Source organism: Primulina tabacum, chromosome 17, assembly GCF_025594145.1.
Source record: "Primulina tabacum isolate GXHZ01 chromosome 17, ASM2559414v2, whole genome shotgun sequence".
Lineage (NCBI taxonomy): Eukaryota > Viridiplantae > Streptophyta > Magnoliopsida > Lamiales > Gesneriaceae > Primulina > Primulina tabacum.
In genome coordinates this window covers 24,721,098-24,793,186 of record NC_134566.1, presented here as the reverse complement: position 1 = coordinate 24,793,186, position 72,089 = coordinate 24,721,098, and the positions used below count along the sequence as shown (strand labels likewise).

At 38.8% G+C, this 72,089-nt stretch overlaps 2 protein-coding genes across 2 annotated transcripts; one reads left to right on the top strand and one right to left on the bottom strand.

The window, feature by feature from the left end:
• The first annotated feature begins 29,204 nt into the window (after positions 1-29,204).
• On the top strand, positions 29,205-48,129 carry LOC142530794 (UTP--glucose-1-phosphate uridylyltransferase-like). The gene is made up of 18 exons (XM_075636631.1): positions 29,205-30,019; positions 30,691-30,779; positions 31,395-31,485; positions 32,372-32,432; positions 32,544-32,621; positions 32,693-32,737; positions 32,849-32,919; positions 44,055-44,127; positions 44,232-44,289; positions 44,426-44,472; positions 44,539-44,601; positions 45,368-45,408; positions 45,492-45,564; positions 46,564-46,647; positions 46,730-46,828; positions 46,917-47,021; positions 47,587-47,658; positions 47,751-48,129. Exons 1-18 carry the CDS (start codon positions 29,400-29,402, stop codon positions 47,790-47,792), a joined length of 1,812 nt encoding a protein of 603 aa, XP_075492746.1. The 5' UTR covers positions 29,205-29,399; the 3' UTR covers positions 47,793-48,129.
• LOC142530795 (uncharacterized) lies at positions 33,067-40,035 on the bottom strand. Its single transcript, XM_075636632.1, has 2 exons — positions 38,853-40,035; positions 33,067-33,266 (listed from the first exon to the last, which is right to left on the bottom strand). The coding sequence occupies exons 1-2, from the start codon at positions 39,967-39,969 to the stop codon at positions 33,211-33,213; spliced, it is 1,173 nt and encodes a 390-aa protein (XP_075492747.1). The 5' UTR covers positions 39,970-40,035; the 3' UTR covers positions 33,067-33,210.
• Positions 48,130-72,089: the final 23,960 nt, after the last annotated feature.

Below are 72,089 nucleotides of genomic sequence, written 5' to 3'. Positions count from 1 at the left end.
TACAGCACAGAGATTCATGTTTGAAACCTCTTGAGATATGTTCTCCACCATATTCACCTCTCGGTTTCTCTTTGGCTTCTTACATTCAGATGCCTTGTGACCCATCCCATCACAGTTATAACATTTTCCAAAGAACTTCTTCTTTGAAACACCTCCTTTGGGTCTGAGGTTCAACTTCTTATTGGAGGGAGAGAAGTTTCTCTTTTTCGAGCTTTGGCCATGCTCGACAACATTTGCCTTAGCGACAACAGGAGAAAACAATCGTCTTTCCGAACTCTTGTTGTCTTCCTCGATGCGAAGTCTAACAATGAGCTCTTCAACGTTCATCTCCTTTCGCTTGTGTTTCAAGTAGTTTTTGAAATCCTTCCAATCTGGTGGTAGCTTCTCAACAATAGCAGCAGCCACTTGGAATGATTCGCTTAACGTCATCCCCTCGGCGTGAATCTCGTGAAGAATCACTTGGAGTTCTTGAACTTGGCTGATAACCGGCTTAGAATCCACCATTTTAAAATTCAAAAAGCGGCCTACAAGAAATTTCTTGGCCCCGGCATCCTCGGTTTTGTACTTTCTGTCAAGGGATTCCCATAACTCTTTGGATGTCTTCTTTTCGCAGTACACATTATACAGCGAGTCTGCCAATCCATTCAGCACATAATTTCGGCATAGGAAATCAGAATGATTCCAAGCCTCCAGTGCACTGACGTATTCAACATCTCCCTCACCCTCTTTCAGGTTAGGAGCATCCCCGAATAGGAATCTGGCCAGGTTCAGTGTTGTCAAGTAAAACAACATTTTCTGCTGCCACCTCTTGAAGTCCACACCAGTGAACTTCACAGGCTTTTACCGTGACTCGCTGGGATAGCAACTGCAGCAGCACGTGGGGTAACATGAGGGACAACTCGAGCCACAGTAGGGACAACATAACCGGTTTCCCTTTGCACGCTGTTTTCAGTAGCCATATCTGAAACAAACCACGTAATGAGTAATCTGTTTTAAGTTTGTTAGAAAAATGGCTAAAAACAGTAGCGTAGAAACGAACTTGTAGAGATAAAGCAATAACCGAAACAAGTGTAATGTTTACAGTATGACTATTGTATAAAAGAAAGCAAAACCAAACCGAGGCCTGTAGCGTGTAAAGTTTCCTTAAAACAGATTCGTCCTTTCCGGTATGTTCTTCGAGGTTTCAGCGGACGTCTTCCCAGGATACAACGGAACAACCAGCAGTGACTTAGCACGAGACACTACTACGGCGAACTGAAAACGTACCTTTACTTTATCACCGAGATTTAACGGAGGCCAAATGGAAAGATAACAATATGAAATGTAAGAGAATACTTTAAAGAGAAAAGATTTTCATGTACTTGAAATGAGGAAATGAACTCACTATATATAAGCCCCAAAATGCACACCAAGAGTCATGGAAGATTAATTAACTCAATTAATCTTCCCATTAACTCATGAATATGAAGAACCAAAGGTCTTCAAGTAACTCAAGAATGTGGAAAGTCAAAAGACACTCCACAATAATGAGCCACAACCATCTCAAGAATGTGGAGAGCCAAAAGACACTCCCACATTCATGAGCCATAACTTTCATTCAAATTCTAAACTTTTTTAAAATTTCCAACAAGAATTTTGTTACAAAAATCTAACAAAAGAGTATTCTCCTATCTTCCAAAAGCATTCAAGGTGTGATCCTCTACAACCGTGTGCATCATGTGGTGCATGATGTATGACATCGCTTGACTCGACATGTCCTTGTTTTTACCTTGCTTCATAGCATCCATAGCATCCACACTCGTGGCTTTCTTTTGTTTTTTCGTTCTTATTACTCTTTTTGTGATATATCATTTTAAATTCTTCTTCATCTACCCCTGTCGTCCCACTGTTACCTTTGCATGTATTCATACCACTGTCCAGTGTCCATCGATTTATTCTCTATAACACTCGAATCCAAAGTGAGGTGATAATGTCCGAGGGACCTACAACCAGTACTGGCAGGCATTTTCCAAACTTTTCGGTTTCCATGAATTTTATGTCATTTTCTCATGAGTTGAATGTTTGATACAATAGTTTGGTAAATTTTGAGCCGACAGTTTGATAATATTTTTAATGTTAATTTGAAAAAACTTTACTATTTTTATTTCAGGTGATTGTTAACATGGATAAATTTTTGTGTGATCTTGAAGGATTTATTGTAAATATGTGGAAATGATTATATTTTTCATGTCGAAGTTTTTTTTTTCTTGAATGAATGAATGAAATTTTTTAGTTGCATTATAAATAAATTTTATGAAAATTTGAATGTTTAATTATTTAAAATTTTACATTTTCCATATTTTAAAGAAATAGTTTTCACCTTTAAAAATAGGTGGACGTTACAATTCATGTCAGCTATATATGCATTAATTAGTCAATTAATCATATAAAACAATTTAAATTTAACATGTTTCGTCTTTTGATAGGCTTAGTACTATTGTTGGCCTCCGGGATAAAAATTTTTCTACACAGTTTTTAGATCAATCTAGCAACAAAGAATTACGAAAATATCTGACGAGACAGAAGATTAGAAGAAAATTAATGTGAACAATAAATTTAATCCAAGTAAAACAAACATTTGCTTCAACGAACAATAAATTTGATTTTATTATGTGTTTTTTTTTTGGTCCAATAAATTTATCAATGTATTATAGCTATGTATCGATGGATTTCAATTTCATGAATTTCAAATGTATTTTTATAGTTTTAGATAAATAAGACCATACAAAAATTCACTTATTGCATGTTTATATAGTGTTTCATATTAATGATAATGAATTTCAAGTTCACCCAATAACAAAAAATTTAAAATACATTCTACTTTGTGCAACTAATGTGTAAATAAGTAAGATGTGGATTTAGGATTTCATCTATTGTTTTATTGTTAGCAGTAAAATTATAATCGAAATCAATATATTTCAAATCCATTCATCCAATGCAACCTAAATTATTGATCCCTAACCTGAATTTGATCACTTCCAACTATCTTGCTTCGATCCAATGTTCTAAAATTCGCCCTAGGCGGTGCCTAGGTGCTAGGCGTCAGCCGACCTCACCGAAATGGTGCTAGTCGACCAGCCTAAGTGGCCTTAGGGTGGTGTAGTTTGGGTAATAGTGATTATATTTGTTATAACCGTTGCGGTGGTGGTCTTCCTGAATTTCCAAGATTTCGACGACGGGATAATAGAGTTATAACAGTTGGAAACAAATGGGTTCATCTAGGGTTAGGAAACATACTAATATATAATAAATTGTGAGTCATTTAATGTCACAAGCTCACTAACTTAAACACGAGCTGAGTCTATTGACTTTACAAATAGTCCCAATAATTAAAATGGTTCATCTATTAACTAGAATTTCTAAAATTCTCCAATTTTTATCATGTTTAAACCCTCTCCTAGTCCCCGTATAGGTGGCCTAGGCGCTACGATATTCCAGCGTTCGACTAGCACATAGCGAATTTTGGAACCTTGCTTCGATCACGCTATAATTAAAAGAGGAATATTTGGATAAAATGGATCGAAATAGGTTTAGGTACTCTATAATTTGGAGAAAAATTGGCTCGTCACCATCCATTGGTTTATAGTGTTTCACTAACATCAGAAAATGAGTATTATTTCGTTTCATATTACTAAAATATTCTCACTTGTTCAGAAAAAATTAACAATCAATAAAGGGATAGTCATCAATTTATACTACGAAATCTATATTCAATAAAAATATAATGTAAATAATACCACCATTTAAAAAGTTAACACCGCAATACTAAAGGTCGGTGGATGAGAAAAAAGGCCTTTTCAACATTCTAAATTGGTATAGTGACAGTAAAAAGTTGATCTCATGTTCTTAGATGTGGATCAACTAGGTGATGAATCACGATGGTCGATACTTTTTATGAAAACTTAATTTTTCATGCATATTTTTTCGACGTTTCGAGCTCTTAATCGGCTACCATCGACTTTAATTCGAACTTAATTTTTCATGCATATTTTTTCGACGTTTCGAGCTCTTAATCGGCTACCATCGACTTTAATTCGATATCGTCTTCCTCTAATCAAGTTCTGTATTCGCCAATGTTTACGTTTTGAAAACTAATAATTTCTAAGTCAGACTCGATACAAAAAATGAATGCGAATATTCACTAGTATCTCTATAATTACTAGGTCTCTTGTGAGATAGTTTAACAGATTTTTATTCGTAAGACATATCAACCATGTTCATATTTATAATAATAAATAATATTTTGACATAAAAGTAATATTTTTTCATGGATTACCAGATTAATAGATCTGTCTAATAAAATAGATTCGTAGGACCGTCTCACAAAAGTTTTTGTGCTTTATAATATGCTTATATGGAGAATAATATGACATACTAACTAGGCTACACACATGAAAATTAGTGTTTAAGCAATTACATTTTTGAAGGTTTTAATACAATTAAACAACCTTTTAAAGTTTTTGATGGAGAACTTTCTAGGTTAACAAAATTATTCTGATTTTTTATATTGTAAACGTTGTAAGAAACCCAAAAACTCATTGTTATATGAGTAATCACTTATAATACTTTTTCATACATGTAAAATGCCTTAATAAAATAAATTTATACGTCAAAATGTACTTATAATCATGAGTTTTTCTAGATAATATTCATGCATAATTAGAACACAAATCAAGGAAGCTATTAATATCTTGTTAGTTAAGAATAAGATATATGGTTTTCGATGCTTGTATTCTGTGAGGCCCGGGGCCGAAGAGGGCGGGGGGTGATCGCCGGTGCCATCAGTTGCACGGACAATGAGCGGCTCCTGGCAGACTTCTAGGTGGAGGGAACATGAATGAACCGACCCACACGGGAATGAGAGGGATTCCGAGACTGTTCAATGTAATGGACTGTACAGTTGAAGAGGGCTTAAAAGATTTGATTTGTACTACTCATATCACGAAGGTGTATCTTCTTTTCGGTAGCTCATCACATAAGAACTTCAAAGTTAAGCGTGCTTGGCTTGGGGCAATTTTGGGATGGGTGACCTCCTGGGAAGTTTCCCAGGGTGCGTGTAAGTGAGGACATAAGCACGCTGGAAAGACTCATCTTGATACAGTGAGGACAGTCATCAAATCTGGGGCGTTACATATTCTCTTTTCCTATATGATGTAGAATGGAGATTGAAATCATGATTAGCCACGCCAAAAGGTCCACCACACATTATCTGCCTGCAATGATGCAACCAATTTATGTATCAACTGGCAATGATTTGCTGGATTGAATGCAGTAGTGCACACAAGCCTTTTCCTATGCTGATCCACTTAAAAGTTAATCGATGATTTCTTACGCATGCGATCGGCTGTCATGACGAGGGATCTCGTTTTTTCATAGCAAAGAGTTTCGTAACATGTCATTTGGCATTCTGAGATCTTGAAGAACTGACATAATGTGAACTAGAGAGGATATAAAACATGGTAGCAAGGGAGTGCAGAATTTCATATTATAATTTTAGGGGGATCAAAAGCTAGGATGTAGTTGAATACATTTAACAACGTATAGGCGAAAATTGACATCTTGCAAGTTAAAGTGGGTCAAGTACTGAACCCCTCAATACATACCCCCTCTACCCATGATCTCAACCATTTGGCCAAAAATAGAACATCCATTGGAATTCTTCTGCTATGTTGGAGATTACATCATTCACGACGCGACATACTAGCTGAATCTTAGTCAAACTTTCTATTATTCAACGTATGAAGAATAACTAACCTATGTATCAGAAAAAATACAAATCTGCTTGATTAAAATGTTGAGTTTAGGTTGATCATATAGTCGGATTTATATACATTTTTCAATTCTTTCATCACTAGTGAACAATGATGGCTTCTGCTTCTGCAATGATTCAAGGAACTCCCGTAAACATCATCGTTGGAACCAATGTCTGGGCTGGGCAATGAAGTCGCCTGGATCGATGGAAAAGTTGCAGAGATCAAAGGAACAGATGCAGCCATAGTTACTTCTAATGGGAACAGGGGCGGAGCTATGTGTGCTTGTACCCGGGCTCATAGCGCTTGTACCCGGGCTTTAGCCCGGGTGGCCCAATTTTTTTTGAAAAAATTTATAGGTAAATTTTGTATAATTTTAGAATAATATGATATTAGCCCATATATATCAATTTAAAATAATAAAAAATTCTACTGTTTAAAATTCTAGCCCGGCGGAGCCATATTTCTGGCTCCGCCCCTGAATGGGAAGACCGTAAGTCCTATTTGACATTCCAATTCAATTACATTTTTTTTATCTATATTATAGTTGATTATGCAAATAAGTTCTCTGCCACGGGTAGAACCATATGTAAGTATGCAAAAAGTTCATAAGCTGTACCCTTCTAACTGAAAAAGAATCTTTAGGTATACCTTAACAGCCTTAGCAGTTCTACGTTTTAAAGTGATAAATTTCTTTGAGGTCATAGCACGTTACAAATAAAATACAAATCTGCAGTTTCTTGATAAAGATACTATATCATCACATGAAATCTGAAGTTTTATTAGACTGCAAAAGTCATAATGATCTCTGATGATATATTAATCAGGTTTTGTGCAAGAACTTGTAGAAAACGCTATCAATGAATTGAATAGTACTGAATCATGCATGAGCTCAGTTTGAGAAAACACAGAATAGATCAACAAAAACAATAAAAGGTTGAAGTATTATATGTAACAGAATCAAATTCTAACTTGTTTAGCAACATTTGACATGTCCGTCTCTCGACATTAGAAAGTACCTAAATTGAACAGTTAGAGCCACTTCCATTTTCAGATAGTGTCTGTTATTTTCAGTATATACCCGAAAGATATGGAAGCTACCCCTGCTGGGGTTGATGATATGCCCAAGTTAGCTTACCTCCACAAGACAGGAGTCTTGTATTACCTTGCGTCCCGTTTAGTGATCAGTGAAATATATATAAGTGTAAGGATTATTTTGTCCGACAGATGCTCAAAATGATAAAAGTATCAATATACGATGTAAAATAGTAAATTTGTGTTTTATCAGAATTAAGTGTTGTGCCAGATGTTACAACATCTCGGACAACATGCAGCGAAATATTATATTTTGCAACACAAATTCACTTGTGCGGTGCCTTATGACAAAAATTAATCACTAGAAAAATCAATCGTTCACAAAAACCTAACACTAGTGATTATGACAAAAATCAATTTCCTCAACAAGTTGAGAAAACAAATGCTTTCTAAAACAAACAACCAGAATAAAACTAAAACAAGAAAGCAAAAAACGTGATCCAAAAAGGTAAATCCACGAGAAGCAATCTTCGGCCAACTTCTTCCCAGATGTTGTCCGCAGATGTTCTCAACATTCAGAGCAACACTCTATCACGCTCTTCACAGCACGTCTCTTGAATAGGTTTTCTCTGAATTCCTGAACGTGCACACGTGAGTGAATATTAACCGAGAGAGGAGAAGCAGCACGAAAATCTCCCACGAAAAACTCCCACGAAAATCACCTTCACGAAAAACTATCTCCACGAAAAACTCTTCCACGAAAAATCTCTTCCACTAAAACTCTCTGAATTTTTCTTCGCCTCTCTCTCTACACTCTTCTCTCTATTCGCCCTCTATCACCTCACGTTGATCACCTCTTATGTATAGCTTTCATCTCTCCTAGAGTTTATCTTCCATAAAGAAATCTATAAGATATGGTAAACAAGAATTCTATTAGAAACAAATCAATAATACCATATCATGTAAATCATTATCATAAATATTATATCTAGAAGATATTTATCACAAAGATAATATCTAGAAAGGTAAAACCCAATATTCCACATAATCTTATCAATAGAAAATTAAATTCAAGGAAGAAATCATATCACAATAAAATCTTAACATAATTATCTAGAAAGGCAAAACCATAATTAAATATTAAATATCATATCAACAAAGAAAAGATAATATTTGGGAAATAAATCAATAAGATATATCAATTAAAATTAGGAATAAATATTTCCCTTCAATCTCCCCCTTTTTGCCTTTCTGGACAAAATCGAATCAAACTCAATTTCTCAGTTGAACTCCAGTTAATATGAGAATTTTTCTCCCCCTGAATAAAATCAAGTTAATACGGGTGTTGTTCGTTGTGTTGGCAACACCGGAGACAACACCTGCAATTAAAACAGAAACACATCAGGGAAGCAGAACCTTAACAAAGCAGAACATTAAAAACGAAATCAAGCAAAGGTATCAGATAGATGATATCATTTGATCTTTTCAATTCACACTCCCTTGAGTTTGAGTCACGTCTTCTCCCCCTTTTTGTCCACAATGGACATCTACCTCCATAGCCAGACAATAGTCAAAACTAAGTTCTCATAGGAGACAAGATCAGCTTTAGCTCGTAATCACTATCCAAAATTACTGAGATAATTGCGTCAAAAATCATTTCAAAAAAATTTCCAGAATTGAAACCCACATCAATTTTAACACCACTGAACCATAAAAAATCACAAATATTGGATTTCTAGCAAATTCCGGATTTTCATCGAATTTTCTATGTTAAAATACGCATACCCTCTTGACCAACAATATTCTCAATGTTATGTTTATGCATGACCTATTTATGCCTAATAACAGAATGTAACAGAAATAGAAACATGAAAACAAATATGAGATATGTTCACAAATGAAATTTTTTCACAAATGTTAGAAACATCTCCTGACAACACGTCCAATTTCAAAATATATTTCGATTTTTTTTTTTTGCACACTTAGAGACTTATCAACTTTCTGATAATAGAAGTGGTAGCTCCCACACTAGAAGAACGGTCTTCTTTAGGACTCCTCTAGGTAGCTTTTTCCATTTTCTTCTATTTTTGCCTTCTGTATTAAATTCAGAAGAGGTAGCTCCCACACTAAAAGCACAGTCTTCATTGGACTCTTTTAGGTAGCTTTTTCCCATCTTTTCTTCTGATACAGAGCATATGCATAATTGATTTTTCTTTGTACTCAATCTTTTCAAGTCACTTTTCGTATGAGACAATGTCATGGAGTACATGATCATCCTTCAACTATTTTGTGATTTAATCAGATTGTTAAGCATATCCAAGTGTGTTAAGTTTAGATAGAACAAGAAATTGTAAGTGCACCAGAAGATTTATGCAACATAGTGATAACACAACATATAACAGTATGCATGCAGATGCAGTATGTCTAAGTCCTAGAAATGCACATGCATGTTAGATGTTGTCCGAGATGTTGTAACATCTGAGACAACATCTATGTATGATTAGGCAGAACACATGCTGAGAGATTTCCTAAGGTTGGAGAATCTCTCAAAATCTAATGCTTTGTGAATATGTCAGCCAGTTGGTTATTTGTACCAACAAATTCAATTCGAATCAATCCTTTTTCTACTAAATCTCGAATAAAGTGATGTCTAATGTCAATGTGTTTTGTTCGAGAGTGTTTTACTGGATTTTTTTGAAATATCAATTGTACTAGAATTATCACAGTATATGATTTCTCCCTAATGAAACTAACCCATGAAAATTGTGAGAAATCATCAACATATACAAAAGAATACTTCTTACCTCCAAAGCTTTCAACTTCCATAGGACCCATAAGGTCCATGTGAAGTAAATATAGACTGCGTGTTCTCCCAGAAGTTGGCAACGCTGGGTGTGACACCAAGTCTGTTTTCCTTTTTGACAATCTCCGTACACATATGGTATACTAGATGAAAGATTAGCCATACCTTGTACTGCATCGTACTTACTCAAGTTCTTCAAGGTTTTGAAATTTACATGGCCGAGTTTTTGAAGCCAAAGGTCGAGTTCACTGATTTGTGCATGATTGCTTGAAAGTTTCTCACCTATTTGGTAGCAATTGTCTGAAGACCTTGTATATGTCATAATGCACATATTAGTTTCATCAAAGACTTCACAAGTATGTTTATCAAACTTGACATGCAAATTATCATCACACAATTGGCTTATGCTTATCAAATTTGAATTTAATCCTTCGACATGAAGCACATTGTGTAGCTTTGGCAGTCCTTCAACACTCAAAGTACCCTTTCCAACAATTTTTCCTTTAGCTCCCCCTCCATATGTCACTCTACCACATTTTTGCTCAACATAATCGGTGAGATATTCTCGTGATCCCGTCATGTGGCGTGAGCTTCCACTATCAAAGTACCAATGACCTGCAGTATTAGTTTTTAACGAAGTATAGACAACTTTACAGTGAGTTTTTACCTTTGGGACCCAAATTTGTCTTACCGTAGGTCGATGGTGGGAGGTGTTGCGGAAAGTGTTGGACAACATTCGGGGCAACATCCTGCTCGACTTTCGATTCATGGAGTCATCCCTGAGTTTAAAACAGTATGGCCTGATATGACTAGGCTTAAAGCAGTAATGACATACATACCTTCGTTTTCTTCTCTTAGGGACATGTGTAGTATGTTGTCTTTTTGATGGAGAGCTTTTGATTGGTGACTTGGATTGTGGTTGTGGAGATGTATCAGCTTTTCCTTTCACAAAAACAGTAGACTTGGAAGATTCACCTATTTCAAACACACTGTCTTTGAAGCCTAAGCCTTTCTTGTCATCTCTTCCCATCAAAAGTATGGATTCAAGCTTGGATGTGCTTGAATTAAACTTGGACAAGGTTTCAGTTGCCTTTTGAAGTTCTTCTTTGGTCTTACCAAGTTCCAAATCCTTTTTTCTCAAAATTACCTCAAGTTTGGCAACCACGACTTTTAGTTCAACGTTCTCCTTCATGAGACTTGAGTTCAACTTGTTTCTTTTGGTCCAATCTTCAAACAGCTCTTCATAAAGCTTTTGCACACTCTCAAGAGTGATTTCTTCATCATCAGCTCCTGATTCGTCATCTCCACTCAAATTTCCAGAAGTTGTGGATTTCAAGCACACTGAATTTTTGCAGATGTTGCGGCCAGGTGTGGCAACACCTAGGGCAACACCTAAAGGATTCACTTGCAACCAGCGTTTTTCTTCATTTCTTAGTTGAAACTGTTGTTGGACCGGAGGTTTAGGAGCTGGTGGTCGAAATGCTCCGTTTGCAAGTGACGTGTCCATTAAATATTTCTGTCAAAACAAAATAAAAACCAGAATCAGCACTTAGTATATCAAGAGTAGGCTCTGATACCACTTGTAAGGATTATTTTGTCCGACAGATGCTCAAAATGATAAAAGTATCAATATACGATGTAAAATAGTAAATTTGTGTTTTATCAGAATTAAGTGTTGTGCCAGATGTTACAACATCTCGGACAACATGCAGCGAAATATTATATTTTGCAACACAAATTCACTTTCAATAACTAAATGGACTAGATTAAATTTGCACAAGTATAAATACTTGTGCGGTGCCTTATGGCAAAAATTAATCACTAGAAAAATCAATCGTTCACAAAAACCTAACACTAGTGATTATGACAAAAATCAATTTCCTCAACAAGTTGAGAAAACAAATGCTTTCTAAAACAAACAATCAGAATAAAACTAAAACAAGAAAGCAAAAAACGTGATCCAAAAAGGTAAATCCACGAGAAGCAATCTTCGGCCAACTTCTTCCCAGATGTTGTCCGCAGATGTTCTCAACATTCAGAGCAACACTCTATCACGCTCTTCACAGCACGTCTCTTGAATAGGTTTTCTCTGAATTCCTGAACGTGCACACGTGAGTGAATATTAACCGAGAGAGGAGAAGCAGCACGAAAATCTCCCACGAAAAACTCCCACGAAAATCACCTTCACGAAAAACTATCTCCACGAAAAACTCTTCCACGAAAAATCTCTTCCACTAAAACTCTCTGAATTTTTCTTCGTCTCTCTCTCTACACTCTTCTCTCTATTCGCCCTCTATCACCTCACGTTGATCACCTCTTATGTATAGCTTTCATCTCTCCTAGAGTTTATCTTCCATAAAGAAATCTATAAGATATGGTAAACAAGAATTCTATTAGAAACAAATCAATAATACCATATCATGTAAATCATTATCATAAATATTATATCTAGAAGATATTTATCACAAAGATAATATCTAGAAAGGTAAAACCCAATATTCCACATAATCTTATCAATAGGAAATTAAATTCAAGGAAGAAATCATATCACAATAAAATCTTAACATAATTATCTAGAAAGGCAAAACCATAATTAAATATTAAATATCATATCAACAAAGAAAAGATAATATTTGGGAAATAAATCAATAAGATATATCAATTAAAATTAGGAATAAATATTTCCCTTCAATCTCCCCCTTTTTGCCTTTCTGGACAAAATCGAATCAAACTCAATTTCTCAGTTGAACTCCAGTTAATATGAGAATTTTTCTCCCCCTGAATAAAATCAAGTTAGTACGGGTGTTGTTCGTTGTGTTGGCAACACCGGAGACAACACCTGCAATTAAAACAGAAACACATCAGGGAAGCAGAACCTTAACAAAGCAGAACATTAAAAACGAAATCAAGCAAAGGTATCAGATAGATGATATCATTTTGTACATGTTTCGCTTAACTTTCTAGACTCGATTGCGCGGACTATGAATCGACACTCCAAGGCTCATCCTAGCACGCCATAACCTCAAACCAAATTCGTACAAATTCCCAAGGCGACTATGTTCACCCTACGACACATACCATTCAAAACATTGTAATTGACATCAAAAGTTACCCACGACTTTTAATTAAATCGAGCGCCTATTGACATGAACCGAAACCTCAAAAATACTCCCAACATCGTACTAAGCATACCTAAACACAGCAACGATCATCCGACGATCCCCAACGAAGCCTGCAACAATAAAATCTCAAGAACACATCAAAACATAATTTCTGAAAAACGCAGTTTGAGCAGTCCCACGAAAAACGCCATAACTCACTCAATTTTTGTCCAAATATTTCGAATTTACTGTCAAATCGAAGGTATCAAAAAGTACTACAATTCTATAGTTGAAAGTTTTATCAAAATATCGACTGAAAACTCGCAGTTTCAACCAGAACAGTAAAAACGTGATTTTTGATCCCTAAAATGGTTTCAAAAGTGATCCCAACACAATTGCTCGAACTTCTACACGTCGTACACATGGTTTTACGCATAAATAACAACGCACGCATAATATGACATGATCGATGCATCAAGAACAGATTATACGTGCCTTTTGATGATAAACTTTACCGAAACGGCGACACCGAAGCGGAGATAGAAGCGAGGTTGATCCGGGACGAACCTGACGCGATTTTCTTGCAATAAAATCGATCAAAACTTGCTGAAAATTGACAAGGGAAGGTGCGGCTGCTGTTCTCCTCTTAGAACCCTAGGTTTTGCTCTTTAAAAAATAAAAGAAGTGGAAATCTGAATGTGTGTGTGTTTAGGCGTTATTAGTGTGTGTAAAAGTGTGTGTGTGTGTGTGTGATTAGTAAATTAGGAAAATCACTTAATTAAATAATAAATAAAACTATTTAAAATACTAACACTCTTTAAACTTTAAATAAAATCCCTCAATTAAAATAATGCACAAAAAAGAAAGAAGCTAATTTTAAAAGTTTCAAACTCTTAAATCACTAAATAAATAAATTTTAGGCTTTAAAATACTAACAACTTAGTAAGCCCTTTAAAATGCCTCATCCTCAACTTAAAATAAAAGTATCACATTTTAAATTGCCAAGAATCGTCCCCGGTCTCTTTTCCTCAATCACGCCTCGAATAATCGCCTGAAACATGAAACTCGAAAAACATTTTAACGTGCATCCCAATAAACATGGATAATTTAAAATAATGCATTTTCATAATTATGCATGGCTAAAACTCTTTTAAAATTAATTAAATGATTTAATAATTAAATGAATGCATGGATTAAACGTGCACTGAATTTGGGCACTACAGTTCCTCCCCTACTTATAAAAATTTCGTCCTCGAAATTAAGTCTTACCGAACAACTCCGGGTAGCGAAGTCTCATATCTGCTTCTGATTCCCAAGTGGCCTCTTCCACCGATTGATTTAGCCACCGGACTTTGACTAGCTTAGTCACTTTGTTCCGGAGTCTGCGCTCCTATCTGTCTAGGATTTGAATCGGTTTTTCCTCGTAAGACAAGTCTGGAGTCAGCTGCAACGGCTCATAACTCAGAATGTGCGAAGGATTAGCCAGACATTTCCTCAGCATCGAGACATGGAACACATTGTGTACCCCGGCTAGATTCGGCGGAAGGGCAACACGATAAGCTAATGTTCCAACTCTTTCCAAAATCTCGAATGGTCCAATAAACCTCGGACTCAGCTTGCCTCTCTTCCCAAATCTCATAACACCTTTCATAGGTGCTATCTTGACGAATATGTGATCACCAACGGCAAATTCGAGATCTCTCCTCCTCTTATCAACATAACTCTTCTGACGACTCTGGGCGGTCTTCATTCTATCATGAATCTTGACCACCACGTCTGCAGTCTCCTGAACTATTTTTGGTCCAAGTTCCGCTCTTTCTCCGACCTCGTCCCAATGAACTGGTGATCTGCACTTTCTTCCATATAAGGCCTCGTAAGGAGCCATACCAATGGATGCTTGGAAACTGTTTTTGTATGTGAACTCCACTAGAGGTAGCTTAGACTCCCAATTTCCCTGAAAATCAATCATACAGGCTATCAGCAAATCCTCCAAAATTTGTATCACACGCTCAGACTGGCCGTCTGTTTGCGGGTGAAACACTGTACTAAATAGCAACTTCATCCCCATAGCTTCATGTAAGCTCTTCCAGAAGGACGATGTGAACCTCGGGTCCCTGTCGAACACTATGGAAACTGGGATTCCATGAAATCGAACGATCTCCCTGATATAAAGCTCCGCATACTGCGTCATGGAGAAAGTCGTCTTCACTGGCAAGAAGTGCGCTGACTTAGTGAGTCGGTCCACTATAACCCAAATGGCATTAAAACCTCTGACTGATCTAGGCAATCCAACGACGAAGTCCATCGTAATGTTCTCCCATTTCCACTCTGGGATGGGGAGTGGCTTAACCAACCCCGCTGGCCTCTGATGTTCTGCCTTCACCTGCTGACAAGTGAGGCATTCTGACACAAATCGGCGGATGTCTCTCTTCATCCCTGGCCACCAATACAAAATCTGGAGGTCCTTATACATCTTGGTACCTCCCGGATGGATAGAATACGGAGATGCGTGTGCCTCTGTCAAAATATCCTGTCTGATCGACTCACCACTAGGCACCCACATTCTACCTCTGTATCTCACAATGCCGTCTGTCACTGTGTAAAGAACATTGCCCTTGGCTTCATCTTTCAGTCTCCATTTCTGTAGCTGCGCATCTGAAGATTGTCCTGCTCGGATACGGTCTAGCAAATCAGATTTGACTATCAGATTAGACAGTCTAGGGGCTCTGCCCTCACGATAAATCTCTAGACCAAATCTCTGAATCTCCGACTGAAGCGGTCTCTGAGCTGACAACTGGGCGACAACTGCCACTTTTCTGCTCAAAGCGTCTGCGACAACATTAGCCTTCCCCGGATGGTAGCTAATTTCGCAGTCGTAATCTTTCACCAGTTCCAACCACCGTCTCTGTCTCATATTCAACTCTTTCTGCGTGAAGAAATATTTGAGACTCTTATGATCGGTGAAAATCTGGCATTTCTTGCCGTATAGGTAGTGCCTCCAAATTTTCAGTGCGAAGACAACGGCGGCTAACTCCAGGTCGTGAGTCGGGTGATTCTTCTCGTGCACCTTCAACTGCCTGGAAGCATAAGCTATGACCCGACCCTGCTGCATCAATACTGCGCCTAACCCGAGCTTAGATGCATCGGTGTAAAGCACAAATTCACCCTGCCCTGTCGGCATGGCTAGCACTGGCGCCGAAATAAGAGCTTGCTTCAAAGTATCAAAGCTCTTCTGACATTCTTCACTCCACACAAACTTAGCATTCTTCTTGGTCAGGGAAGTGAGTGGCACTGCTATGGATGAAAATCCCTTAATAAACTTACGGTAGTAACCTGCTAAACCCAAAAAGCTACAGATTTCTGACGCATTCTTCGGCTCAACCCATTCCTTGACAACTGCTACTTTCGCTGGATCCACCTCGATTCCACTGCTAGATACTATATGCCCCAAAAATGCAACTTTCTGCAGCCAAAACTCGCACTTACTAAACTTCGCAAACAACTTGCGACTCTGCAGAACCTGTAAAACTGTCCTTAAGTGTTGGTTGTGCTCCTCATGGCTCTTCGAGTATATGAGAATGTCGTCAATAAACACGATGACGAACTGATCCATGTAGGGCTGAAATACTCGGTTCATGAGGTCCATGAAAATAGCTGGAGCATTTGTCAGTCCGAACGGCATCACCAAGAACTCGTAATGCCCGTATCTGGTCCTGAAAGCTGTCTTGTGGACATCTGCATCCTTCACTTTCAGCTGATGGTACCCTGATCGAAGATCTATCTTAGAGAACACGGTAGCTCCCTGCAATTGATCGAACAAGTCTTTGATTCTAAGCAACGGGTACTTATTCTTGATCGTTACCTTGTTCAGCTCACGGTAATCGATGCACAGTCTCATGTTCCCGTCTTTCTTTTTCACAAAAAGTACTGGTGCGCCCCACGGTGAGAAACTGGGGCGGATGAATTCCTAGTCGAGAAGCTCCTGGATCTGCTGCTTGAGTTCTAACATTTCAGCTGGAGCTAATCTGTACGGTGCCTTAGAGATTGGCACTGTGCCTGGCATGAGATCGATTGCAAACTCCACCTCTCTCTCTCTGGTGGAAGACCTGTGACATCGTCAGGAAAGACGTCTGGGAAGTCTCTGACTACTGGCACATCTGATAGCGATGGAGTGGGCATGTCAGGTGCTGCGATGATGCTGGCCAAGAAAGCCTGACACCCCTTAGAAATTAGTCTCCTCGCCTGCATGCATGAAATCATGCGAGGGAAACTCCTCCATCTAGCTGGCTCAAATAGGAACTGCTCCATGCCCAGCGGTCTGACCAACACTGATCTCTTCTGAAAATCGATCAGAACTCTGTTCTTAGTCAGCCAGTCCATTCCCAATATGATGTCGAATTCTGGCATCGCCAATAGGATTAAATCTGCATATACTAGGTGGCCATGCAGTTCTAGATCGATATCTCTGACCACACTGGTAGCTAACAGCTCTTCCCCTGATGGGACTGTCACTGAAAAGTTCACGTCTAGGCCAACGGACTTGAGGTCCAAATGATTAGCAAACGTCTCCGATATAAAGGAGTGAGTGGCTCCTGAATCTATCAGTGTCGTTGTTGCTAATCTCTTTATGAAAATGTTTCCTGAGAGATGCGTTAGCACAACACAAACTTATATCCCAAAATTACTAACATAAACCTCAAGCATAATAGAACTCAATATCCCAAGGCACACAAAATATTACTAGCACACTAATAATCCCAAGTAAAAAAAAATTCCACATGCAAGGCAAAATAATACTGAGCTTAGGTAGAAAAGTTTACCAGTCAGTAAAGTGGTGTCTGGGTCCGCCTCTTGTGCATGCATGGCGAATACCCTGCCCTGGGTTGGCTGCTTCCACTGCAGGCACTTTTCAGCATGTGATCCGTAGCTCCACATTTAAAACATTTGCCTGACCCATACAAGCACTGCCCCGGGTGCTGGCGGTTGCATTTAGGACACACTGGATAAGCAACGGGCTTCTGAGGCGCCCCCTGCTGCTGAATTGGACCCTTGCCCTTTGGTGGTCCATGATACGGCTTCTTCCCTGGCGGTCCCTGATACGGTTTCTTGAACGGGGGCCTCTGATGCTGCTGCTGCTGGTGCTGCGGCGCTTGATAGGGCCTCTTGCCTTGCCTGTCAGCCTCAATATCTCTCTGGTCCTGCTCTGCCGCTAAAGCTCTAGATACTGCGACGGCATACGAAGTAGGGCCAGCTACCCTCACATCACGGCGCAAGATCGACCGCAGACCATCCATGAAATACCTCAGCTTTGCCTGGGCATCATTCGCAATGAGGGGTACGAAGTGACATCCCCTCTCAAACTTCCTGACAAACTCTGCCACACTACTGTCCCCCTGTCTCAATGTCATAAATTCCCTGGTCAAACGAGAGCGTACTTTTTCAGTGAAGTACTTGGAGTAGAAGACCTTCTTGAAACCATTCCAAGGCAGCACCTGCAAATTGACTGCCACTGACGCACTCTCCCACCATAGTCTAGCGTCTCCAGTCAATAAGAAAGTGGCACAACGGATCCTGTCAGCATCTGTAAGCTCCATATAGTCGAAAATTACCTCGATGGACTTGATCCATCCCTCAGCTGCCATCGGGTCAGTGGTACCCGCAAACTCCTTTGGGCTCATCCTCCTAAACCGTTCATACACTGCCTCTGGTTGGGGCCTCGCCCCTGCACCTACCGCTGCAGCCTGGTTTTCCACAAACTGTGCGAAGAACTGCGTCATACCCGCAAGCATCTGCGCCTACATATCTGGAGGTGGTGGTGGTGGAGGATTGGCCCTCTCCTCAACTCGAGGCTCTCTGTCCTCCTCCCTTGTTTCACGGTCGATCACACGTCTAGGAGGCATACTGTTCCAATAAATTACCCAGCACGTAAACCCAATATGTATGAACATATATCAATATTTTATGATGCACGTAACTCAAACTTAAAACATGCACATACTGAAATCATAACTTGATGCTTACTACATAACATAATGCAAAACTTTAAACTTACAGACTTGAGGTGTGACTTCGTGAGCTTCTTGCGACTGGCAGTAGGCGTGACCCTTTACAAGAACACCGCTCTGATACCAACTGTAACGAACCGTACTTTTTACTACTTAAAATTTGCGGAAAAATTCAAAATTTTCTTGAATACGAAAATAAAATCAATACGGTCGTCACTACATCATCCATTCACAATAAAGATCTTGTTAAAAGAAAGGTCTTCTCAAAGCATCTCGCATCAAACATAAAAATCAGTGTATTTTAAACTTGCATAAAAACGTTAAAATAACGTGGGCGGTCCTCGGGTCTAGCCTCCCGCTCAGTCCAAGCCTGCCCCTGGGTCGCCACCTCCTGTCTCCTCATCAACATACTCACCTGCATCGATCAAGTCTAGTGAGTTTAAAGACTCAACACGTATAAACTGGGAAATAGCGAGTACTACATAATAAAACCGCATGCAACTTTAAAATAGAACATACATACTTGAACTTGAATTTGCGTACTAAAACTTGAACATACGTACATAACATAGACGTGCCTTAACGTGAAAACTTGTCATAAACATACTGCATACTAAAACATACATAACTTCATCATTTTGCGTAGAGGCATGTTTCAAAGCAAGTGACCCATAACATAATAAATGCCTGATCAGACAAACCACAGTACTGGGCTGACATGGACGTATCCACTGCCACATACATGAGATCCCCGTTCATAATTTAACGGGCTGGTTGGTCCCCGTTCATATTTAACGCTTTCCAATCCTAAACATAATTTGGTCACAAGACATTTAGCATACCTCAAAACTTAAAATATTTTCTTTTTGCACGTCAACATACTTACTTGGCGTTGAGGGATTCGTTGGACTTCGATCGGGGGCGTTGCTGCACCTACTAATCATGAATTGGCATGCTTATCTGCGTAACTTAGACATAATTTCAAGCTTACATAAGAACTCATTCAATTCCTTATGACATTGTAAATTCCCATGACTCGACTGCGTAAATCACTGAACTAAAACCATGCCATCAACCCCCCCTCCCCCCCCCCCAAAGCATACTATAGAAATTTTCCCCAAAGTTGTGAAGGACACGGACCCCGTGCCTACCTCCGTGTAGGGTTCCGTGTAGACTCGGATGAGAAGGCTCGAAAGGGAAGGTGGACACGAACCCCGTGTCAGGGTCCGTGTGGGGGTCCGTGTAGACTCTGGAAAAAGGCACTTCGGTGGAACAAGGGCACGGACCCCGTGTGGGGGTCCGGGTACCTACTGTAAACGCGAACTTACGAAAATTTTGTACATGTTTCGCTTAACTTTCTAGACTCGATTGCGCGGACTATGAATCGACACTCCAAGGCTCATCCTAGCACGCCATAACCTCAAACCAAATTCGTACAAATTCCCAAGGCGACTATGTTCACCCTACGACACATACCATTCAAAACATTGTAATTGACATCAAAAGTTACCCACGACTTTTAATTAAATCGAGCGCCTATTGACATGAACCGAAACCTCAAAAATACTCCCAACATCGTACTAAGCATACCTAAACGCAGCAACGATCATCCGACGATCCCCAACGAAGCCTGCAACAATAAAATCTCAAGAACACATCAAAACATAATTTCTGAAAAACGCAGTTTGAGCAGTCCCACAAAAAATGCCATAACTCACTCAATTTTTGTTCAAATATTTCCAATTTATAGTCAAATCGAAGGTATCAAAAAGTTCTACAATTCTCTAGTTGAAAGTTTTATCAAAATATCGACTGAAAACTCGCAGTTTCAACCAGAACAGTAAAAACGTGATTTTTGATCCCTAAAATGGTTTCAAAAGTGATCCCAACACAATTGCTCGAACTTCTACACATCGTACACATGGTTTTACGCATAAATAACAACGCACGCATAATATGACATGATCGATGCATCAAGAACAGATTATACGTGCCTTTTGATGATAAACTTTACTGAAACGACGATACCGAAGCGGAGATAGAAGCGAGGTTGATCCGAGACGAACGTGACACGATTTTCTTGCAATATAATCGATCAAAACTTGCTGAAAATTGACAAGGGAAGGTGCGGCTGCTGTTCTCCTCATAGAACCCTAGGTTTCGCTCTTTAAAAAATAAAAAAAATGGAAATCTGAATGTGTGTGTGTGTTTAGGCGTTATTAGTGTGTGTAAAAGTGTGTGTGTGTGTGTGATTAGTAAATTAGGAAAATCACTTAATTAAATAATAAATAAAACTATTTAAAATACTAACACTCTTTAAACTTTAAATAAAATCCCTCAATTAAAATAATGCACAAAAAAGAAAGAAGCTAATTTTAAAAGTTTCAAACTCTTAAATCACTAAATAAATAATAGGCTTTAAAATACTAACAACTTAGTAAGCCCTTTAAAATGCCTCATCCTCAACTTAAAATAAAAGTATCACATTTTAAATTGCCAAGAATCGTCCCCGGTCTCTTTTCCTCAATCCCGCCTCGAATAATCGCCTGAAACATGAAACTCGAAAAACATTTTAACGTGCATCCCAATAAACATGGATAATTTAAAATAATGCATTTTCATAATTATGCATGGCTAAAACTCTTTTAAAATTAATTAAATGATTTAATAATTAAATGAATGCATGGATTAAACGTGCACTGAATTTGGGCACTACACAATTAGTAATGAACATGGAACTCAATCTATCTTGGTGAATGGAGAGAGTGGAGCTGGTAAAATTGAGACAACAAAAATGTTAATGAGATATTTTTCATTTACGGACGGAAGATCTGGTACCCAAGGAAGAACAATGGAACAACAGGTTTTAGAGGTGAAGAATAACAATTCTATTTCTTAGTCCTATAGGTATTTCTTACAATTGGTGATATGGAACAGTTTTCTCGCACTCAAGTCAGTAGAAGTTTTATTTTTATTTTTTATTTTGACAATTGAAACTATCATTGGATGTCGTATGTTTATCTAATATTCATAGGGTGTTTAGTTATTATACATGCGCGTATATAAAGCTGGACACCAAATCAATCTCGGGTTAACGGAGATGATTCTTCTTGTATATACCTATGAACAGATCTTCTTCCTCTTGATCGTCAAATCTGATCCACGATCAGATACTGTATTTCTCGCTTGGATCGCACTAGATAAGCTAAATGATTTGTGCATTGAGATTGGATCGCCCGAATTTCTGAAATCCAGAATCAGTGCAGTAGCGCGGAGCGTGGTCATGGAAGACGCTTGGCCGAAATTTTATGTAAAAATTCACAAGTGGCCGTAAGCTTCTTTGGAAGTGGGGGAAGGATTTTGGTGAATTTAGTGCTAGTTATGTGTGCAAAAACTCGAGTTATGTTTTATGCCCCCTTATGATATATTTATAGAGTGTGATTCCTGACCCCATCAGGAATCTATCTCCCATCAGAATTCTTAATCCTTGTCTCAGTAGGACTCTTAATTGTCATTAAATAAAATGCTCATATTATTATGATATCATGTATTTATCAATTTTTGATAATCCATGATATATTAATATTATATATACATATTTTATATCAACATATAAATTGTATTTATAAATACTAATAAATTTATACATGCACATTTAATACACGTATAGACATATTAATTAAATTAAATAATCACATAACATTCAAAAATCAGGCCACATAAACTGCATGCATGCAAATTATTTAAATTGCTTAATTGCTTTATTTAATTGATTTTAAATACTTAAACGATACATATTATATGATTGAAGGCTTAATTGCATGATTTCATGAAAAATAAAGATTTTATCCGAATATTTGATAATAGGCTGGAGAAAGGAGACATGGGACGACCGAGATAAAATTATTTTCGATAAATGTTTTGAGGTTTGATAATATGATTATATATTATTAAAATTTTCTAAAAATGATGGGTCCAAATTATTTTACGAGACAAGCACGATTTTATTCGGGAAGCTGGTTTAGCCAAACGAAGGACTTGTAAATGCCCAAAAGTTATTAATTTTGAAAACAAATTTTGTAAACTTTTATTTTACAATTAAATAGATATTAATGGGCCTAATTTATCTAAGATTAGTGGGCCTAATTATTCTTAAACAAAAGCCTAAAATCCTAACCCATTAACACCTAAATTTTCGAAAATAACAAAAAGAAACCTATGGATCTTGAGACTCGATTCAGCCGTCCACTTCACACACAAATTTTCGATATTTTGGAGAGCAAAATTAAGATTGTTCGTAGTCCGTTCGTCCTCCTTCGCAACGCACACAAACGATCGAATTTTCGAGCGTTTTAAACGCAAACACATGCTACTAAACCTTTATTAAGTAGTGAAGGACATTCTTAAGTACTTGAGAAGAATTAAAAGTTTGTTTTTGTTATACGGGAGTGGAGAACCAAAATTAGAAGGCTACACTGACTCTAGCTTCCAATCAGATGTGCACGATTTGAAATCGACCTCTGGATTTGTATTCAAGCTCAATGGTGACGCTATATCTTGGAAAAGATCCAAAAAAGACACCACAACAGATTCATTTATTGAGGCAGAATACATAGCTGCATCGGCTACAGTAAAGGAGCGTTTTTGGAAGAGGAATTTTGTCCAAGAGTTGGGTGTTATTCCTCAAATAGTTGATCCTGTCCTGGTCTACTGTGACAACACCGGTGCCGAACTGAGGTCTCATCAGTGATCCAAACATAAACTGAGGAATTTCCACATAATTCGAGAGATTGTGGAAAGAGAAGACATCAAGCGAGAGAGTCGCCTCCGCAGACAACGTTACTGATCCACTAACAAAGCTCATGCCAGGACCATTGTTTGAAAAGCATCGCGAAGCAATGGGTCTAAGATCTATGGGTAGTTGGCTATAGGACAAGTAAGAGATTGTTAGAGTACGTGCCCTGCAAACCAACTTGTGGCTCCGGATTTATTGACTATAATGTAAAACTAAATCTTTATTTTAATAATATTTTACGATTTTATTCGATTATGACATTATACTTTATCTGTATACTCATGCGAATCGCATAGATAAAATCCTTGAATATACAATAGGTACCATGAGACCTCTGTCTTGCAACGTAAGATCATGAAACTCATTAAGAAGTGTACCGTATATTCTAAACAGGTTCCTAGTCGAATCAGCAGCCTAAAACAAGGATAAATTTCGCTCGAGCTCGAGACTAACATCTGTGATGTAAACGCCATGTTGAATTGACAAGGGCATAGCGATGTCTATTCACATAGATGAGTGATTATATGATGATGCACTGAACGACCCTCCCTCCAACTGTCCAAATGGTTCTCACTTATCGAGTGGAATTGTAATGTCCGGTTACTCGTACAAATGATAATAATATGTTTATGTCATTTAATATGTAGTTATTTAGCTCATTATGTTTTACATGTTGATTGAGATATCGATATTGAGATTGAATATGATTTCTAGATTGTCCATGGTGTATTGAGAATGAATATGTGTCTAAATAGTGATAGTAAGATGTGTAGGTAGAAGTAGTGTAATGAAATTGGTAGGAAATAAGATTAAAATATGACAGTTTTTACGGGTTTTAGCATAATGATTAGAATATATATCCAAATTATGTGATGCTATAACCATTAGATAACTAAGATGTAATGCTACAACTTTCATGTTTTGGGTTTTGTCAAAATCATTGTTGAAGACAAGTCAAAAGTGCCCCGAAGTGTGAAGTGTATATCGTCATTCCTTCACTGACACGTGTTGGGAGGATAAGCATAACTTTTTACTCCGACCTCTAAATGACATGAAACTAGTTGGAGATTCAAGCCAAGACATAGGGCTACAACTTTTATGTTTACCACTTTTTCAGATTATGAAAGAAAGAAACGTTTTTGGAGCGATTTTTGATGAAACAGTGTGCAGGGTCGAAAGTTGCTCGCCTGGGCCGATGAGAATGTCCGCTCGGGTGGACCTGCATAAAATTTTTAAAGTTTAGGGCATAGATTTCTTCGCCCGGGTGGTAAAAGATGTCTGCCTGGGCGCCGCCTCATGTATAAAAAGATAAGTTTCGACTTTCTAAGCAAATCCAACCATTTCTTCACCTCTTTACCAGCAAAACACGAAGAAAACAAGTTTTCTTCCTCCCAAAAGCTCCCTTCTTCATTTCTTTCATCATTTTGAAGTTAGAATTAAGTTCTCCATAACAAGAACTTCCTAAGGTGTAAGTTTTCTTCACTTTTAGTTATTATACATGTAGAGGACAATAAATGAATGATTTTCACCTAGTATATACATAGTGATTGGTTTATTTATGTATTTGACAGTATAGAGAAAGAAACATCGTCTCAAACCAGTAGTCGTACACTTGGACTGTTTGTTGGCATGTTCTTGAAGTAATACATGAGTAATATTATGAATTTCAAATATTTCCCATTGATTATTGTTATATGTACATTGTTAGTATGTTTATTGATGAAAGTATATTATCATATTCCATTGTTATGTATTAAATATGAAAGAAACTCATGAATATTGAAGATGAGTGCTATGACATGAACATGAACTTGAAGATGAAAAGAAAATGACTGATTTTTACATGATATAGAGCTTGTTGACATCATGAGTGATTTTAAGTCCACCAAACCTATTGGCCAATATATGTTCATGGGACGTGGGGTTGCCAAATGTGCTCCCTGACGTCCAACACAATAATAGCTATATAATAAATAAATCACGGTAGTACGTGTCAACTAATGAGGCTCAAGTAAAAAAATGAATATGAATATATGCTATAGTATGATATGGTTTAAAGATTCATTGTTGATCACGACTTGATATGTATGTTCTTTCTACGCATTGATACGTATAAGTGCCAAATTATTGAGTTTTATAAACTCACATAGCTCATGTATTATATGACCAGGTAATGAAGATATATAGGATGCCGTTTCGCCAATGGATGCTTGTGACGTGCCTCACCTCGACAAGAACCGGGATGTCTTATTGTATAGCTTCCGCATATGTATTATAATGAATTTAATGTCAGGTTTTGAAACAAGTTCTACAAGGTGTATATCTATGTGTATAATGATACAGAATATTTTTGTATATGAGGATAAGATTATATGTATATATTGTTATTGTTGCTTGAGTGTTGGTGTATTACATATTGTTATTGTTGCTTGAGTGTTGGTGTATTCAAAATATAGGGACATCATGGCAAAATTTTTATAAACCGTCATATTGATGTCTCTTGTTTAAATTGCTTCATAATATAGATATATCATTCAAATCCTATTTTGATTATGGTAATCATGTCAAGTATAGAGTAAAGGTGTGATAGGAATAGTCCGCAGTTATGGTTGTACACCATTAGTCCTTTGACTCCGGATAATGTAGGGGATATACGTACTAGTATGCATTTTGATCCGCTTACCGACTCAATTGAGTGTCATCGGGTGGCGAGATTGGGTGTAGTTTCGAAATACATAGGAGCAAATGCATTGTAGTCGGGGATTCACCATTCGCCTATGAGTAAAGATATCATATATGGTCTGATGAGTTAATAGTACAAGAAATCTCTGGCCAGAGTAAGACATGTGTAGTTTGGAAAAGTGTTTTCTCAGTTGTGCATATGATTATACTATTACTCAAAATAAATCACATCGTTATCGAATTTATATGCAACTCTCGATATACTAATGGTTGCAGATTCGATCGTGATATATGTGTTGAAGGGACCGTACTGTACGCTAACCATGACTAAAGGTTCTTGCAAGCACTATCAGCGATACTTAGGAGATAATGGGACGATGCTACTAGACGCTTTTATCATGTTCTGTTGGGTGCAATCAGAAATAAGTTCAAACATTCTTGATCAAGAAGTTGATGAAAAGAATGGGGTTAACTAGGGTAAACTCGAATAAGAATAAATGTTATTCTGATTCACATGGAGATGTGAACCCACAACCAACTGTATCCATGAACCATTGAGGGTCATACAAATATCGGATTCTGTGTTCCTGTTAAGATAGTCAAAGTTCAAGGAGTTGAATTTGACAACTTATAGTTTGATGGAGATCAAAAATGAAGCTTACAAATGAGTTTATAAATTGATTCTATATGATAGAAGAAATGAAAGTTAGCTTAATTGCTAATTAAAGAAAGAGAGTGGAACTGCCTATTTTGTGAATAATTTTTGACTAAACTGGCAATCATCCAATATGGTAAGTGAAAATTTTGATATCCGAAATTTTCATTTTTCATTATATGAACAAGACTTGTATCATTGATATATAGACGCTCTCGGATCGTCGATCAGGGTATGGTTTTTGAACACATCCAATGATTGTGTCTTTTCATGAATGAGATAAATGAAGTCATATCTTGAAAGTTGTCTATGAACGTTATAAAATACTGTTTGACCATTCCAAGCAGCCGAAGGGATTGGTCAAGAAATATCAGTATGTATAAGTTCTAAGACGCCTGAACACTTGTTGGCTTCAAATCTCCTTTTGTTGGTTTGTTTCCCCTTTATACAATTAACACAATTATTAAAATCTGTGTAATCTAAAGATTCGAGAATTTCATCTGACAAAATTCTCATGATTCTCTTTTCAGAGATATGCCCCAATCTCTTGTGCCATAACGCAGCTGAATTCTTATTGGTTAATTTTCTTTTAATGTCTTTACTTATTTGCAGGGATTCATTAAATGAAACAATAACATCCAAAGAATAAAGATTATCGTATTCTAATAAAAAACCAGAACCAACCAATTTTGAATCAAGAAACAAGCTGAATATTCCATTTCAAAAAGAACACGAATAACCGAGTTTGTCCAACACAGAAACAATAATCAAATTCCGTCTAAAAGATGGTACAACAAATGTTTCGTAAAGATCCAAATATATTCCAGTCTTTAACAATAATCTAAATTTTCTTATTTTCTTAACTTCAACTTTGTTGCCGTCACCAACGTAGATGAATCTTTCAACATCGCTTGGTTTTCGGCAATCCAGGCAATCCTGCATAGACACACTGATATGAGTTGTTGCACCAAAATCTATCCACACATGTGTCTAGGCAATGAAGTTAAATTAACTTCAGAATAAACCATATTCAGAAGCATACCTTTCTTAGCACGGTAAGCATGATAATTACTGCATTGCTTTTCATATGTCCATTACTGCCACAGAAAAAACAACCAGAACTTTGAGAATCGCTGATTCTTCTGTTGTTTCTTCGGAGGATGTGTATCCACAGCTTCCTTTTCTTTCATTTATCCTTCGAGGTAGAGGCATAATGAAAACTTTCTATCTTGTCTTGCTTCAATCTTTCCTCTTCCTGAACACAGTCGAGATGAGCTCATTCAGAGACAAATTCTCTTTCTGACAGTTATAGATCACCTTGAACTGATTAAACTGAGGAGAAAGAGATATCAAAACCAGATGCACCAGCAAGTCTTCAGAGAGGTCAAGCTTCAGTTCTTTCAACCACGAAGCAAGATGAGACATTTCCATAATTTACTCAATGATATTACCCTTACCCCTGTATCTCATTGAAACGAGGCTTGCCAAAAGCGTATCAATTTCAGACTTTTCACTTTTTGCATACCTCTGTTCGAGGTCCTGAAGGAAAGTCTTAACTGTAGCAAATTCACTAGACATTGTGCCTCTGAATGTTTCTGGAATGACCCTATTGATAATCATCATACACATGCAATTCAATCTCTCCCACCTTTCAAACTACCTCTTTTCATCAGAGGTACTCTTATCCGTAATGACTGGAGGAGAGTCAACCCTTATCAGACTGTTGGCGCAATCGATTGGTTTGCAGCCGAAAAAAAGAATATGACTGTTGGCGCAATCGATGAATTTCAAAGCTCAAGTTCCGATGAAGATCAGGAATATTCAAAATATATTTTAATAAATCGTGATGAATTTTAGATTTTCAATTGTAAAATCAAATTTTTAATTATTTTATTTTATTTTTATGATTATTCAGTATTGTTTCAACTCGAAATACTAAATAAAAAAATCTTCATTAATAAAAGTAATTATATATTAAAAATAATAATATTTGGACAAAGAACTCGGAATCGGTCCAAATCGAACCGGAACCAGTCTAAAAATCATCGAACCGGTCCAATATTAGATTGGTTCCAAGGTTTAAATCTTGGAACCGGTTCCGACCAGTTCTGGCATCACCCGGTCCGGAACCCTAGAACTGATAAGCTCCCCTGTATCTATCTATACAGTATTGATATTCCAATTATGACTTTGTAATCATTCAGGAAATTTTCGATCCACAAAATCATTATAAATTACCATAAAATTTTCCAGAAACAATCAATTTAAATAATTATTTCTCTAAATTATGAAAAATTGTATAAAAAAAGTTGTACTAAATTTCTTATTAGTGTCAACAAATAAGTATCACTTACGATCGGAACACGAGCATCAAGCAAAGTTGGCCCGAAGCCGTTGAGTCAAGGATCCGATAAGCTGAGTAGTGACGCCGCCGCCGTCCTTAAACCCCCTAGAGGCCCTTATTCCACTTCCATCGACCACCCCCGTTTCACCATTCGGAGGGAACGGCTGAGACTCCCTCGTTTCACTTTACAATGTCTTTCCATTCCGTCGTAATCCAGAAACTTCTCAGCACAAATGCTCATCTCGGCCGCCGCGTGACGGAGCACCATTTCAAAATCTTCTCCGAAGGCACCCGCAACTCCATTAGCGTCATAGATTCCGACAAGACCCTCATCTGCATTCGAAATGCCTGCAACTTCATCGGCCAGCTTGCTCGCAACAATGCTCGATTCCTCTTCGTCAATACAAACTCTCTATTCGACGAGATAATATCCCAGATGACAGAGATCACGAAAATTAAGAATGATACAACTTGGCGTCTTGGAGGCTTTTTAACAAATAGTTCGAGTCCAAAGAAGTTTCGGGGCAGAAACAAGAAATTTAATCTTGGCGCGGTGCAAGCTCCAGATTGTATAGTTATTTTTGATTCGGAGAGGAAGAGTTCGGTGATCAGGGAGGCGGATAAGCTGCAGATTCCCGTTGTTGGGCTGGTGGATTCCAGTATGCCTTGGGATACTTATAAGAAAATTACTTACCCGGTTCCTGCAAATGATTCAGTGGAGTTTGTGTATTTGTTTTGTAATTTGATGACTAAAACTATCTTGAAAGAGCAAAAGAGAGCAATGGCGGAGGAGGGGGAATCAACAACACGGTATAAGAATGATGTTTCAGTTGTTTTAGTGATTCATTTCTTATGTACCTTACATGCAATTTAGTGTCTTGATTAGTTTGGTGTTAGTTATCTTTGTGCTCTATACAAATTTGTAATTATTTTATTATGTTGGTTGGTGCTTCTTGGATACTTCTTTGGTTGTGATTCTCAAGGTTTCTGGGGACTGTAATGTGTTGTATGTTTATGTTTGCAACTTGCACAAGTTTTTGGCTATACATTTTTATGTTCCAAACTATTTCTCTGTGGTCACATCTTATATTTCTATTTTGGACTCTGGCATCAGTCAACAATGTTTTGCTTCTTGAAGAATCAAAATGTGTCTCTGGTTACACTGTTTGAGTGTGCTTGAGTCAACAATTTAGTGTACTTTAGTGATACAAGTCATGGGCTTTGATGAGTTATTAGTCCTTTTGATCATGTCGCAAATCAGATTATCTGTTCATGCATTCAAGTGATTATAGAGATTATCTGTGATTTTAGGGCTTCCTTAATTTATTTGTTTCGTTGGCAACTTTTTCTTTAGCTTGTCTAAAGTTTCATACGAGATTTCAAACCTCCTTGATTTCTTATACTTATCTCTTGTATGTCCTCATTCCACTTTAATGATTATCACTCGTACTTACTGCTTTTTTGGAACTTGCATGTGGAAGAGAGGAGGACGTTCAACAAAATGACCAGACTGTTATGAAGGACAAATTTGTTGTCTTTCCTTATGAAAACTTGAAGGCAGTTCCTGATGGTAAATAGTTTAATTGCATTCATTTTTACTTCCCTCGTTGGCCTTATAGGTTGTAGTTGAACTAAGCGGTTCTTGAATCAAATATTTTAGTTCTTGACTTGATTTTTTATTGTAAATCTGTTATTTTAGAATCAATCATCAAAACTATCTCTAGATTGGATGATTCTCTAGTATACATTCAAATTCAATGTATATGCTAGTGAATCTCAAGCAGACACACAAAAACAAATTGGTAGGTGAATTTTAGCACCCTATTTAAACTACTTTTCGTATCTCCTAAACCCAAACTTCATATTTCTCATTTTGGCATCACTTATATTTCAATGAATTTTCCTTTATCTTATTTTCTCCGTAAATTAAGGTTTTTTGTTTTGCCAAACTACCACTTCATGAAAGCAAATAGCAACTGTCTTGGTAGTTCATTACAGGTTCTAAGGTAATTTAGATTGTTTGTGAATGCCAAATGGAATTATCATGGACTTATGACCTTGAAAACTAAATGATCCCTCCTATTAAATAACACCAAGATATGTTCAGAGCTTTAGACAATAGCATTTCTAGTCCTTTGATTTTAAGTAGTTGATTCTATTATCGCTCTGTTTCCCATTTTCACAGATATACAAGAAACCATGCAGCTTTTGAACAAACTTGTCGTATTGAAGTTTAATAGCATTTTGGGAGATAAGATGGGCTTTAAAACCCCCAAGTAAGTGTTTATCCGAGACACTACCTTTAAACCTATTTGCTCTCATTCCTGGAAATGTTCATATCATATGAGACAGTATTATAACTGATGTGGGGGCTGCTATTTTAAATTTATTGCATTTGTTTTAGATAAAACGGTATGCTATATTATTTTAACAAATAAGAGCGATTTGGCTGGACAAGCTTCTTCAATGGACACTATCTAAATATTTTCTAGTGGGGCGATGCACAGCAAGGGACATGGATATCATATAGCTTAGGCATAAGGGGCAAGGCACTTGCCTTATCGAAGGGACACGTACTATCTCGTGATACTATCAAATCTAAATATTTGAAAAAAATTGTTTTATGCCATCGATTGGGTACAGACTATTACATCATAATAAATAAGTATTTTTAAGATTGTGAAAATGAAATGATTAGAATCAAATTGCACTTTGAATTCGCAATTCCTGCATTTAAGGCACTATTCATGGGGGCCTTGATCCTTTAAGGCACCTTAACTTCACAGGACAGGCATGCATTTATTGAAGTGTTGATCCTGGATCCGTGTCTAAGCGCAAAGGTTGGGCCTGCTTCTTGGTCCAAGGCGCATACCTGGTGGACTTTTGATAATTATGATTATAGCATTGCAAGAAGTTGGCCTTGCTCACTAAGACCTGGATTAGATACGGTGACAAATAATTTCACTCCTAAAGAAATAGAAAACTGCACAAGTAGTTCATCTTTACCAATTTCAAGTTTATTATAATTTTAAATGCCCTTGAAATCTTTTTGCAACATTTTATTGATCCAAATACGACATAACAATTTCTACCGCCTGCTATAAGCTTACAAATGCCCATATATCTCTGCCAGCTTCTCACTTTTGTTTGTGTTTGATGCAGGTGTGTTATGGAAATTGCTCACGGCTTAACATGCTTGGACTTGATTGTCAACCAAATCGATGTGATACTCCATCTTTTTTTTCCCCGAAACTTGGGTTTAATATTTATACTAACTCTTAACAAAATATTGAACAGGTTGGTTCTGAGTGTTTTCATTTTGCACTGTTTGCAGGGTCTCAATGTAAAGTACGGATGCAACATTCCTTTGATTTTGGTTAATGAAACTAGTGCACATGATGGTATAATGAAGGTAACTTTGTTTATTCTCAGCTGGAATTGATATATGTTGGAAGTTGACACTTGCTGCTTGTTTGGTGATAGGTCTTGGCAAAGCGCTCAAATAAGAACATCCATGCTGTGACGATGGTTTGTGTTTTGGTGCTTTAGGTGCATCTGTGTGATTTATTCCATATAGGACTCTCTTTTGTTATACTTGATTTTTATGTTAATTTTGGTGACCTAATATTTTATGTACAGAGTCAATCCCAAGAAAGTACAAGTAATGTTGTGCCTCCACCAGCTGAAGGGGAAGATGGCAAGAATCAAATGTAAGTTATTTTATACCGTTCTGAAAATAACATTAGAAACTATAACTGTAACGAACCGTATTTTCATACTTAAAATTTGCGGAAAAATTAAAAATTTTCTTTAATAGAAACCTCCATACGGTCGTCACTCATCATTCATAAAGTATCTTTGAAATCAACCATCACAATTAAAATTTGCTAAAAGAAAAGCTGTCGCAAAATGTATCACAATCCACTCATAAAATCAGAGTATAAATGTATTTTCTTAAAATCTTAAAATAACGTAGGCGGTCCTCGGGTCTAGCCTCCCGCTCAGTCCAAGCCTGCCCCTTGGTCGCCACCTCCCGTCTCCTCATCAACATAGTCACCTGCATCGATCAAGTCTAGTGAGTCTAAAGACTCAACACGTATAAACTGGGATAACGAGTACTACATAATAAAATCGCATGCAACTTTAAAATAAGACATACATACTTGAAACTGGAACTTGCATAATAAACTTGAACGTACGTACATACATACTTAGACGTGCCATGAACTTCTCTTAAACATGCTTGCATACTTGAACATACATGGACATACTTAACTTCATCATTTTGCGTAGAGGATGTTTCAAAGCAAGTGACCCATACATAATAAACGCCTGATCAGACAAACCACAGTACTGGGCTGACAGGGACGTATCCACTGCCACATACATGAGATCCCCGTTCATAATTTAACGGGCTGGTTGGTCCCCGTTCATAATTTAACGCTTTCCAACCACGATCTAACCCGTTCATAATTTAACGGGGTGGAGAGGTCCTCGGCCACGTTCACCGACTTCCAAACCCATTCATAATTTGGTCACAAGACATTTAGCATACCTCAAAAACTTAAAATATTTTCTTTGCACGTCATACATACTTACTTGGCGTTGAGGGATTCATTGGACATCGATCGGGGCCGTTGCTGCACACACTAACATGAAATTTGCATACTTAACTTGCATAACTTAAACGTAGAAATCATACTTACTCTCAAGTTCAATCATTACTTAGGACATTCTAAAATTTCCCATGACACGACCTTGATAATCCTTGCACTAAACCATGACGTCTAACCTCAAAGCATACTAAATTATTTTTCTCAAAAGCGAAGGACACGGACCCCGTGCCTGGGTCCGTGCATGGGTCCGTCTAGACTCTGTAAAAAGACATCGAAAAGGAGGAGGGGCACGGACCCCGTGCCTAGGTCCGTGTGGGGGTCCGTGTAACCTCGGGAATTTGGCAATGCGAAAGAAACAAAGGCACGGACCCCGTGTAAGGGTCCGTGTGGCCTCGATTTTCTGCACCTGCGAGGAAAACCCACACAATATCTATTCTCCCAAATCGAACGACTAATGGAACGGAATTAAACACCTTGAGACCATCCTAAGACACCATAACATCGATCTAAACTCGTACGGACACCCAAACAACGACGTTCCCTTACGATACATACAATTTGAGAAAAAAAAACGCGGCAATTGACACCAATTGGTTCCTACGACTTCTTGTGCATTCTAGTGCCTATCAACACCGAACGACATGATAAATAACGACCCAACATCATACAGATCATACCTAGACGCAGAAACAATCACCCGTCGATTTCCAACGAAGCCTGCAACAAATAACTTCAAGAACACAATTTTCGTAAAAGTCGTAGTTTGAGCAGTCCCACGAAAAACATCATAACTCACTCAATTTTCATCCAAAAATCTCGAATTTTATATCAAATCGAAGGTATCGAAAAGTTCTAAAATTTTCTAGTTGAAAGTTTTCTCAAAATCTCGACTGGAAATTCGCAGTTTCGACCAGAACAGTAAAAACGGGATTTTTAGATCTAAAAAGGACTCCAAAAGCGATTTAAACGTGATTGCTCAAACTTCTACACAACATACACATGGTTTTACGCATAAATAACAACGCACGCATAATATGACATGATCGATGCATCAAGAACAGAATATACGTGCCTTTTTACGATAAACGTTACCGAACCGGCGGTATCGAAGCGGAGATGAGAGCGAGGTTGATCCGGAACGATCGTGCAACGATTTCTTTGAAGAAACTCGACAAAAAATCCTGCTGGAAATAATCAGAGAAAGGGGCGGCTGCTCTTGGGGAAGGAGAACCCTAATTTTCTCTCTTTTAAAAATATGAAAATCTGAATGTGTGTGTTTAGTGTGTGTAAAAATGTGTAGGTGTGTGTGAGTGTGTGTGTTTTTAATTTAGGAGAAATTTGTGCTAAAGTAACTAAATTAAATACTAATTAAAAGTTAACACCTAATAATTTGCTCAAAACTCTTCCATAAAATGATCACACACCAATTTTTAAAATTTTAAACTCTTAAATCACTAAATACATAATAATACTTTAAAATATTAAAACTTAATAACCTATTAAAAATACCCCATCTTCAACTTAGAGTAAAATACCATGTTTTAAATTGTCACAATCGTCACCGGTCTCTTCCTCGATCCCGCCTCGAATAATCGCCTGAAACATGAAACTTGAAAAATACATTTTAACGTGCATCACATAAACATGAATAATTTAAAATAATGCATTTTCATAAATTATGCATGGCTAAAACTCATTTGAAAATAATTAAATGGTCTAATAATTAAATGAATGCATGGGTCATACGTGTACTGAATTTGGGCTACACGATAGGCTAGTGTCCCAACTCTGTCAAGAATCTCAAACGGTACAATGAACCTCGGACTCAGTTTGCCTCTCTTTCCAAATCTCATAACACCCTTCATAGGTGCTATCTTGATAAAAACGTGATCTCATACGGCAAACTCGAGATCTCTTCTCCTTTTATCGGCATAGCTCTTTTGACGGCTTTGGGCAGTCTTCATCCTCTCACGAATCTTGACCACTACGTCTGCAGTCTGTTGAACTATCTCTGGACCAAGTTCTATCCTCTCACCAACTTCATCCCAATGAACTGGTGATCTGCACTTCCTCCCGTACAACGCCTCATAGGGAGCCATACCAATAGATGCTTGGAAGCTGTTGTTGTACGTGAACTCCACTAGAGATAGTCTAGACTCCCAAGTTCCTTGAAAATCAATCATGCAAGCTCTCAGCAAATCCTCTAAAATCTGAATCACTCGCTCAGACTGCCCATCTGTCTGCGGGTGAAAAGCTGTACTGAAAAGCAACTTTGTGCCCATGGCCGCATGTAAGCTCTTCCAGAAGGACGACGTAAACCTTGGGTCCCTGTCGGACACAATTGAAACTGGAAATCCATGTAAACGAACTATCTCCCTGAGATAAAGCTCCGCATACTGCGTCATGGAGAAAGTCGTCTTCACTGGTAGAAAATGCGCTGACTTAGTGAGTCGGTCTACTATAACCCAAATAGAATTCGATCCTCTGACTGACCTCGGCAACCCAACCACAAAATCCATAGTAATGTTCTCCCACTTCCACTCGGGAATGGGGAGTGGCTTAACAAATCCTGCTGGCCTCTGATGCTCTGCCTTCACTTGCTGACAGGTGAGGCATTCTGAAACAAATCTGCGGATGTCTATCTTCATCCCTGGCCACCAATACAAATTCTGGAGGTCCTTATACATCTTGGTACCTCCCGGGTGGATGGAATATGGAGATGCGTATGCCTCTGTCAAAATATCCTGTCTGATCGAACCAACACTAGGCACCCACATTCTACCTCTGTATCTCACAATGCCGTCTGAAACTGTGTACAGCACACTGCCCTTGGCTTCGTCTTTCAGTCTCCATTTCTGTAACTGCTCATCTGAAGACTGACCTGCCCGGATACGGTCTAGCAAACCAGATTTGACTATCAGATTAGACAGTCTAGGAGCTCTGCCCTCTCGATAAATCTCTAGACCAAATCTCTGAATCTCCGACTGTAGCGGTCTCTGAGCTGACAACTGAGCGACAACCGCCAATTTTCTGCTCAAGGCGTCTGCGACAACATTAGCCTTCCCCGGATGGTAGCTAATTTCGCAGTCGTAATCTTTCACAAGTTCCAACCACCGCCTCTGTCTCATATTCAGTTCTTTCTGCGTGAAGAAATATTTGAGGCTCTTGTGGTCGGTGAAAATCTGACATTTCTCGCCGTATAGATAGTGTCTCCAAATTTTCAGCGCGAAGACAACGGCGGCTAACTCAAGGTCATGCGTCGGGTAGTTCTTCTCGTGCACTTTTAACTGTCTGGAAGCATAAGCTATCACCCGACCTTGCTGCATCAACACTGCGCCTAATCCGAGCTTAGATGCATCGGTATAAATCACAAACTCGCCTTGCCCTGTCGGCATGGTTAGCACTGGCGCTGAAATAAGAGCTTGCTTCAAGGTGTCGAAGCTCTTCTGACATTCATCACTCCACACAAACTTAGCATTCTTCTTGGTGAGTGAAGTGAGTGGCACCGCTATGGATGAAAATCCTCGTATGAACTTACGGTAGTAACCGGCTAAACCCAAAAAGCTGCGGATTTCTGATGCATTCTTTGGCTCAACCCATTCCCTGACGGCTGCTACCTTCGCTAGGTCCACCTCAATACCACTGCTAGATACTATATGCCCCAAAAATGCAACTTTCTGCAACCAAAATTCGCACTTACTGAACTTCGCAAATAGTTTGCGACTCTGCAAGGTCTGCAAAACTGTTCTCAAATGCTGGTTATGCTCCTCATGGCTCTTCGAGTATATGAGAATGTCGTCGATAAACACTATGACGAACTGATTAAGGTAGGGCTGAAATACTCGATTCATGAGATCCATGAAAATTGCTGGAGCATTTGTCAATCCAAATGGCATCACCAAGAACTCGTAATGCCCATATCGGGTCCTGAAAGCTGTCTTGTGGACATCTGCGTCCTTCACTTTCAGCTGATGATACCTTGATCGAAGATCTATCTTAGAGAACACGGTAGCTCCTTGCAACTGATCAAACAAGTCTTCGATTCTAGGCAACGGGTACTTATTCTTGATCGTTACCTTGTTCAGCTCTCGGTAATCGATACACAGCCTCATACTCCCATCCTTCTTCTTTACGAAGAGCACTGGTGCGCCCCATGGTGAGAAACTAGGGCGGATAAATCCTTTGTCGAGGAGCTCTTGAATCTGCTGCTTGAGCTCTAACATTTCAGCTGGGGCTAATCGGTACGGTGCCTTAGAGATTGGCGCTGTGCCTGGCACGAGATCGATTGCAAACTCCACCTCTCTCTCTGGTGGAAGGCCTGTGACGTCATAAGGAAAGACGTCTGGGAAGTCTCTGACTACTGGCACCTCTGATAAAGATGGAGTGGGCACGTCAGGCGCTGAAATAATACTAGCCAAAAAGGCCTGACACCTTTTGGAAATCAACCTCCTCGCCTGCATGCACGAAATCATGCGAGGAAAGCTTCTCCATCTAGCTGGTTCAAAAAGGAACTGTTCCATGCCCGGCGGTCTAACCAAGACTGACCTCTTCTGAAAATCGATGAGAACTCTGTTCTTAGTCAGCCAGTCCATTCCCAATATGATGTCAAATTCAGGCATCGGCAATAGGATTAAATCTGCATATACTAGGTGGCCATGCAGTTCTAGATCGATATCTCTGACCACACTGGTAGCTAACAGCTCTTCCCCTGATGGGACTGTCACTGAAAAGTTCACGTCTAGGCCAATGGACTTGAGGTCCAAATGATTAGCAAACGTCTCTGATATGAAGGAGTGAGTGGCTCTTGAGTCTATCAGTGCAGTTGTGGATAATCTCTTAATAAAAATGTTTCCTGAGATGCGTTAGTACAACACCACTTATTTTCCCAAAATTTTCTAACATAAACCTTAAGCACAATAGAATTCAATAACCCTAGGCAAACAAAATATTACTAGCACGCTAATAATCCCAAGTAAAAATTCCACATGCGAGGCAAATTAATACCGAGCTTAGGTAAAAAAGTTTACCAGTCAGTAAGGTGGTGTCTGGGTCCGCCTCCTGAGCATGCATGGCGAATACCCTTCCCTGGGTTGGCTGCTTCCACTGTGGACACTCTTTCAGCATGTGATCTGTAGCCCCACATTTAAAACATTTCCCGGATCCCCATAGGCACTGTCCGGGATGCTGGCGATTGCACTTCTGGCACACTGGGAAGTTACCGGGCTTCTGAGGCGCCCCTTGCTGCTGAATTGGACCCTTGCCCTTTGGCGGTCCTGGATATGGCTTTTTCCCAGGCGGCCCCTGAAACGGCCTCTTAAACTGGGGTCTCTGCTGTTGTTGCTGCTGGTGTTGCGGTGGTGCCTGATAGGGCCTCTTGCCCTGCCTGTCCGCCTCAATATCTCGCTGGTCTTGCTCTGCCGCCAGAGCTCTAGAGACAGCAACTACATAAGAAGTAGGGCCAGCTACCCTCACGTCACGGCGCAGGATCGGCCGCAAACCATTTAAGAAGTGCCTCAACTTCGCCTGGACATCATTAGCAATGAGGGGCACGAAGTGACATCCCTTCTCAAACTTCCTAACAAAATCTGCCACGCTACTGTCCCCCTGTCGCAGCGTCATAAACTCGTTGGTGAGTCTGGTTCGTACTTCCTCAGTGAAGTACTTGGAGTAGAAGACCTCCTTAAAACCATTCCAAGGCAGCACCTGCAAATTGACTGCCACTGATGCACTCTCCCACCATAATCTGGCCTCTCCAGTCAATAAGAAGATGGCACAACGGACCCTATCAGCATCTGCCAGCTCCATAAAGTCGAAAATTACTTCGATGGACTTGATCCATCCCTCAGCGACCATCGGGTCAGTAGTACCCGAAAACTCCTTCGGACTCATCCTCCGAAACCTCTCATATACTGCCTCTGGTTGGGGCCTTGCCCCTGCACCTACTGCTGCAGCCTGGTTCCCCGCAAACTGTGCGAAGAACTGCGTCATGCCTGCAAGCATCTGTGCCTGCATGTCTGGAGGTGGTGGCGGAGGATTTGCTCTTTCTTCCTCTCGGTGCTCCATGTCCTCAGTCCTAGCTTCCTGGTTAACCATACGTCTAGGAAGCATACTGTTCCTATAATTTACCCAACACGTACCCAACATACATGAATATGATGCAAGAACAAGAGATGCACGTACTTTGAACTTTACATGTAAGCATGCTGAAAACATGATTGAATGCTTACTAAATAACATAATTCAAAACTTTAAAACTTACAGACTTGAGGTGTGACTTCGTGAGCTTCTTGCGACTGACGGTAGGCGTAACCCTTTACAAGAACACCGCTCTGATACCAACTGTAACGAACCGTATTTTCATACTTAAAATTTGCGGAAAAATTAAAAATTTTCTTTAATAGAAACCTCCATATGGTCGTCACTCATCATTCATAAAGTATCTTTGAAATCAACCATCACAATTAAAATTTGCTAAAAGAAAAGCTGTCGCAAAATGTATCACAATCCACTCATAAAATCAGAGTATAAATGTATTTTCTTAAAATCTTAAAATAACGTAGGCGGTCCTCGGGTCTAGCCTCCCGCTCAGTCCAAGCCTGCCCCTTGGTCGCCACCTCCCGTCTCTTCATCAACATAGTCACCTGCATCGATCAAGTCTAGTGAGTCTAAAGACTCAACACGTATAAACTGGGATAACGAGTACTACATAATAAAATCGCATGCAACTTTAAAATAAGACATACATACTTGAAACTGGAACTTGCATAATAAACTTGAACGTACGTACATACATACTTAGACGTGCCATGAACTTCTCTTAAACATGCTTGCATACTTGAACATACATGGACATACTTAACTTCATCATTTTGCGTAGAGGATGTTTCAAAGCAAGTGACCCATACATAATAAACGCCTGATCAGACAAACCACAGTACTGGGCTGACAGGGACGTATCCACTGCCACATACATGAGATCCCCGTTCATAATTTAACGGGCTGGTTGGTCCCCGTTCATAATTTAACGCTTTCCAACCACGATCTAACCCGTTCATAATTTAACGGGGTGGAGAGGTCCTCGGCCACGTTCACCGACTTCCAAACCCATTCATAATTTGGTCACAAGACATTTAACATACCTCAAAAACTTAAAATATTTTCTTTGCACGTCATACATACTTACTTGGCGTTGAGGGATTCATTGGACATCGATCGGGGCCGTTGCTGCACACACTAACATGAAATTTGCATACTTAACTTGCATAACTTAAACGTAGAAATCATACTTACTCTCAAGTTCAATCATTACTTAGGACATTCTAAAATTTCCCATGACACGACCTTGATAATCCTTGCACTAAACCATGACGTCTAACCTCAAAGCATACTAAATTATTTTTCTCAAAAGCGAAGGACACGGACCCCGTGCCTGGGTCCGTGCATGGGTCCGTCTAGACTCTGTAAAAAGACATCGAAAAGGAGGAGGGGCACGGACCCCGTGCCTAGGTCCGTGTGGGGGTCCGTGTAGCCTCGGGAATTTGGCACCGCGAAAGAAACAAAGGCACGGACCCCGTGTAAGGGTCCGTGTGGCCTCGATTTTCTGCACCTGCGAGGAAAACCCACACAATATCTATTCTCCCAAATCGAACGACTAATGGAACGGAATTAAACACCTTGAGACCATCCTAAGACACCATAACATCGATCTAAACTCGTACGGACACCCAAACAACGACGTTCCCTTACGATACATACAATTTGAGAGAAAAAAAAACGCGGCAATTGACACCAATTGGTTCCTACGACTTCTTGTGCATTCTAGTGCCTATCAACACCGAACGACATGATAAATAACGACCCAACATCATACCAATCATACCTAGACGCAGCAACAATCACCCGTCGATTTCCAACGAAGCCTGCAACAAATAACTTCAAGAACACAATTTTCGTAAAAGTCGTAGTTTGAGCAGTCCCACGAAAAACATCATAACTCACTCAATTTTCATCCAAAAATCTCGAATTTTATATCAAATCGAAGGTATCGAAAAGTTCTAAAATTTTCTAGTTGAAAGTTCTCAAAATCTCGACTGGAAATTCGCAGTTTCGACCAGAACAGTAAAAACGGGATTTTTAGATCTAAAAAGGACTCCAAAAGCGATTTAAACGTGATTGCTCAAACTTCTACACAACATACACATGGTTTTACGCATAAATAACATCGCACGCATAATATGACATGATCGATGCATCAAGAACAGAATATACGTGCCTTTTGATGATAAACGTTACCGAACCGGCGATATCGAAGCGGAGATGAGAGCGAGGTTGATCCGGAACGATCGTGCAACGATTTCTTTGAAGAAACTCGACAAAAAATCCTGCTGGAAATAATCAGAGAAAGGGGCGGCTGCTCTTGGGGAAGGAGAACCCTAATTTTCTCTCTTTTAAAAATATGAAAATCTGAATGTGTGTGTTTAGTGTGTGTAAAAATGTGTAGGTGTGTGTGAGTGTGTGTGTTTTTAATTTAGGAGAAATTTGTGCTAAAGTAACTAAATTAAATACTAATTAAAAGTTAACACCTAATAATTTGCTCAAAACTCTTCCATAAAATGATCACACACCAATTTTTAAAATTTTAAACTCTTAAATCACTAAATACATAATAATACTTTAAAATATTAAAACTTAATAACCTATTAAAAATACCCCATCTTCAACTTAGAGTAAAATACCATGTTTTAAATTGTCACAATCGTCACCGGTCTCTTCCTCGATCCCGCCTCGAATAATCGCCTGAAACATGAAACTTGAAAAATACATTTTAACGTGCATCACATAAACATGAATAATTTAAAATAATGCATTTTCATAAATTATGCATGGCTAAAACTCATTTGAAAATAATTAAATGGTCTAATAATTAAATGAATGCATGGGTCATACGTGTACTGAATTTGGGCACTACAATAAATGTGCTTGGGTTAAATTTGTGGTTAATTGGTCGAAACATCTTGGATACAAATTATACACTCTTTAATAAGATTAGTTTTGCTAATTTCTCTTATTTCTTACTAACTTTGTTGTGCTTAATTTTTTTTAATTCCTAGTTCTCCCTCTCTCGTATCTGTGTCATGAAGTATTCCTCTTCCGTCTGTGTTGCCAATTTAAATAGTGTGTTTATTTGCGTAACTGTATTATCTGTAAAGTGCTGGCACCCTCCCTAGTCATGTTTCTCTACCATCGTCGCATTTAGAAATATGTGGTCACCTTTCCTGATTTGAAATAGAATGCATTCTATTTTTACTTTGTTTAATTTATTTGGCTCTGATTTTGTTCAATATACTTTGTATTGTTCATTTAGCCATTGCCCATTGGATGTTCCTACTTCACCGCCTTTTGAAAAATACTGTTTCCCTTCGATTCATTCAATTTTTGGTTTTATCTTCCCCCCTCCCCACCCCCCCCCCCCCCCACAACTATCTAGTATACATGACAATCGATAAGTTCTTCCATCATAATTTTCATTTATTTTCAGTTTTTTTGCCAGATTTCCTAGTTCTGAATTATTCAGTTCTTAGGAAATTAGTCTGGTGTTTGTTCTATAAAAAATGAGAAATATTAATTCATGATATTGTATGCATTGATTATTGTTAGTTGGAATGTTGTTGGAGGAAAGAAATGTTTCATGTTTTGGATTTTTTTCTAGCCCTTGCATTTATAGTTGAGCATTGATCTCTGGCAGTTTTATATGTTTCAGATAGTTCATTTAATGTTTCTTTATTTTCCTGTAGAAATAGAAAATCAGGGGTCCTTTCCTGTTGTTTTCCTCATTAATACATCGTATGTGCTCAAGTAGCTTGAGCACCATGCTAATCAAATCTCACTCTGCTCAACCCTGCATTGTGATGCTGCTAAAAAAAATAAAAACTGTGTTCATTCCATTCCTAAAGAAGGTGCTTCTTCTCTCTTATCTGGAGAGTGAATGCAGCAGTCTAATTGGCAATCTATTATAACTTTATAACTCCCTGAGTTGGTTTTGTTTGTTTGCCACTGGAGGCTTTATTTCTTCCATAAAACCATCTGTGTCTGCTTCCTGTAATGCAATTGAGAAGTTTCTGAGTGGAAGTACAGCTATTTGAGTGGTCTCACATTTGCGCTCTCTGGTGAAGGGTCGTTGCGTTATGAAGATACCTTAATTTTGTGTTTTTGCCTTTGTACATGCGAAGGGGTTCTTTGAACCTTGCCAAGGTCTTCCTCCAGCTGGTGCCCAGTGGAAAGTTGGATATAATGTTCTCTCAGGTGCAAGCCTCATTGTCCAAACTCGTATTTTGTCTGACCATAATTTTGAAGACTCATTTATACTCTTTTGGACTTTGTTTTATAGCATTTTTGTTTTCTGGCAGGGTAAAGAGTATATCTTGATTTTGAGTTCTGATAACCTTGCTCATGTTGTCGACAGAAGTATCCTCCTCAACGTTAATGTTTTTCTCACTTGTTAAAATTTTTCCTTCCCCTAGATTTCTGTAACATTTGCATGTGGGATTCATTCATACACTAAGCAGAGTCCAACAGTTCACTTCCTTAAATCAAATACCAGAGATTCTAAACCATTTACTTCAAAACAATATCGAATACTGTGTGGAGGTACGCTCAGCAAATCTCTTAATTGCATCGTTCTTTGTTTGTGTTTCTAACTCTCATAGTATTCAGGTGATGGCAAAATCCTCTGAACTAGAAGGGAATGACAGTTTGCAGAAGAAAGAAGATTTTAAGGTCGGTTTATGCTCAACATTTTTGAAGTCCATGCAAAATTAGTTGTTTTCTTTATTTAGTGTATGAGTCCCACCATCTTCATCTTTAGAAATTTGCTCAGTCCTACTATTTGGTGTTATTAAACATAACATGTCTTAAAGCCCAAATACGAAACCTGAGCTTTTAGGAACACTTCAGTTGTTACTTGTTAAGAAATAGAGAAATAACAGCCCTAGTAAGATCCACTGAAGGAACTTGGTTCTGGAACTAAAGGTTTGTAATCAGTGGTTTTTCAACTATTCATGAACCTGAAGGTTTGCCCCAATTTTGTGTTTACTCTGTTCGACATGCATTTTCTCATTAGTTTTCTGGAGTCATAAGGCAGACTTGAAATTGCCTCAAGTTCAATTCAATTTGTAAGAAGTTTGTTTCTTAAATAGCTATTAACTATTGTAAGCGTACCTTAGATTTTTTTAATCTCTTATATATTGTGTGAGATTTAACTGTTTCACTTACATTCCAAGATTATGAGATGTGTCTGTTGTTTCCATCCATCACTATTAATTGTGGTCAGTTTTTTGTTTGATAGTTTTTGCACTCTCTTTTTTATTCAAACTCGTATCAGGATTAAAAAACCATGTTATTGGTCTTACTGTCCACTCCTTTTTATGATTTTAATTCTTATTTTGTGCTGCTGTCAGCATTAATTTTAATTTTTTTATGGTTGGACTTTAATCCATATATTTAATTTGTTTCTGATACTGATTTTTTTGTGAGCATCTTGAAGACTCCATTGCCAAAGATGAACTGGAAATTCATTGACACAATGTAAGATATTGCTATTGGGAGTGTCTTTTTCAAGAGTAAATTAGCTATTTCTGTAATTCCTAATCATTCCCGATCCATGACAGGTGGATAAATATGAATTCCATTGGAAGCCTGGTGGCAAGACGTGCTGCGAGAGAGGACTTTACCATTTCAAGGGTAACAATTATACTTCATTAGAATTAACATGCAAACACTCGCTCGTAAATCTATAAAAACACTTCTACCTTCCATAGGTTGATGCATCAAATGTTAATAGCTGCATAGTTGTAAAAAGCTTGCGCTTGGGTAACCACCCAGGTGCAGACCTTGCAAGAGGCGAGCCCTGCAAGGTGAGTCCAGGCACACGCCTCTTGCAAGGCGCAAGCCTTGCTTGAGGCTAGAAAAAGCGTGCTTCTATGAAAATTGTTTGTGAGCAATTTTTGTCTAAGTTAATATAACCCAAGCCCATAACTTTTTAATTATTAGAAAATCCTGCATGTATGTATCAGCAGACTTTTATTCCATAAAAACTCTGAGCGAAGAGCACCATCTTTCACCTAATTTTAATCTGTGCATCCTTAATTTTTTTTATTCTCTTTGCAATTTCAATTACAGTGTTTCTATATTACTTCTTTAATTACTGCAGTGTTCTCTTTCTTTTGTTTTTAATTTTTCTTTATTTTATAGACACTTAAATATATTAACAGCCACTCTTTTCTTTATGCTTTTAACTGCAATTTAATTCCAAGACATATCCAATTTTTCATCTAATGTTTTCTTTAAGAAGACAAAGAGGGTTAACGATTAATTAATTGATTGTTTTTAAAAATAAATTGACTTTGTATATTATTTGTTGTTGATGAATTTTTTATTTTAATTATTGTTTAATATTCAACTGAAGTATATTTCTAGAACATACATTTTAGTTAAATTCACCTTGCGCCTTATTTTGCCTTGCCTTGCGCCTAGCCTTGCACCTCAGGCTCCAGGACACTTGTGTCCCTTAGTGCGCCTTGTGCCTTAAATATCTATGGATAGCTGCTATCTTTTTGAAAAAAATTTGCAGTATTGTTGATTTGTTTCACTTACACAAACTTATTGTTGTGTTTGACTTTGATCCACATGTTTTCTGTTAAGCATGTTGCTTATTCCCTTATTGCTACTTGTATTTTGCAGCTATTTGATGAGTCTTTTGCTCTAAGTGTTCCAAAGTCGAGATATCTTCCAGTTGAGGCCACATCAGACCTACTTCTGCTAAAGGTTATTCTGGAACCAGCTTGAATGTTTATTACCTTTTATTTTCTTTATAGCATTTATAGATTATCATTTTCCTCTCATTCAGTCGGATTTGTACACCCTTATGGATGGCATCTTGACAAGGAATACTGCCAGAGAAAATCCTGCAGATCCTACCATTGAACTAGGACCAGAATTTGAAAATGTAAAGCCTTTTCAACTTAGACCCTTGTTTCGGTGCTCCCACCATTACCTTTCCTTCGTCACACAACTCTTTTTATACTTTTTCTCAGGTCGATGACTTTCGTAGACGCTTCAAGTCAGTTCCTAGTGTTGTTGGGCTTGAAAGCTTGAAGGTGACCGGTGATGTTTGGTTTGGAGCTGGTATTACTCTCAAGGTAATAATACTTTTCTGCAATAAACTTGTAATACCAACACCTGTTCAAATATTCATATTTATTAGTTTGCATTTGAATTGGAGTGTTTGAAACTGAGTGAATTTCAAATTCTTAATTCTAAACCATTGTTTATGTTTAAATGAAGAATTCATATACGTATTTCAAATTCCACCTCTGGCTCCCATATGTTTTTATATATTTTTTTAGAGGATTTGAAATTACCACCAATTATATATCAGCTCAAATCAATAGATTTTTAAATACTTTAATTTAAATATTTCTTTTTAGCATAATACACCAATCCAAACACAACTTGAGTGAAAAAATGGTTTCCACATTCCTGCGATTTGAACTTTATATTCTTCAAACTCCATCATGATTCATGAAACCTTGAACCAAAAAATTACATTGAGAATCTAAATGCATGAGGTAAAAATCAATAGTGGAATTTTAAAATTTTCATTATTTTTTTGATGGGTACAACTACTTTAGTTTTGTCTGTCTTCTCCGCCATGAATAGTTTCTGCATATCAACTGTTTGACAATGTTGGTTTTTCTTTTCAAGGGAAAAGTCAGCATCCATGCCCGACTAGATATGAAAATAGTAATTCCGGATAAAATGGTGCTGGAAAATACGGTATGACACAACAAATTTAATAAGAGTACGTTTTCAAATGCAAACTAACGCAATGGCTTAGAATGTGAATGAGATTTCTGCTTCAATTACAGATAATTACCAGTCAAGGAGACATTGGAGGAGGATCTTCATAGTTTTGCCCGCAAAGCCGAACCGGAATGTTGTGATGAATTTTTGTCTTTTAATTTTCTCTATAATTTAACAAGTTCTTTTACAACTCCTTTCTTTTCACTAGAGGAGCTAAAGCGGCTGCCCTAACTATAGAAATAAATCAGTCCCTGGAAAATTTATTCTTGAAAATTGTTGATTTATTACTCAACTGTCTTACACCTTCAGGTTTTTTGTTTTTGGATTTGGTTTGGATGATGATATTAGTGATCAGAGTTGAAGCCTTGTGTAGAAAAAATGGGATTCTGTTGGGGAAACTACAGATAGCAATTTCTAATAAAATGTTTTCTTTGTTTTTTTTAATGGCGATGGAATCCGTAGCAGCAACCTTTCGGTGCACATATAGTCAATCAACAGATTAACATAATAGCTTGCAAACCACGTTAGTTAAGTAAAATATTTTCTTGGTCTTATTGATTGATGAAGGATACTGTTAAAATGAGCGATACCGGATTTGGCTCTCTTTGTTGCCATTCACATTTGTGACTTATATTGTCTTTAGAACTAATAAAAAGTACAGTTTTTTGACGCTAAATCTTTCAAAATTCATCATCATACGTGTATAATCATAAATAAAATAATAAAATTTATTTTAAAATAATTGGCAGGTCAATCCGTCACCCCCCGCCCTGGCTTGCAAACCAAATGGGTCAGCTCCTTTTGATCCGCCATCAAAAGGATTGTCAAATTTGTAACGTAACCAGTCTTTTTTTAGTGGATGGTCAACCTAAATTTACAACTCTAATGTATTTTAAATACCCCTCCCCGTATATTTCAATAGCTTGGGGAGGGGTATATAAAAACAAACAACATATAGTGAGTTATTGAACCAATTTTTTTTTTCAAAACATAATGAATAATTTGATCAACTTCTTAATATTTGTTGTAGGAGACTTACAAGATTCTTTTAAAAGTGATGATGAGCACTGCAAAACGAAATAGGCGAAAGGTTTGAATTTGTGCCTGTGGGCATGGTAGCTGTTATAGACACCCTGAAATTTAAAGCTAACAATGTGGTTAGTTCAATAGTATCAAATATCTCTAATGTTGAATGAGCTTCGGGTAACCAAATATGAATTGGTACCATAGGCACTTTGACGGCGAAAGAGGCGAAAGAAGGAATCCATAGAAAGATTTGGCGCGGTTCACTAAATTCTGTGGTTAATGAAATTTGTAAATCGGTGGTTCCTGATTGGAGAAGAAGCAACATAATAGCTTATAACATAAAAACAGATCCAAGTAAAATATAAAGAAAAAACTGATATGCTGTCATGATCTTTCTTTGTCTCGAACCCCATACTTCTATAATAATAGTAGAGTAAAGGATGGCCCTGTTGAATTCTGTAAAACTGGAGGGAAATATCTGAATCAATTATTTTTCTTATTCACACGTTTGTACACTGATGCCCTTTTATACACAATGAAGTAAAGAGAAGTAAAGAAAGCGTGTTATGCAATGAACACGCTTATGCCTATGTGAATATCAACTAATAAAATGAATACTCAACTAACAAAATGAATACTAACTAACACTCCCCCTCAAGATTGGTGGAGGTTTAAGACACCAATCTTGGACAGCAAGTAGGTGTGTTGATCCTTTCCCAAGCTCTTGGTGAAAATGTCCGCGAGTTGATCGTTTGTGGAAACATAAGAAGTTTTGAGTAACTTGGACTGAATTTTTTCCCGTATCAAATGGCAATCTATTTCGATATGCTTCGTGCGTTCATGATAAAGTGGGTTGGCAGCGATATGCATTGCTGCCATGTTATCACAATACAAAGTGGCTGGTTCTGTAATAGACACACCCATCTCTTGAAGCAATCCAGTAACCCATACAATCTCACAAGAAGTAGTAGCCATTGCCCTATACTCAGCTTCCGCGGATGATCTTGAAACCGTGCTTTGTTTCTTAGTCTTCCAGGACACCAATGAATCTCCTAGCTTCACACAATAGCCTGTGAGAGATCTTCGAGACATAGGGCAGGCAGCCCAGTCGGAATCACAATATGCAGATAGGGACAAGTCACTATGAGCAGACAACAAGATACCTAAACCGGGTGTGGACTTCAAGTAGCGCACAACTCTAATAGCAGCTTCCATGTGGGATTTCTTAGGTGCATGTAAGAATTGACTGAGGTTCTGCACCACATAGCAGAGATCTGGTCTAGTGATAGTAAGGTATATCAACTTGCCCACTAGCCTTTTATAAGTATTGGAATCTAACAGTAAAGAATCGACAGCAGCCAGTGAAGCCTCTTGTTGAATAACCGAATCAAGTTCATGACTTGTAAGCCTAAGGTTTTGCTCCATAGGTGTTGTACACGGCTTGGCACCACTCAAACCCATTTCTGAAATCAGTTCTAGTGCATACTTCCGTTGACATAAGTAGATTCCTTCATTAGACCTGGCAATCTCAATACCTAAAAAATATCTTAATGGACCTAAATCCTTGAGATGTATTCTGGAATGAAGAAACAGCTTCAGCTCTTTGATAGAGGAATCACTATCACCAGTTATTATGATGTCATCGACATACACAAGTAACAACACTATGCAATCAGCAGTCCGTTTAATGAATAAGGAATGATCGTGTTGTGATTGAACACATCCTGCATCCTTCATAATGCTAGAAAACTTATGATTCCATTGTCTCGAAGCCTGTTTCAGCCCATATAAGGACTTTTTTAACAAGCAAACCTTGGACTCCCCCTGTCTTCTATAACCCAAGGGCATGTCCATGTATACCTCTTCATCTAAATCTCCTTGTAGGAAAGCATTTGTCACGTCCATTTGATGTAAGCTCCAACCTCTAATAGCTGCTAGGCTCAACATACACCGAATTGTTACAATCTTGGCTGTGGGTGAAAATGTGTCATGGTAAGGACTTTTTTAACAACCAAACCTTGGACTCCCCCTGTCTTCTATAACCCAAGGGCATGTCCATGTATACCTCTTCATCTAAATCTCCTTGTAGGAAAGCATTTGTCACGTCCATTTGATGTAAGTTCCAACCTCTAATAGCTGCTAGGCTCAACATACACCGAATTGTTACAATCTTGGCTGTGGGTGAAAATGTGTCATGGTAATCTACTCCGTGTTGTTGTGTATATCCCTTCGCCACAAGCCTTGCCTTGAATCTATCCACGGTTCCATCAGCTTTATATTTAATTTTGTACACCCACTTACATCCTATCGGCTTCTTCTTGGCAGGGAGATTAACAATAGTCCATGTATCATTTAATTCGAGGGCTGCAAGTTCCAAATCCATAGCCTCTTTCCATCTAGGATCAGTTATTGCTTCATGATAGTATTGTGGTTCTTTTTCAGAAGAAATTGAAGCCAAAAAACTTTGATAAGCTTGATGAAATCTTGAATATGTGAGGAAATTTGAAATAGGATAACTGGACTTGGCTAAATGACTATGGGGCAAAGTTGGACAAGTATAGTCTTTTGTCCAAATAGGTGGTGTTGTACGTCTAGTCGATCGTCGAGGAATTGAAGAAAGTGGCTCAGGAACAGCAGGTTGACATGGCAAAGCAAGGTCATGCTCGACAATGGGATTGTATGGAAAAGGCGAGCACTGCTGTTCAGATTTAGAAAAGGGAAAGATCTCTTCGTGAAACACCACATCTCGAGAAAAAAATATTCTATTATTGTGTAGGTTGAGCAACTTATATCCCTTTTGCGTGTTTGAATATCCCAAGAATACACATGATGATGCTCTAGCAGACAGTTTGTGAGGGATAGTCAAGTTTGTAGCATAACACAAACAAACAAACACTCGTAGGTGATTAAATGAAGGAACTTTATGAAATAAGAATTCATGAGGCGTTTTGTTTCCTAAATAGGGAGTAGGAGTGCGGTTGATCAAATATACCGCTGTCAAAACACAATCACCCCAATACTTCAATGGAACAGATGACTGAAATCTCAAGGCCCTAGCTATGTTTAAGATGTGTCTATGCTTTCTTTCCACAACACCATTTTGTTGTGGTGTATATGGACAAGAACTTTGATGTATTATGCCAAGAGATTGAAACAAAGATGTACATTCCCGTTTAAAAAAATCAGATGCATTGTCGGTACGAATAATTTTGACCGACATGCTAAATTGATTTCGGATGAGCACAAAGAAATTTTTCATGATGTGTAGGACATCTAGTTTAGAATGCATCAAGAAAACCCAAGTTCCTCTAGAAAAATCATCAACTATAGTAAGAAAATATCTCTCCCCATTGTACGTTTCCGTTTTGAAGGGTCCCCAAATATCAAGGTGCAATAATTCAAAAGAATACGAAGTTGTAGAGGTGCTTGTACGTGGGAAACAAAGACGAGTTTGTTTTGATTGCAGACATATAGAGCAATGAGGTATAGAATCACATGAAGATATAAAAGGCAAGAGTTTCATCCTAGCAACAGATATATGACCCAAGCGTTGGTGCCAAAGTGAACTACTCAATGAGGAACACACTATTGTATCATCAACAGTCAACGTATTACAATGAAACTTGGAACTAGAGGTAGGAACATTAGGTAAGGAAGAAAAACCAGAGTGTGGATTGCTTGTATCATCCAAGTGATAAAGTCCGTTCCATTCTCTACCAATCCCCATTATCTGTCCAGTCTTGAGGTCCTGAAAAACACAAAAGTGGGGGTAAAATGTAACATAGCAGTTGTGTTCTTTGGTGAGTTTAGAAACAGAAAGCAGGTTGAAGCGAAAATCTGGTATTTGCAAAACTTTGTTGAGTATGATTGAATCTGAAAGAGCTATAGAACCTGCTCCACTAATAGAAATCTTACTGCCATTTGGCAATCCAACAGTCCCAGAGGATTTAGCTATGGACTTAGAATTTTGCAAGACCAATGAATCTCCTACCATATGCTCATTTGCACCGGTATCTATTATCCAAGGAGCTTTGGTAGAATGAGATAATGATAATGAGTCCTTCTTCCCTGTACCTGCCATATTTGCCATAGGTTCATGAGGAGTTTCTGCATCACACTTTCCAAGCAGCTTTAAAATCTCAGCATACAGAGCCTGACTGAAAATTGGAGTATCTTGAGCCGCTGCTGTTGATGTGCTGACTGAATCACGCTCAACCACATTCGCCTCAAATTGTGGCTTTCTGTTCTTCATCACTTTCGGAGGAACAAATTTACCTTGAGGCTTGAACGTTTTATGGCCTGGGGGATATCCATTAAGCCGATAACAAGTGGCTCTAGTGTGGCCATTCCAATTACAATAATCACATTTGAGAAATTCTTTCTGCTGTGGTTCTCTTCGATTTTGATTAGAAAAAAATACCGTAGCTGGTGTCTCTACAGAGATGATAGCACGATGAGACTCTTCTTGGGAAATTATTGAAAATGCTTGTCCCACAGTCGGTAAAGGAGTCATCATAAGAATTTGGCTTCGGATTTGAGAATAACTCTCATTTAAACCCATCAGAAACTGAAGTAATCTCTGTTGTTGATCATGTTCAATATATTTCCGAGCTGTCGCACATTCACAAGAAGGAAGAGTTACCAAAGAGGAGTATTCATCCCACAGTTGTTTTAATTTGCAAAAAAATACTGAGATTGTACTATCTCCCTGTGTGATTCTTCCAATTTCTCAATGTAGAGTGAAGATCCGCGATCCATTCACTTTATCAAATTGCTCTTTTAAGTCAGACCATACAACAGATACTTCAGTAGCATATACAATGCCTCGAAATATATCTTTACAAACCGTATTGTAGATCCAGGACAGAACCAGGGCATTACACCTCTCCCATTGTTGTGCTGTGAGAGATCCAGAGGCTGGACGCTTACAGGTGCTGTCTATGAATCCAATTTTATTCTTCGCACGCAGTGCAATTAACATCGCGCGACTCCACACTCCATAGTTCTCAGTACCTATCAACTGATCAGCAACTAAATTCATACCTGGGGTGTCCGAGGGATGAAGAAACAGCGGATCGTTGAAATTGGAATTCATCGCCATTTCAAATTGAATCTCCTCTGCACTATTGAACCGGGTAGCCAGCGAAGAGAAAATTTCCGAATTCAATCTCAAGTGAATTCTGAATTGCGCTGATCACTCATCGACTTCGGCGCTCTGATACCATGTTGAATTCTGTAAAACTGGAGGGAAATATCTGAATCAATTATTTTTTTTATTCACACGTTTGTACACTGATGCCCTTTTATACACAATGAAGTAAAGAGAAGTAAAGAAAGCGTGTTATGCAATGAACACGCTTATGCCTATGTGAATATCAACTAATAAAATGAATACTCAACTAATAAAATGAATACTAACTAACAGGCCCCAAAGCGGAATTGACCGGTGGTGGTTGATCGAAGGTTCCTTTAGAGTGGTTTGGAAATACGTGGAGTGGGCCCTTCCTCTTTCAATCGAAAGATTCGATGCAGATAGTTCTGATGGCCCCCATTTCTGCCTCTATCAAGCGGCGACTCACCTCCACAGCCATAGTAGGCATGGTAGCTGTTATAGACACCATGAAATTGAAAGCTAACAATGTGGTTAGTTCAACAGTATCAAATATCCTTAATGTTGATCCCATGACTAAAAAGGAAATCACATCATTTTTCATATGACGCAATGCATTGGATTACAACCATTGAATGAACCTTCAGACAATATCATATTGATAATATTGAAGAAATCGTAACGAATATCATTACAATTTTGATTTCTGGTGTCGGTTAAAAATTGTACGATATGCCAAAAGATTCATTAATTGATGAATTTTAGATATTTTGGTCGTCGATACAAATTCATCCTTCCAAAATTAGGTACTTCTCTTGATAATTATACTTCTTTATCCTTGTTTAGGACCAAAAGCAGTTATGGTTCCTCTTATTTTCTACTAACTAGTCTTTAACAATGAATAAATTAATGCTTGGATCAGATATGTCTAAAATTATAGACCTATATATCTTTTTGATACATCTCTAGCAATACATGATAAGGACCAAAACTATTTGATTGATGGAGTCTGCTGACAAAGTTTAGCAATACATGATAAGGCCCGTGACTCATTCATGATAGATATTGTAATGTATAGATATATGAATATGTATTCATATAACTCGAAAACAAACAATAATCCAGTACCGTATATGATCCATGGATAAAAATATTATTATTTTTTTAATTCCGCCATTTATTGAGTGCTTTGACGTCAATAACAAAATAATTTTACACTTAGTCAACTTCTTAGTGCTATGCTAAAGCTAAAGTCCCGATCCCTTGAGTTGAAAGCAAAAATTATGAGAACATGACAGCCAAATCAACTTGTTAACCTGATACTACATGTATTCACATCTTGAGTTGGAGTTTTGTCTGACGACTGAAAGTTTCGAGTAAGTAAGCTCACAAATCTAAATGGAAACGAGTTCTTAGAAAAATAAAACACAAGTGCCTGAAGCCAAGCTATTGATATGTGATACCCAGGGATGAACCCATCAAGATCCGGCCCAAATTCCCTGCCCATCATTAAGGCCCACAGGTGAATGGCCCATGACAAGCCCATGTATTCTCCTATAAATACCAGGTTTGGGTGTTCAGTTGATGAATTCACTATATTGTTTTCAGCAGCACCCTTAGCTGCTCCCCCATATATCCTCAGTCTCTGACTTGAGCGTCGGAGGGGTTACGCCAGGACACCCTCCTGGCCCCCTCCTAACGGTCTTATTTGTGATTTCAGGCCCAGGGTAATTCTGAAGCCCGTGTCTGGACTAGTGACGCTCGCTGGGATTGGACCCTTAATTTCCCGTGAGTATCACTTGGCGCCGTCTGTGGGAACACTTGAGTTGAGGTGTAGAGATGGTAGGCAAGAAAGGAAGTAGAAGAGCTACCTCAGCATCATCGCGTCCTCGGAGGGGACCCGAACAATCTCATGTTGAGACAAGACAGGAACAACCGCGTCTTGAGACGAGACATGAACAACCTCGTCAAGAGACAAGAACCGAGCAGCCCCTTCACGAGACAAGGGTCGAGCAACCCCGTCCCAATGAGAATGTGGGGAACTTGACCCTAGAACAGTTGGGAGACAATTTATCACCCGGACAGTGGATGAGGCCATAATGAGGAATCAAGAGTCTATGTTTGCAGAAGAGCAAGCCGCTCGCCAGGAGCAAGAGGAAAATGTGGAGGGCAGTCAGAGTAGGGGGGAGGAGACGCGACCCCTCCCAAGTGAGGAAAATCCGGAGATAGAGGAGATGTGGAAAGAAATACAGATGTTGAGGCAGCAGTTGGGGAACAGAGCTGCAGCGCCCAAGAAAGGAAGTCCTTTTTCCCTCGCCATTTTGGAAGAGGGGCTTCCTCCAAATTTCCGACAGTCAAACTTTGGAGAATATGATGGACATACGGACCCCGAAGAACACTTGGGGAGGTTTGAGAATGCGTCTCTGTTGCACCAATATTCGGATGGAGTCAGGTGCAGGGTGTTTCTGGGCACGTTGGTGAGGTCAGCCCAGCAGTGGTTTAACACTTTGCAGCCCAGCTCTATACGTTCTTTTCAGGACTTCTCAGTTGCCTTCTTGCACCGATTTGCTAGCAGCAAGAGGCACCAGAAAAATTATTTGAGCCTGTTCGTGATGAAACAGCAAGAGAATGAAACTTTGCGAGAATTTGTCCAGCGTTTCAACAGTGCAACGCTGGAAATACCAGCGGCTACCCCTGACATCATGATAAGTGCCTTCACACAAGGACTGAGGGGAGGGGAGTTTTTCAAGTCGCTGGTCAAGAAGCCTCCGTTGAGCTATGATGATCTGTTGGCTCGAGCTGAGAAATATGTAAACTTGGAAGATGTCCAACGGTACAGAAGGATGGAGAAATGGCCCGGAGGAAGTAGAGTTGAGGGAGCGGAGAAAGGAGGAAGGAAGAGGGGTGCGGGGGAAAGAGAGGAAGACAGAACTAGTAGTAGAAGAAAATTCTCATCCCATGTTCCCCTGGATAGGAGTCGGGACGAGGTGATGGAGGTGAGGGAGCCCGCGGGGAGGTGGGAGAAGTCGCGAAGGGTTGGGTGCAGTGCTAGATTGCCTTCACGGGATAGACGAGAAGGATCCTCATTCAGGAGTCGACAAAGGTCTCGCTCGCCCCCTAGGCGTGGTCAAGGCCCTCCATGGATAAATCAGAGGATCGGGGAGCAGAGAGGGGAAGGTCGATGTCAAGATGTCTCTCAGGAGCTCGTCGAACCGAGGAGGGGAATGAATGAGGATAACCACCCTACGAGAGGAATGATTCATATGATTTCAGGGGGTGCTACTGATGGAGACTCTGGGCGAGCTCGGAAGGCACATGGGAGAAGGTTGGAGAACTTTGAGATATTTAGGGGTGCAGACTTACCACAAGACCCCGTCATCAGCTTTGGGCTGGAAGACCTCCGAGGCGTTGTGACTCCACATAACGATGTCTTGGTGGTAACGACCACCATTGCCAATTATGATGTGGCGAGAATATTTATTGATAATGGAAGCTCTGTGAACGTCTTGTTCAAGAGCACGTTGGATCGAATGAAGATGGGAGGATTTGAGTTTGAGCCGATATCCACCCCGCTGTATGGGTTTGCGGAACACGTCATCTTGCCTTTGGGTCAGATTGTTCTTCCCCTATCCTTGGGGACTGATTCTCGGCGGGTAACAAAGATGATAGCCTTCAGTGTAGTAGATACCCCGTCAGCGTATAATGGAATTCTAGGACGACCAGCCCTGAAGGAATTTAGAGCAGTAGCTTCCAGTTATCATCAAAAGCTTAAGTTTCCTGTGGGAATAGGAGTTGGAGTCCTGTGCGGGGACCAAAAAGTCGCACGTCGTTGTTATGAAAGAATCGTGAAGGAAGAAGAAAAGAGAGGTCACGAGCATTCGCATGGAAGCTTGAGCTCAGTCTTGCAGTTGTAGAGTCATTCGAAGAAGCTTCTAAATGGGTAACTTTGTCCTGTGGAGGTACAAGAGGAGCTGAGAGGAAAGTTGGAGAATGCGCTGGGTAATGCTCTAAAGAGGCATGGGAACGCTTACCACCTTAGAGAATATCTTTACTTCATTTTTGATGTATTTCGTTCCTGAATTTGTCTTACGTTATCAGTTGATATTTAATAAAGCCAAGTTCTTATATTAAGTTCGTGGTTGTTCTTGTATTATGAGGTTTATATGAATTTTATTTTACATACTTAGGCTGCGCCTAGTAGAGAAGAAGAGTGGGGGGAGAAAAGTTAAATTTTTCCTGCTAAGGCATCGCCTAGCAGAGAAGTAGAGGGTGAGGTGGAGAATATTTATTTTCCTGCTAAGGCATCGCCTAGCAGAGGAGCAGAGTTGGGGAGAAGAAAAATTTTATTTTCCTGCTAATTTGTCGCCTAGCAGAGGAGTTTGAGGGTGAAGGTGAAGAATATTTATTTTCCTGCTAAGGCATCGCCTAGCAGAGGAGTTAGAGGGTGGGCGCGTTGAATTTTATTTTCCTGCTAAGGTCCGGCTTAGCAGAGGAGTTAGAGGGTGGAGGTCTTGATTTTATTTTCCTGCTAAGGCATCGTCTAGAAGAGGAGTTAGAGGGTGGGCGCCTTGAATTTTATTTTCCTGCTAAGGCCCGGCTTAGCAGAGGAGTTAGAGGGTGGAGATGTTTATTTTATTTTCCTGCTAAGGCCCGGCTTAGCAGATGAGTTATGAGATGATGAGGTGAGAGTTTGATTTTTCCTGCTAAGGCCCGGCTTAGCAGAGGAATTAGAGAGTGGAGGTGTTGATTTTATTTTCCTGCTAAGGCATCGCCTAGCAGAGGAGTTAGAGGGTGGACGCATTGAATTTTATTTTTCTGCTAAGGCCCGGCTTAGCAGAGGAGTTAGAGGGTGGAGGTGTTGATTTTATTTTCCTGCTAAGGCCCGGCTTAGCAGAGGAGTTATGAGATGATGAGGTGAGAGTTTGATTTTTCCTGCTAAGGCCCGGCTTAGCAGAGGAGTTATGAGATGATGAGGTGAGAGTTTGATTTTTCCTGCTAAGGCCCGGCTTAACAGAGGAGTTAGAGGGTGGAGATGTTGATTTTATTTTCCTGCTAAGGCCCGGCTTAGCAGAGAAGTTAGAGGGTGGAGGTGTTGATTTTATTTTCCTGCTAAGGCTCGGCTTAGCAGAGGAGTTATGAGATGATGAGGTGAGAGTTTGATTTTTCCTGCTAAGGCCCGGCTTAGCAGAGGAGTTAGAGGGAGGAGATGTTGATTTTATTTTCCTGCTAAGGCATCGCCTAGCAGAGGAGTTAGAGGGTGGAGGTGTTGAATTTTATTTTCCTGCTAAGGCCCGGTTTAGCAGAGGAGTTATGAGATGATGAGGTGAGAGTTTGATTTTTCCTGCTAAGGCTCGGCTTAGCAGAGGAGTTATGAGATGATGAGGTGAGAGTTTGATTTTTCCTGCTAAGGCCCGGCTTAGCAGAGGAGTTAGAGGGTGGGGGCGTTGAATTTTATTTTTCTGCTAAGGCATCGCTTAGCAGAGGAGTTAGAGGGTGGACGCGTTGAATTTTATTTTCCTGCTAAGGCATCGCCTAGCAGAGGAGTTAGAGGATGGAGGTGTTGATTTTATTTTTCTTCTATGAACTATTTTAGCAGAGGAGTCAAGGGCACGGGGAAGTGGAAACTATTTCCCTTCAAAAGCTTAGTAGAGGACCTTGAAGATGGGGGCGACGAGGGCATATTGTGTTAGAAAAATTTATTTCGTTTGTCGTTAACGAACAATGTTTGCCACTGCGAAAATTATGGGGCGAGCTGCAGGGGCGAGGCTGCAGGGGCGAGGCTCGTGTGGGCGAGCTTATGTGCTGGGAGAGGGGCGAGATGGCGCTGCTGGGCGAGCGTGCAGGGCGGGCGCGCGGCATGCTGGGCGAGCGTGCAGGGCGGGCGCGCGGCATGCTGGGCGAGCGTGCATTCTGCTGGGCGAGCTTATGTGCTGGGCGAGGAGCGAGATGGCGTTGCTGGGCGAGATGGTGTGCAGGGCTGACGAGGGGCGAGGGGCGAGATGGCGCTGCTGTGCGGTGAGCGAGCGCGCGGCGTGCTGCTGGGCGAGATCGCGCGTGCTGCTGAGCGAGATGGTGTGCTGGGCTGCCGAGGGGCGAGGGGCGAGATGGCACGCAGGCGGTGGGCGAGCTTGCGGCGTGCTGCTGGGCGAGCGTGCAGGGCGAGCTCGCGGCTGCTGGGCGAGCTCGCGGGGCTCTTGCATGGGACGAGCACTCGACTTGCTGAGCGTCGGAGCAGGCGAGGGCGGGGTTGTGTGGGCGAGAGCGCGGCTGGGCAGGGCGTGCGCGCGGAGAGGCTGGCTGGTCGAGGTGGCTAGGGCGGTTGGCGCGGGCGGTGATTTGCGGGGTGATGTGTAAGCAAAGGAGAATTGTTGAATGTAACGCAAAGGAAATTTTGAGGAGACTAGTGAGCAGCAGAGCAAAAATGCACAACTCACATGTTGTAAACCGAGAACAACGCAATCAATCGAACTTTGAACCTACGATTCAGTTCGACTCGGGAGGGGGAGACTGGTGATACCCAGGGATGAACCCATCAAGATCCGGCCCAAATTCCCGGCTCATCATTAAGGCCCACAGGTGAATGGCCCATGACAAGCCCAGGTATTCTCCTATAAATACCAGGTTTGGGTGTTCGGTTGATGAATTCACTATATTGTTTTCAGCAGCACCCTTAGCTGCTCCCCCATATATCCTCAGTCTCTGACTTGAGCGTCGGAGGGGTTACGCCAGGACACCCTCCTGGCCCCCTCCTAACGGTCTTATTTGTGATTTCAGGCCCAGGGTAATTCTGAAGCCCGTGTCTGGACTAGTGACGCTCGCTGGGATTGGACCCTCAATTTCCCGTGAGTATCAATATGGTTCAAATTTGTTCTTGAAATACATCATTTACTTTTCCATACCTGTTCTCACTAAAGTATCGGCAAGTTTCGATGGAAACTAGCCCATTGTCCTCTAACTTGGTTATTTCTTGTCCTCCACCTATAATCAGCGGATAGTCAATAAAGAATAAGCAACTTCAAATCAGAAAATATGCATTTTTGTTAGGATCGATTGTACGTGGGATATTGTTGAGCTACAATACCTCGTTCTTGAAATATTGAGTACATAAAAATTGAATCGAGTTTGGTTTTCAAACTAACGGAAGACACTCAAAATAATCACTCGTAAAAATCGATTAAACACTTGGTAAATTATTTGAATGATATGTAAGTTGAACGAGTCTAAACATTTTTGGTTGAAACATTTTCTCAATCATTTGGCATGCAATGTTTTGGCATTTCAAAGACATATTAAATGCTTTAACAAAAAATGTTTATACTCGTTCAACATGCATATCATTCAAATCATTTACTAAATGTTTATTCGGTTTTGCTTCAACAACACATCTAAAAAACAATAGTAATAGTAAATAAATGCAATAAATAAATAGACATAAATTTGTTTATAGATGTTCGGAGATTAACAACTCATATGTCATCTCTTCTTCCACCTAGGAATGATTCGCTAGAAGACTTTGATTAATACTCTTTCGTATAATCATATTTCAACTTAGGACTTATCTATTGCATAATTAAAACTCTTATCACACTCAATTACAGTTTTCAAGAATGATATATATGTTAATTACAATAATATGATCGTTTGGAAAAGTTTTGTATAGTTTCCGAAATTAGAACAGTCAAATCCATCTTGTTGTCCACTTTTCCCGAGCCCTATCGATTGTGAGCCTTGTTGTCAGTTAGGCTCGTCACCTAGGCTGATCGATCAGCTAGGTTCGTTTCAGTTAGGTTAGGCCTTGTTGATTTGAGGTTTGAGCCTTACTGATTTCATCATGTTCAGAACCAGCAACTTCATCGTGATTTATTAATATCTTAAACTTCGAGTCAAACTTCGACTTGTCAAGATGCTTTATAGATCGTCTTAGAAGCATTCTGAATCATTTTATTCTGATAATCGAGATGATCGAAATATCGCAACTGCTCTTGTCCTACTGAAATTTGTTGATCAGCCAAACTGATGAGCTTGACTACCATCAGTTTGCCTAAATAATGTCCGATTTAGCTCAACTGACATGAAATACAACATGTCCCAAATTGAGTTTTTAAAGTCTTTTTAGCAGCTGGTCATTGTATTACCAAGCTGTGAGATATCATTAAAACACTGCAACTCGCCGGATTTTTCAGCTTGGCTAAATTCGAGTTCCAACTTCCAACTTGAGCTAACAACTTAGTTTAATATGTTATAAACATAATAACAAGTTTGATATCATTAAAATCAAGATTGCTATTGTTTCTAAACCTGATACATCCACAACTTTTTAACTTTAAAATGCTACTAAATTTTTTTCTTCTTTATAAAATTCGAAATCTTTAATTAAAAACAACGCAACTTTTCAAAAATTATAAATGCATAAAGATTCCATAAATCTTCATCCGCCAATATCATACACCAACCTTTAACATGGTCAAAACAAAACATCAAAATAAAGCATAAATCTCTAAATAGAAAATCCTCAAAATCTTTTTGTAAAACTTTAAATACTAATATGTGTGGAAAATAAATGTCCTTCAGGAGTGTACTGCCGGACTCGATCCACTCAAGCGTCAGCGTCTCTCTCAAAATCATCCTCACCTGCAATCATCTAAACCTAGTGAATCTAACGACTCAACACGTTCTAAACATACGTAACAAATAATACGAATACATGCACATGCAGCTTTAAAATAGTCTTTTAATAAAATAAGCTGGCGTAAAAGCTCGTAATCATATATCATATCATAAATCATTAAATCATAAAGCTTTCCATCATCATATATCATTTTGGGTGAAGTTTGATATTTGAAAATGACTAGCTGTAATCATATCATGTGGTCAACTGATAAGTCTTAGCTCACCATTGCACATGGTGACGGGCACTAGGCACCGTCGTAAATGGAAATACGATCGTCGAGTTTTCTCTGGGGCCTTTTCCTGTAAATGGGATCTCTCTTGGGTCTTTTCCCGTATCCGGGCTCCCTCTGGGGCATTCTCCCATAGACATGATCCCTCTGTGCCTTTTCCCTCACGATATTCCCAATATGTCATATCATATAATGTTTGTCACAGTCAATTCACATACTTCAATATATTTTCTTTTTTTTATTCATAAAATATCGTGTCCTTCAAAATTTGTAAAATACCATTTGTCCAGGAAAAATCGTACCGCTTGAGCATATTTCGTAAAATTTCATATTTTCATCATAAACATTTTAAAATATCATTTAGCTTGTATTATGAATCTTCGGGACACTTTCAGACCTTTCGAACTTCCCGTGATGCTAGATGACCATTTTACCCCTGGACTTCAAAATTCTCGATTTTGACTTTCTCTTACCTTTATTGACTCGAGCCTATCCCATAGTATCATATAAGTTTAAATTTGACTACTAATATTTTTCCTAGACGTAAACCTGAGCGTTTCGATTTAATAACTTAATGACTAAATCATGAAGCGTTTTTAATCCGAATAAATTCAAAACTTGATATTTTCTTCTCAAATTTTAAACATAAACTTTTCATCCCTAAATTTAAGACGACACCTTAAAATACACCCGTAAACATTTCTTCGACGTAAAATTAAGCTCCTCAACTAATTTCTCAATTCTTTTTAAAACTTAACAGTACGTGCCGGTTTTAACTCGTATCGACTCAAAACTTACCCAAACTTTACCAAACTTGAACCATAGTCTATTAATACCTAATCATACCTTATACAACCCAATTCAAGCCATTTAAGATCCTTGATCAAGCCTAGGAACCTTCTGAAATTTTCTGCACATATTTCGAAAACCCTAATATCATCCAACCATAAATTCCTTCGACCCTATACCCTAAACGAGTGGACCAGACCCTGACCAACCCTCCTAGGACCTAGACCGAACACTTAACAAGCTGCTGGACAGCCTCTACAGCCCACGAACTTGCAACAATAAACCCGCGCCAAGCCCGTGCTCTACTAGGCTAGCGCGATTAAGGTTCAAACCTACAGCCTTCCGCCTTGCACCAGCCTTCCCTCGACCCATCTAGGACCATGAATAGACCCTCTTAGCACCCCTTGACACGTCCCAACAGCAGCCCGCACCTGTGCCCTTCTAGGAACCCAAACCGTGCCCTACCTTGTTTTGAAACTAGAATTTTTGTTCAGCCTATTTCCCAATCTTGTCCAGCCTTTATCCATGCCTCTATGAATTTTTAAACGTACTAAAAACGTCCCATTTAATAGCCCTACCTTGACATCCCCTTTGTGGATCAATACCATGAATTTAAAAGCATGAAAACTCAAGTTTTATCATGTATATGCCATAAAAACGAAAATAAAAGAATAGTTTCATATTTTTCATGCAAACATGATTAAACACAAATAATATGACTTGAATGGTCAAAAAGAAAGGCTATAAACATGATTTTCATTTAAAACGCTCGAAATACAAATAATGAAGCGATGAAAGTCGGTGACGAACGAAAGACGATTTCTATTTTTTTCTACCCTTATTTCTTGTTCAAAACCCCACCAAAAACCTACCTTGGGATGCAAAGGAGTCGATTGATCATTGTTGAAAGGGAGAACGATGAAGAAAATAGAAGAACGATGGAGAAAAAAATTGTCAAAACTCCCTTGGCCAAGGCCCCTAGGTTTCGGCCGTTTCTTGCCCCCTTTCAGACTTACGTAAGTTTAGTGTGTGTTTTGGTGGGTGTGTGTATGTTTTTAGATTTATGTTTAAATAAATAAATAAAAAGACTTTTTAATTACTTAAATAATGGGCTTAATCACCCTAGTTTTTAAATAATTAATTAGGTCTATTAAGATTAATAAAATTATTAGACCTCAAATTAAAAAATTTAAAAATACATATTTCTCAAAATCTCTTGCAAATCACATAAAATTCTTTGGCCCTACTAATTAATTTAAATTTGACCTTAAAAATGCAATAATTCTGAAACATCCGCTACTCGTTTTGCTTAAAAAGTATTAGAAATTTTTTTAAGACCTCATTAACATTCGGCCGAACACCCACATGCATATAAAATATTTTTGACGCCAATTTAAAAATAGAACAACCATCTATATTTGAAAATCAAATGAAATAGTTCAAAACATAAAATGGTCAAACATTTTACCAATCCTAAAAGAAATATTGAAAATAAAGCCAATACTATCAACCTCTCAAAAATCTTTCAAAACATAAAAGTCGTAAAAATCTTTAATCATAAACGTAAACATAAGTGCGGAAAAAAATAAGCCTGGTCCTCGGGTCAAGTGCACCTTCAACCGAGTTAGGTCAACCACAGTACAAGGCGACGGGGACATCAGCAACACTCTCACCCATCAACTGAGCATTGACATTACGTATTAACATATCATCGTATTAGTCACAATCCCTTCACATCCTTCAACATTTCATATTTCCATCACTTTATAAAAGCACGCATATTAATATCATTTTTCTTTTAAACCAAGCATGCAACATATCTTTCAAATGTTCATATTAAATCATACAATTTCATAAACATTTTAACAATAAAATAACATTCAGAGCACTGCCATGACGTTTACTAATTTTTAGGTGTAAAATTACCGTTTTACCCCTAGACGTAAAAATCCTCGAATTTGACTTTTTCTTCATTCCATTGACTCTAGAACATTCCAAATAATTATTTAAGTTTAAATTAAATTTACCACAATAAAATTTAACTTAAATTATAGACTTTTGAATTATTCCTTAATTATTCATTTTTAATGCGTTTTAATCCCGAATTAATTTAAACTTTAATATAATATTTCCAAATTAAAAACTTACTTTTATATTATTTTAGCCCTTGTGAACCATGACTTGTCCCCCTTGAGCCATGTTTCGAATTTTTAACAATTGAAAAACCCTAAATCGAACCAACCCAAAACCCTTGAGCCATCTTCGATTTTTACCGAGCCACGCTCGAGCCAGCCTGAGCCAACTTCGAACCAGTCCTCCCCTGGACCCTTGTGAACCCTTAGAACCCCTAGGACCTGAACCCAAGCTCGAACAGAAGGCATAACATCAGATGCAAGCTCTCGGCCGAGACTCCTCAATGACAAGGACTCCTCGAATCACGCCTAAGACTCTAGCCGATGGACCAGCCCCTACACCAGACCCTTGTGCACCCTCTTAGGACCCTAGTGACTTGACCTTGCCCAGACCAAATCCCCCTGGCCGAGCCTACCAACGCTGCGCGCTGCTACACCCATGCGCGACTTCCCTCGGTGCTTCTCGGGTGGAGTGCTAGGACTCCTCCCCAACTATGACCCTTGAGTTCTAGCGTGCCTAGGACTCATTCCCTGACCCAAGCCAAGCCCCAGCCTTGAACCAAGCCAAGCCATGCAACTAAACCCTTGAACCCGAGCCCTTCATCACCCAAAACTGAAAGATGGTTCCAGCTTGTATCGTGTTCATATGCAGCATGTTGTGTGTGTTCTAGGACTCTTTTAAATCCTGTAAAACAACCCTTAACACTTCCTAATCATGGCAGCCCCTTAGGTACATGTAAATCGTGATTTTTGGATAAAAACCCAAGCCTTAATATTTCATGAAGATGCATAAACGAAATTAATTAAAAGCATCACTTGTTTTTCATGCAAAACATATTCAAATAATAATATGGTGTGATGATGAGTAAAGGAAAGAATATGAGGTGCTTTTGCATTTTTAACGCACGAATTTACGTTGACGAATCGAATAACGACGACGAGAAGACGTTGGCTTGAAAAACCTTGACAAATTTCGAAGCTTCACTACAACAAAAATGATTTTCCGCAGCACATCATCAACAGCGTGCATTAAAAGCACGCTGTGAATATTACTTTTAACGGCATGCACCCATATGTGCTCTGTTGGTATTGTTGCACTTGACAGAAATAACGACGTGCATTAAAAGCACGCTGCGGATAGTAATATCTGCATCATGCATTTATGTGTGCTGTTAATAAATTATATAAACGACAGCGTGCAATTATATGTGAGCTATTAATAACTTATGCAATTTTCGTAGCGCACAATAAAAGCACACCGTTAATAGTATTATTAACATCGTGCATGTTAATGTGCGCTGTTAATAGTAAATCATTTTTTGTTAAAAAAAAATAGTGTCTAGACATTAACGACGTACATTAATCGCATGTCGTCAATATTATTATTTACGGCATGCATATTAGCACGCTGCGAAAAATGGGTTCAACCATCGCTATATTTTTAAATTAACGACGGTTTTATTAAAACCATCGCTATATTTAGCCACGATTTTGGTTCAACCGTCGCAACTTTTAATTTAGCGACAATTTTTATTAATATAGCGACGGTGCAATGTGCGCCGCGGAAAGAAAATTTGCGTGCTGCGAAAAGCCATTTTTGTTGTAGTGCTTTCTCTTGATCTTGATGGTGTGTGCCCTGAATTGTTGTGCTAGGAGTTTTGTGTGTGGAGGAGAGGTGGGCGTGTGATTTAAATAAAAAATAAGTGTAGGGTTTAGGTTTAATTAATTAATAAAAACACTAATTGATAGCTTAGGCTCATTAGCATGGTACAATGGGCCCATTAAGCCCATTAGTGCATATTTAAAATATCTTGTGTGGGAAAGTTTGTGAAATTATTAGCCGAATTGTCAAAACGTTCGTATTTTTGTTGAAAATCCAACACCGATAAAAATTACGTCACGACGTATAAAATCACCTCAAAACTCCTTATTTTCAAAAATAAGAAAAATCATCAACCATATTTTAAATAAATAAAACAAATATTTAATAAAATTATTTTCCATTTTTCAGCCCTCGATCTCCGTTCCTCGATCTCAATTCGAATAACCCTTAAAATACATTTTAATGCATTTAAGTAGAAAAACTACTAAAACGTCATACAAACATATCACATAATCAATTTAGCAATTAAAATCAATTAATTAACTATTTTCCATATTTCCTAGATTTGCATGCAGTTGGATTACGTCGTCTTAATTTTTGGACCTTACAATTCTTCCCCCCCCCCTTAAATAAAATTTTGTCCTCGAAATTAGAACTTACCGAATAGCTCTGGGTAGCAACTCCCAAGTCCCTCTCGGTTTCCCAAGTAGCTTTTTCTTCCGAGTGATTCAGCCACTTGACCTGGACCATTGAAATGACTTTGTTTCAGAGTCTTCTTTCTTGCCTTCCCAAGATTTGGACTGGTCTTTCTTGATAAATCATGTTTGGAGTCAATTGCAGAGGTTCATGATTAAATACATGTGATGGGTTCGACATGTACTTTTGCAGCATCGAGATATGAAACAAATTGTGAACTCCAGATAGCATCGGTGGCAGTGCCACTCTATAGGCTAGTGTCCCAATCATTTCCAAAATCTCAAATGACCCTATGAATCTTGGATTAAGTTTGTCTTTCTTGCCAAATCGCATAACACCTTTCATAGGTGCTATTTTCACAAATACGTGGTCTCCCACTGCAAACTCTAGGTCCCTTCGTCTCTTGTCGGCATAACTCTTTTGTCAGCTTTGTGTAGTCTTCATTCTCTCTCTAATTTTGACTACTAGCACGCAGTCTCTTCTATCAAATCCGGACCAATCTCTCTTCTTTCACCAACCTCGTCCCAATGAATAGGTGATCTACATTTTCTTCCATAAAGTGCCTCAAAAGGAGCCATTCCAATAGATGATTGATAGCTATTATTGTAGGTGAACTCCGCTAGAGGTAATTTCGTTCTCAACTTCCTTGGAAATCGATCACACATGCTCGCAGTAAATCCTCCAAAATTTGAATAACTCTTTCGGACTGACCATCGATTTGATGATGAAATGATGTACTGAATAATAATTTGGTCCCCATCACTGCATGTAGACTTTTTCAGAATGATGACGCTTCGAATCTCTGTCAAAAACAATAGACACAAAAATCCCATGCAGATGAACTATCTCTCGAATGTACAGATCAGCATACTGTATCAGAGTGAATGTCGTCTTGATAGGTAGAAAATGCGCTGATTTCTAAGACGGTCAACTATCACCCATATAACATTAAATCCCTTGATAGTCATTGGCAATCCCACAACAAAGTCCATCATAATATTTTCCTATTTCCACTCGAGAATAGAAAGTGGCTTAAGCTTCCCCGCTGGCCTCTAATGCTCTGCTTTGACTTGTTGACATGTCAAACACTCGGTCACAAAACGCAGAATGTCACGCTTCATGCCTTGCCACCAATATAATAACTGAAGATCTTTGTACATCTTCGTGCTTCCAGGATGAATGGAATATGGCGAGTCATGAGCTTCCTTCATAATGAGATCTCTCAAGGAGTCGTCACTAGGAACCCATAATCGATCTCGATAACGAACTAAACCATCCACCTCAGAATACAACTTATGGACCTTGGCTTCATCTCTTGCTTTCCACTTTTGCAATTGCTCATCAGTGGACTGTCCCTCACGGATTCTCTCTCTCAAAGTCGACTGTACTGGCAACGTGGCAAGATTAGGGGCCTCGCCACTAGCATACACTGTAAGTTCAAACCTCTGTATCTCGGACTGCAACGGTCTTTGAAGTGATAAATGAGTGATAACTGCTGCTTTTCGACTCAATGCGTCTGCCACTACATTAGTTTTTCGCGGATGGTAGCTAATATCACAGTCGTAATCTTTCACTAACTCAAGCCATCTTCATTGTCTCATATTCAACTCTTTTTGGGTGAAGAAGTACTTCAAACTTTTATGATCGATGAATATCTTGCACTTCTCCCCATACAAGTAATGTTTCCAAATCTTCAACGCAAAAACTACCGCTGCAAGCTCAAGATCATGAGTAGGGTAGTTTTTCTCGCGAACTTTCAACTGTCTCATCGCATAAGCTATAACTCAGTTATTTTGCATCAGAACTTCACCCAACCCAAGTTTAGAAGCTTCGGTATACAGAACATTCTCTCCTTGCCCCGATGGCATAGATAACACTGGCGCCGTAATCAAGGCTTGATTTAACTTATCAAAACTGTCTTGGCACTCGGATCCCCATACAAACTTTGCATTCTTCTTAGTCAAGGCGGTCATGGGTACCGCAATAGATGAGAATCCTTGAATGGATTTCCGATAATAGCAATCTAGTCCCAAGAAACTGCGAATATCGGTTACGCTTTTCAAGACTGGCCACTCTCTCACTGCCTCAACTTTTCTTGGATCAACCTCGATTCCATCTCTAGAAATGATGTGGCCTAAGAATGCCGCTCTATCAAGCAAAAACTCACACTTGCTGAATTTTGCAAACAACTTTCTATCTTGCAGTACTTGCAGGGCTGTCCTCAAATGACGACTATGCTCCTATTTATTCTTCGAATAGATCAATATATTATCAATGAAGACTATGACGAATTGATCCAGATACGGCTGAAATACGCGATTCATGAGATCCATTAAGATTGCTGGCGCATTGGTCAACCCAAATGGCATGACCATAAACTGGTAATGCCCATATCTAGTCCGAAACGTTGTCTTGTTAACATCGAACTCTCTCACTTTCAACTGATGGTATCCAGGACGAAGATTAATCTTCGAAAATATCGATGCTCCTTGCAAATGATCAAATAAATCTTCAATTCTTGGTAGAGGATACTTATTCTTGATAGTGACTCTATTCAGTTCTTTATAATCGATACAGAGTCGCATACTACCATCCTTCTTCTTCACAAATAATACAGGTGCGCCCCATGGAGAATAACTAGGGCGAATAAAACCCTTGTCTAGCAATTTGAATTTGATCTTTTAATTCTTTCATTTCAGCGGGTGCTAGATGATAAGGTGCTTTAGATATAGTTACTGTGCCCGACATCAATTCAATAGAAAATTTCACCTCACGATCGGGTGGAATGCCAGAAACGTCCTCGGGAAAGAAACTAGGAAAGTATCTGACAATCTCGACATTCTCCAACTTCTGATTGATAGGAGCATGTGCGGTAATGACACATGCTAGAAAAGCTTGGCATCCTCGTCTTATAAGCTTTCTCGCACACAGAAAAGAAATTATGTGCAGCATTTGCTTGTTTCTCGCCGCCTCAAAAAAATTTTTTTTACCACTAGACGGTCGAATAGACACTGATCGTTGACGAAAATCAATCGAAGCTCCATTTGCTGATAATCAATCCATACCGAGTATGATGTCAAATTCAGGCATAGGGAGTACAATAAGATCTGCCAGAACCACATCTCTGAATAAATGATGCTCTAGATTCTTGACAATTCTAGACGTGAGTATTAGATCACCGGAATGAATAGAAACATTGAAACCCAATCTCATATCCTCAGGGATAATATTCAGTCATTTGATGAGGGTCTCAGATATGAAAGAATGTGTAGCTCCTGAATCTAGCAGTGCATAGGTAGCTACACCTTGAATGAAAATCCTCTCTGTGGCGAAAACGTCTTTTAAATCTTTTCTTGTTGAATCTTAAGGTGTTTATACCATTATTTTCCCAAAGTTATGTGAAGATTACGCGTTGAACTTAAACATTTCTTGAAAATTTGCATTTTAGCCCTTCAATTTTTCGAAATTTGCATTTTATTCCCCAAAATTTTCGAATATTTACAATTTGACCCTTAATATTTTCGTAAATTTACATTTCGGTCCCTTAAATTTCAAAAATTACACTTTCGGTCCCTTAACTTTTCGGTAATTGCAATTAAGTCCTTTATCATTTCGAAAATTGCACAAAGACCCCTCAAGAAATTCGAAACCCCCTATACTAGCCCTTGGTTATGATTTTTCCTTAATTTTTAGTCATAAAACTTTTATTTGGAATTATTTCATCCTTTACATAAATTAAGGCTAAAAAATCAACACCATTTTCTAATGTTTCTAAAATCATATCTTAATTCCAACTAAGGTAGAGCATTCAACCTAATTTCCACTAGGTTAACCTTGATCTCAATTCAATTCTAATAACCAATTTAACATTTCATGCAATAAAAGCAATATAAAAATGTTAAATGATTGGTTACCCGTAATGAGCGTAGTGTCTGGCTCCTCTTTCGCTTCTTAGCATGCATGACATATGCTCTCCCCATAGTAGGTGCATTCTTCTTTGGACAATCAGCAGCTTTGTGCCCTTCCTCCTTGCATATGAAGCATCTAAAAGATCCCCACATGCACTTGCCATAGTGTAAGCAATTGCACTCCTTGCATGGTTGCCTATCAGCAGGCTTTAGTGCTCCAGGAAGTGGTGGCTTTTGTTG

Coding starts and splice junctions, on each gene's coding strand:
- LOC142530794 (XM_075636631.1), top strand. CDS start 29,400: ATGTCTTTCCATTCCGTCGTAATCCAGAAACTTCTCAGCACAAATGCT. Junction 45,409..45,491: donor TGGAAATTCATTGACACAAT/GTAAGATATTGC, acceptor GATCCATGACAG/GTGGATAAATATGAATTCCA. Junction 46,829..46,916: donor TAGGACCAGAATTTGAAAAT/GTAAAGCCTTTT, acceptor ACTTTTTCTCAG/GTCGATGACTTTCGTAGACG.
- LOC142530795 (XM_075636632.1), bottom strand. CDS start 39,969: ATGTTGGGTACGTGTTGGGTAAATTATAGGAACAGTATGCTTCCTAGA. Junction 33,267..38,852: donor AGACACCACCTTACTGACTG/GTAAACTTTTTT, acceptor TGATCGATGCAG/GTGACTATGTTGATGAGGAG.